Source organism: Zea mays, chromosome 5 (genome assembly GCF_902167145.1).
Source record: "Zea mays cultivar B73 chromosome 5, Zm-B73-REFERENCE-NAM-5.0, whole genome shotgun sequence".
NCBI classification, from domain to species: Eukaryota; Viridiplantae; Streptophyta; class Magnoliopsida; order Poales; family Poaceae; genus Zea; species Zea mays.
The window spans coordinates 75,127,407-75,197,986 of record NC_050100.1 but is presented as its reverse complement, the minus strand read 5'-3'; the positions used below and the strand labels follow the sequence as shown (position 1 = coordinate 75,197,986).

Genomic DNA, 70,580 nt, shown 5'->3' with positions numbered 1-70,580 from the left:
GATGAGTAGGCTCAATCTAGCTATTCAAAATGCTCGACCAAGATCAGCTCTCCCTGCTTTTTTGAAGTACCCTATTGAACTCATGAATAACTGCCCAACAATGAAATTGGGGTCTAATGATTGTGGATTCTTTGTCATGAGATATATGCAGAACTACGACTACATGGTTGGAGCTATGAATGCAGTCATTGATCCGGTACATAATACATAGATAGTTTTTTTGTTGTTATGACATAATGTATGTATAGTTATGTCTAACTCACCTTTTCCTTATATTTGTTTGCAGGATAATTCAGAGGACATTCGCTCTCTTGTACTGCATTACCTAATATTTCATCGACTAGATAGAAACAGCTCCGTGGTCTCCCATCTGGATAGATTCAAGTTCTCTCAGTAGTAGCCTATTATAGTTTACTATCTTAATATTAGTATGAACATCGTGGTCTGATGGCTTTTGGTGGCTTCAAGTTATCTCAGTTCTAGCTTAGTTTAGGGTAGTGTCACTGAATGGTGTTCATGTAAATATTGGTCTGTTGGCTTATGTTAGGATTCAGATAATACTTATGTCCATATGCAGCTCTTAGCAAACTCTTATATATATCGTACCAGATATGTTTTAGATGGTTATATTTATATATGATAGTTCTGCACTTAATCATTTGTCTTATGGTTTTTATATCTTATTCAGTGATGTTCTTCAATGCATCGGATGTTTTATTCCGTTACTACTGTATGCTCCTGATTATCTAGTGTCATTATTCTCTGGATTGATTATGCAAAAACCTGATACTGTTTATGCATATTACTGAACATGTTTATGTTTTTTTGTATACTTATTTACTTTATGCGCCTGTTTATCCAGCTTCATTGTGCTGCTTATCTTTGATCAGTTCTGTTCAATATTTTCAATAATTCCTTGTATTGACTATGCAAAAAATTCGATAATGTTTACGTATATAACAGAACAGGTTTACGTTGTTTTATGTACTTATTTACTGAATGCGCCTATCTTTGTTTATCCAGTGTTAATGTGCTGTCTATCGTTGTTCAGTTATGCATAAATCTGATACTGTTTATGCATATAATTGAACATGTTTATGCTTATTCATTTAGTATTTTCGTTTGGCGCCATCCCCTACATATTGACTTCATTTCGCCGGATATTTGATTCTTTCAACATAAATACTGTACGAGATGTAGTGAATATATGATTATATAGCCAAACAAACCCATCAGTAGCATAGCTCATAACAAATAATTACGTCGCATTAATAGATATAATCCATACAGTGAGCTTTTAACGTAAATATTCATAATCATCAAATAGTATCATGATCATAACATTTCAATATCATCCATTATTTATGTATAAATGTTTTACAATCCTGCCAAATTATCGTCATCCGAACCATGTTCTTCAGAATCAGTATGTTTATGTTTTTTTGATGTGGATGTCTCATTCCACTGTGGGGCCATTGTTGAATTTTTGTTTCTAGACCCAGGCGGTCGTCCTCTTTTTCTATCGGCAAGGCTAGCCAATTTAACCCTATTTTCCTCTACAGACAAGCAGGTTCGACTGTTGTGTCCATCAGCAATGCCACATTTTTGGCACTTTCAAGTCTTCTTCTTTTCTCCTTTCGCACCCAGTTTTAGAACTCTTTGTTCACTAGTTTTTATTGTCCTTCCCTTTGGCCTTGCATTAATTGGACGCAATAAGCTTATGCCATCTACATCATATTCCAGTCTCTACATGCCATACAAAGAAGTATTTATAGGTACATATGTTATGATGCCAAATTATAAATAGTTACTATCATTAAATATACATAATATCTGCAATTTAATAAATTTAGATTTCATACCTTTCTAACATCCCCATATTGTGTTCCTTCACAATCATCATTTCCAACAAGCGTCATTTGCAGTTCAGATTGATGATGTGCATCAATATTTAAGCCTCCATCCTACTCATTAGTGCATTATAGTCAATATTACAAATAATGTATAAATCATCCCATTTGTTTGCACTATACATAAATTACATTGTTTTTTGCCATAATATTACCTGTTGTCATGAATGTACTGCCACATGCTCCTCGTTATCACATTGCGATACATGTTCATCTTCAGCGTTTCCAACATCATCCTCTTCGCCCTGCAACGTTTAATTTTTACAATTAGCAATAATTAAGTTCTGAATAAAATTTTCAACAATTTTATATAAAAGAACACCCACATGGTTGCCCTCTCCAGTAGTTGCACCACCAGCATCTTCACATCCTATATCTAGATCTAAACGCCCAAGCATCTCCAACAGTTCATCCATTGTGTCCAAAGCCTTATCACTCCCTGCCTTTGACATACTAGCTTGGTTTACTACCTTCATTGCCTTTTTAAGCAACATTTTTTGCCTATATGATTTTGTTTCTCCATCTTTTCCACTCATTTTCCTGTCATCTCTTGAAAATACCACATCTTGCTTAGCTGAGTATGTGTAACGCTGTAGAATGTATTCCTTAGGTATCCTCTCTAGTTGAATGTGCATGAATGTTCGGATTAGATGCACACAAAATAGTCCTACATTTAAACAAGGGTGCAACATTTCATATTCAGCTTTAATTATTAGCGTATAAATAATACGACATTATTTCTTAACTCTTGCTTACCTGTGTGTTCCCACTGTTTGCATTCACATTTAAACTTTCCTGCCTCTACATCTGCATTCACTTTGAATTGGTGTTGCCCCACACGATTCTTTTCGATCTTGATGTATGATGCACCAACCAATCATTTGCGCCTCCATCTGGATCAAGTGTTATCCTATATGCAGTCGCGTATTTTATTGACTCCTCGAATCTATTCATCACAGCCCTGGTGTATGCCCTTGTAACCCTAATTTTGAACATATATAGAGTTGTGGTTTCTTTTTGACCCTGCATATAAAATAATTAGTTACATCTTGCGAGCCTACTAAATAGTATAATGCATAAATAATATTACATACCATACATCCTAGTGTTTCCTTTCCTTCTTGCATCTTCCTGCTATGCAGTAGTTTCAACATTTGCTTAGCAAACTCATGAAGTGGGGTGTTTGAATCGACATGAGCGCTCTTCACGAGTTTGTTCATGCTCTCGCTACGTTGCGTAGACACCATAAGCCCACAATAGTCATGTTTGAAAAAAACAGGTATCCACTCCTTACGCATTACATATAATTTTCTAAGTGTTCCATCTTCATGCAGGTTGAATTCATCAATCAACAATTTCCATGCAGCCTCAAACTCTATTTCAGTCAATGGATGATGTACTATAGACTGGAATTTTGTCTTAAAATCCGCTTCAGCATATCGTGCATACAACTCATTTAGAAATGGCATGTACCTATTTTGCACATGCCATAGACACAACCTGTGGACTGTGTTTGGGAAGACCCGACGTAATGCCACTGGCATTGCAGGGTCTTGATCTGTAAATATTCATTGTCTGACATTATTATATGCATATTTTTATGCAAACATTGTATGGTACATAACAAAACAAGACTCACATGCATTGTAAATACGCACAAGATATTGAATTTATATTGCATGTACTTCGAGTTTATAGTTATTATATCTACATAAATCATACCTGTCAACATGACTCTTGGTCCTTCAGTCCCCATGCATGTCTTGAATGCATTAAATACCCACTCGAATGTTTCAACAGTTTCATCTCCCAATAATGAGAACCCAAACACTGTGCATTGTAGGTGTTGGTTTGCACCAACAAACATTCCTAGGGGTTTTCCATACAAATTAGTCTTATGAGTTGTATCAAAGGTAACTGCATCCCCAAAATCAACATACTCTCCTTGCTGACTAGCATGAGACCAAAAAATACTCAATATTTTTCCTTCGCTGTCTAACTGGAAATCAGAGAAAAATTGTGGATTATCCCTTTTGCATAATGAAAAAAAGCCAAAAGCTTAGACACATCATTGGCATTCTTTTCTCGTTGCTTTGCATGTTTCCCGTATATTTCAACAAAAATTTATAATTATTACTCATTAACTTGAAATGGTTTTTAAAATTTATATAATAGATACATAAAGAAAATGATTCTTACAAATTAGCAATGTCCTTTGCTGTAATTGGTACGTTTTCTGGACCACCATGCATCTCAGACACGAAGTCCATGATACAGTGTTGCGGGATTCTGCTTTGCTGCATTGAATTGAGAAACTCCATGTACTCAGGATCATGAGTCTTGTTGCATTGTAGGTGTTTCTTTACAGTATCTTTCTTAATGAATTCATGATTATGTTCTAAGTGCACCAGATCGATTCTTACGGCTACAATATTTTCTTTTGAGTCATCATAGATTTTTTAGTTTCAAACCAGCCTTGCATTGTGTTCTCCTCGATGATGTATTACGGATTCTAGGATTACTAGCTAACCTTTCTGTATTTCTACCCTCCATTGAACAATTTAACCACTTACAGTTCTTTCTCTCCCTATACTTTTTAAGTGGAAAACCAACCTCATATGCGTAATGACTGTAAAAATTGTATGCCTCATCGACATTTCCAAATGTCATACCGATCCTAGGCACCATTCAGACTGTGAATTAACATAATCATAAATACAATTAATTTTATATTAGTTACAGTCTTAATGTTATTTAAATTGTATAATTGACATAACCAAAGATAAATAACTTACATGACTTCGGAGGATATTAGGTGTATCTTGTTCATGATCACTAATGGTCCTCATAGGCACCGTTTGATTTGCTGCTACCATTGTTTCAATTACTGTTGTATTGCCATCATTGACCCCTGGCGCTCGTAATTCTGCAGGTGGTGTTACTATATTTATCCGTGGACTCGCACCACAGTTTGGAGATATAATTCTTGATGTGGGCGCTGCTGGTAGACCACTGCATGTGTCTGCAAGCCGGCCATCATATTTGTCTAATTATTTTATGAACTGAAGTAATAATTCAATTGCAAATGTACCTGGTGCAGCTCTGTGCAATGACGCAGAATTATCATCGCCTGCTTCTTCTTCTCTGCCGTCAGCCATTGTAAACAATGCAATACAATCAGCCGCCACGTTCCTTTTTATATGCCCTGAGCTAACCAATCCCGTGTACAATGTTTACGCTATTTTGTTCGGTCAATTACATTCTATAAAGTTTGTTCCTGCATGCCAGGAGATATTGTCGGACTGGTGATAACAACTCGAGAGAATTTATCGCGGTTTGTTGAAACAGATTTATATTTACTGAAGTATATGTAACCAGTTACGCCATTGTATGTACATATTTATGCCTCGCGTTTCTGCTTACGTGCATGCTGGGCGATATTTTCGGGAGGATTCAGTTATCGTTCGCGATTTTATCGCGTATACCATTTTACGCTAAAATACACACGGGTTTACGATCTGTTGGCTTATGATTTACGCTATGGTTCGACCAGACCATAAACCGCCGAACAAACATGTGGTCTGACCAATTCCGTCTAATTAGCTGGGGCTTCCCGATACTAATGGAAGCCCTGGGCTTCCATTAGTTCGTCCCTATATATATATATATATATAATTTATGTATTAGGAGCCCTAGGCTCCCAACAACTAGAGAAAGCCCTGGTCGGTGTCTCTTGGTCCAACCATATACATCCGAGACTTTCCCACCGAACCGTTGTGGCCCATTTAAAAGCCCATTAACCAAACCCTACGATCGCACACAACCGTCGCCGTTTTTTCGCCATCCACCTCCGTCTGTCTCGCACTGCGCAACCGCATCTGGGCGATCTGCGCCCGCACGATGGTGTTCCACGCCGCCGCAGGCTCCTACTCCGATGAGTTCATATGCCTCCGCCAACCCCTCTTCCCGCCTCCACTATGGCAGCACGTCCCTCAAAGCCGACGATATGACGGCGAGCTCATCTGGGCGCTCACAAACCGCTTCTAGGGCATCGGTTCCTTCTTTGCTCCGGCGGCGCTTGGAGGCAGAGGTGTTCTGTGTCGGCCAGATCTGGGCGAGATCGGGGCGAGATGGCCCTGCACATGATTTAGCGACGGTCGTGGACGACACGCCCGCGTGTGCCTCGCTTGCTTTGTTGTAACAGGGGCAATGGGTTCTCGCCCAATCGGCTTCGCGTGATGCTGCTGGGGGTGGACAAGCGTCGCTTGGGGCAGGACAGTGCCGCCATGGAGGAAGAGGACAGCGGTGGCGGCGACTACGACACTGTGTTGAAGGCCCACGCTAGATCCGGTGGCGGCGACTACGGCACCGTGCTGAAGGCCCACGCTAGATCCGGTGCCAGCGACGGTGGGTGCGTCTGCTTCATCCCGTCCACCCTCGTTTCGATTCTCCACTCCTCGCGATGCTGCCCCTCGTTTTGGATTATTGGGGGTTCGCTGGATAGGGCTGCTGCATGACTGTCTTCTCATGTATGAGATGGTGGAGGCGCCATGTGCGAAGAAATACAAGAATGTTGATGTGGTGAGCACCATCTCAAAGTTCTCATCCTCGCTGGAGACAGTGGGTGGGCAGTTGGGCACTGGCGGGTGGACTGTCTTCTCCGTGCTGAAGGAATGCCATTCTATTTCGCTGTGCTGGACCAGGGTGCTCGAAGTGTTTCTTCAGGTTGAGCTATTACTTTTTGGCCATTGCTATATTATCTAATACTTTATCCTATTGCGCAGCAAGAGTAATCATTTCAAAGGAATGTCATTTCTGCTTACCTCATTTGTTGGAGCCTTTCGTCACATTTTGCTACGAATTGGCAGTTGTCTCATGATGCTTTACATATCATTGCGTGAGTTTGAATTACATTTAGACACTTTCTGTTGCCTGCTTCCACTGTCGACCAAGCGTTGAGCACATAGCTACTCCAACGTCATGATTAGAGTTATTCTCTGATGATTTTGTTTTTTATCCATGTGTGCCATATACCGAACTGGATTAAACTAAATGAAACAATGATTATAAATTGCCTGAAACAACTGGTCATGAAAATGTTTATATCACCTTTATCTACATGATCAGGTTGGCACCTATGCAGTATATATGTGGAGGCATAAAAGAATTTTTGGGAATTCTAGGGAGAGTTTAGAATATATTTCCTAGTATTCAATTGTGCCTAGATGTTCAACTAATCCTGCATATTTTTAGGTATGCGAGGAAAAGTAATGGAGATGCTAACTGCATGTTCTGATGCATTGATGGATTAGTCTTTTATCCTCCCTGTCTGTTATATATGTCTTTATTATTGTATGGAGCTACTAGATCATTATCCCTACTGATATGAATTTTTTTGCATTGATATCAAATAAATCGTCCATTGAATCAGTTTTTCTATGTTTTCAGAATGATGGACAAGGTACACCATGATAGTCGAATTTTTTTACACCCTGGTTATCTTGTTTTAATTCATCCTTTCTGTGCTCCAATTATTTTGGTGAATCTTAACATAGAACTTGACCTTCTATTATTTTGTATGTTTGGTTTGCATGGGATAACTGGCATGGGATATATTTATGAACATTGATATCGTTTTTATGCTTACTCACATGGGATCTGATCTTTTAACTCAAGATATTTTTCTTTTGGTAATATGATCGTCTAACTTAAATTTGCATTCAATTTAGACTTTAGGTTATGTTAGTCATAACAAGCTTGAAAAGACATATTAACAAAGAAAGATCATATTAGCAGTTCATGTTACGTTTGCAGATATGGACCTCGGTGGTTTTCTCTACATTAGAAAAGCTGGAAGAGCCTTTTGAACTCAGTTTTTTGCTACCAGTGGTGTTATGGTGAAACAGAGTTTTGTGTGTATGTACCAACAGCTAAAATGTAAACACGACATTATCATAGTTGAGTACATAAATAATTATCTCTTATATCTTATTGTAAAATCTGAAACAGTTCTCATGTAGATGGTTAGCTTGCATTTTACAATTACCTCAGATCACTTCTTGTTGTATCTTACACCAATTTATGAAATTTCTTAATGTGTTTTATGACAACCTCATGCGCTGAGAGATACATTCGGTCTATATTCGTTATTATGAAACAAATGGACGATTTACGCTAAAATTCGTACTCATTTACGTTGTTTTTGTTCACGATTTACACTTAAATCTGTCCGAGCCAGAACCCGTGCACGACCGGTGGCGCGCGATTTTTGTGTCGTAAATTTGGGCTCCATTCGCCATTACGAAACAAATATACGATTTATGGTAAATTTTGTACTAATTTACAATGTTTCGGTTCACCTTTTACGCTGAAACCCATTCGAGCTAGAACCCGCGCTCAATCGACCACACGCGATTTTCACGCCGTAATTCGGGCCTCATTTGCTGTTACGAAACAGATATACGATTTACGCTAAATTGTGTACTCATTTACGTTGTTTTAGCTCATGTTTTACACTAAAATCTATTCGAGCCAGAACCCACGCACGATCGGACGCACGTGATTATTACGCCGTAATTTCGGGACCCATTTGCTGTTATGAAACAGATATACGATTTACGCTAAATTTCGTACTCATTTCCGCTGTTTTAGTTCATGTTTTACGCTAAAATCTGTCCGAGTCAGAACCCTATCACAATGGGACGCGCGAGATTTTTACGCCGTAATTTTCGGGCCGCATTCGCCGTTTCAAAACAGATCTACGATTTACGCTACAATTCATAATCATTTACGCTGTTTTTGTTCAAGTTTTACGCTAAAATATATCCGAGTAAGAACCCGTGCCGATGGAACGCACGCTGGTACGGGACGTGGCTATACCTGGCTGGGGCTTCCTGGTACTAATGGAAGCCCAGGGCTTCCATTACCACGTATATATATATATATATTACCACGTGTATATATATATATATATATATATTACCACGTGTATATATATATATATATATATATATATATATATATATTACCACGTGTGTATATATATATATATTACCACGTAATATATATATATATATATTACCACGTGTATATATATATATATATTACCACGTATATATATATTACCACGTATATATTACCACGTGTGTATATATATATATATATATATATATATATATATATATATATATATATATATATATATATATATATATATATATATATATATATATATATATATATATATATATATATACACGTGGTAATGGAAGCCCTGGGCTTCCATTAGTACCAGGAAGCCCCAGCCAGGTATAGCCACGTCCCGTACCAGCGTGCGTTCCATCGGGCACGGGTTCTTACTCGAACATATTTTAGCGTAAAACTTGAACAAAAACAGCGTAAATGATTATGAATTGTAGCGTAAATTGTAGATCTGTTTTGAAACGACGAATGCGGCCCAAAAATTACGGCGTAAAAAATCTCGCGCGTCCCATTGTGATCGGGTTCTGACTCGGACAGATTTTAGCGTAAAACATGAACTAAAACATCGTAAATGAGTACGAAATTTAGCGTAAATCGTATATCTGTTTCATAACAGCAAATGGGTCCCGAAATTACGGCGTAATAATCACGTGTGTCCGATCGTGCGTGGGTTCTGGCTCGAATAGATTTTAGCGTAAAACGTGAGCTAAAACAACGTAAATGAGTACACAATTTAGCGTAAATCGTATATCTGTTTCGTAACAGCAAATGAGGCCCGAATTACGGCGTGAAAATCGCGTGTGGTCGATTGAGCGCGGGTTCTAGCTCGAATGGATTTCAGCATAAAAGGTGAACCGAGACATTGTAAATTAGTACAAATTTTACCATAAATCGTATATTTGTTTCGTAATGGCGAATGGAGCCCAAATTTACGGCACAAAAATCGCGCGCCACCGGTCGTGCACGAGTTCTGGCTCGGACGGATTTAAGCGTAAATCGTGAACAAAAACAACGTAAATGAGTATGAATTCTCAGCGCACGAGGTTGTCATAAAACGCATTAAGAAATTTCATAAATTGGTGTAAGATACATTAAGAAGTGATCTGAGGTAATTGTAAAATGCAAGCTAACCATCTACATGAGAACTGTTTCAGATTTTACAATAGGATATAAGAGATAATTATTCATGTACTCAACTATGATAATGTCGTGTTTACATTTTAGTTGTTGGTACATACACACAAAACTCTCTTTCACCATAACACCACTCGTAGCAAAAAAACTGAGTTCAAAAGGCTCTTCCAGCTTTTCTAATGTGGAGAAAACCACCGAGGTCCATATCTGCAAACGTAACATGAACTGCTAATATAATCTTTCTTTGTTAATATGTCTTTTCAAGCTTGTTATGACTAACATAACCTAAAGTCTAAACTGAATGCAAACTTAAGTTAGACGATTAGATTACCAAAAGAAAAATATCTTGAGTTACAAGATCAGATTATCCCATGTGAGTAAGCATAAAAACGATATCAATGTTCATAAATATATCCCATGCCAGTTATCCCATGCAAACCAAACATACAAAATAATAGAAGGTCAAGTTCTATGCTAAGATTCACCAAAATAATTGGAGCACAGAAAGGATGAATTAAAACAAGATAACCAGGGTATAAAAAAATTCTACTATCATGGTGTACCTTGTCCATCATTCTGAAAACATAGAAAAACTGATTCAATGGACGATTTATTTGATATCAATGCAAAAAAAATTCAATGTCAGTAGGGATAATGATTTAGTAGCTCCATACAATAATAAAGGCATATATAACAGACAGGGAGGATAAAAGACTAATCCATCAATGCATCAGAACATGCAGTTAGCATCTCCATTACTTTTCCTCGCATACCTAAAAATATGCAGGATTAGTTGAACATCTAGGCACAATTGAATACTAGGAAATATATTCTAAACTCTCCCTAGAATTCCCAAAAATTCTTTTATGCCTCCACATATATATTGTATAGGTGCCAACCTGATCGTGTAGATAAAGGTGATATAAACATTTTCATGACCAGTTGTTTCAGGCAATTTATAATCATTGTTTCATTTAGTTTAATCCAGTTCGGTATATGGCACACATGGATAAAAAACAAAATCATTAGAGAATAACTCTAATCATGATGTTGGAATAGCTAAGTGCTCAACGCTTGGTCGACAGTGGAAGCAGGCAACAGAAAGTGTCTAAATGTAATTCAAACTCACGCAATGATATGTAAAGCATCATGAGACAACTGCCAATTCGTAGCAAAATGTGCCGAAAGGCTCCAACAAATGAGGTAAGCAGAAATGGCATTCCTTTGAAATGATTACTCTTGCTGCGCAATAGGATAAAGTATTAGATAATATAGCAATGGCCAAAAAGTAATAGCTCAACCTGAAGAAACACTTCGAGCACCCTGGTCCAGCACGGCGAAATAAAATGGCATTCGTTCAGCACGGAGAAGACAGTCCACCCGCCAGTGCCCACTCGCTGTCTCCAGCGAGGATGAGAACTCTGAGATGGTGCTCACCACATCAACATTCTTGTATTTGTTTGCACATGGCGCCTCCACCACCTCATACATGAGAAGACAGTCATGCAGCACCCCTATCCAGCGAACCCCCAATAATCCAAAACGAGGTGAGTGACAAGACGAGATGGCAGCATCGCGAGGAGCGGAGAATTGAAACGAGGGTGGACGGGATGAAGCAGACGCACCCACCGTCGCTGGCACCGGATCTAGCGCGGGCCTTCAGCACGGCGCCGTAGTCGCCGCCACCGGATCTAGCGTGGGCCTTCAGCACAGTGTCGTAGTCGCCGCCACCGCTGTCCTCTTCCTCCATGGCGGCACCGTCCTGCCCCTTGCGACGCTTGTCCACCCCTAGCAGCATCACGCGAAGCCGATTGGGCGAGAACCCATTGCCCCTGTTACAGCAAAGCAAGCGAGGCACACGCGGGCGTGTCGTCCACGACCGTCGCTAAATCATGTGCAGGGCCATCTCGCCCCGATCTCGCCCAGATCTGGCCGACACAGAACACCTCTGCCTCCAAGCGTCGCCGGAGCAAAGAAGGAACCGATGCCCTAGAAGCGGTTCGCGAGCGCCCAGGTGAGCTCGCCATCATATTGTCGGCTTTGAGGGACGTGCTGCCATAGTGGAGGCGGGAGGAGGGGTCGGCGGAGGCAGATGAACTCATCGTAGTAGGAGCCTGCGGCGGCGCGGAACACCGTCGTGCGGGCGCAGATCGCCTAGATGCGGTTGCGCAGTGCGAGAAAGACGAAGGTGGATGGCGAAAAAACGGCGGCGGCTGTGTGCGATCGTAGGGTTTGGTTAATGGGCTTTTAAATGGGCCACAACGGTTTGGTGGGAAAGTCACGGATGTATATGGTTGGACCGAGAGACACCGACCAGAGCTTTCTCTAGTTGTTGGGAGCCCAGGGCTCCTAATACATAAACTATATATATATATATATATATATATATATATATATATATATATATATATATATATATATATATATATATATGAATCAATGACTTTAAGACGAGGTCAGTATAACGCGCTGCGCTGGTGTGAAAAGGAGAAAGTCTGTAACAAGGAGGCCAACACAATTTATAACTGCGTAATCATAACACTAATCAGATTAATGGGAGAGCGTCCATTGCCCTGGCGAGGCGAGCAGATGCATGGGTTCTCCATATTTCTCTCTCGTCAATGGCTTCAACCAGATAAAGACAGCTCAACTATTTAAATTGGTCTCACTCCAACTGAAATATCAAGATGGTACTAAGTTCACACCATATCATACATGTGTGAGTGTGTCTTTATAAATTTACAGGAATTATTATTTGGGGCAAAGGCCAAATTCTCAGTACATGCATATAGATCGACAGGTCAATGCAAGATACCGCGTGTATGTATACACACGTACGTACGTACTCCCTCTCTCTCGTCCGTCGTGGTTACGTCGCAGTAGTTTGAATTCAACGACGACGACGTCGCGCGCGCTCTGGTTTATTTGACCTGCGTGGCATGCAGGCAGATGCAGCAGCGTCGGTACCTGGCTGCGACGAAGCTTCTATTCTCTCGTCGTCACGTCGACGGTCTCGAGCCCCCCTGCCCGTGTGTCGCTGTCGTCAGCCCGGTCGATGATCTAGCAGCTCTCCTCGTTCATCGATTCGCCGTGCCAGCGGAGGACGCCGACTCGAGTCCAACCCCGTAGCACGCACGCGCACGCGCAAGCGCCGCGCCCCGCCGTCCGACGACGACGACGGTGGCGCGGCCCCGACCGGTCGGAGCTAGACTGGGTCACTGGGAGACAGGGAGGGGCGGTGTTTCGATTGGACCCATCCATCTCGCTTAGTACGTGTGTGTGTGAACCTCGTCAGCACACAGCCAGCGGCGGCTAACTTGACCGTGTACTGCAGACAGGAGAGAGATGGGGTTCTTTTTGGGACCCACATGTCATTTAGATCTTGATTGTGTATAAAAAAAATAACGGGATTATCAATAGCGCCCCTGTACGTCCTGACGAATATTCCAACCTCCGCTCGAAACTCCTGCAGCGAAGAACCCCATCTTATGAACTAGTAGTATGAACTCTATATGAACTAGTAGTATGATTGGTGTCCCGTGAATACACCCAACTTATAAATGTTCACAAACACGATAAACTTTTATCTAATATCAATTATTTGTCGTCCGCTAGTTCATTACATTTTTTAACTAAATCGTGACAAATAAAAAATAACGGAGTGAGTACAACTTATTGTCTCTTCTAACCTGAACTTTACGTATCAATTAACAAAATCACACGTGGAGCTTTCCCATGTTAAAAAAATACAGGCTTTGAGCTAGATCATTGGACTGCGACTGCGAGCTGGTCATGGACGAAGCGCACACAGTATATATGTTTTTGTCCCACGTTTCTTCTAACAATCATGTCGGTACTTTTATAAATGTGTTGTAAAAAAATATTTAAGCCTAATATGACACAAAGACACATACAACACATTACTCCCGATTAGTACTAGCTCACTAGGTGGTGGAGGACGAGCGACCGAACATGTCTCATTTTCAACTTATACTTTTCTCGGTTTTTTGTTTAAGATAAAGTGAGGCATTTGGAGTTTAATATTTGGTAAGTGGGTCATATGTCCACTTTAATTTTACATCCACTTTTTTGTGAGTAGAGTTTACTTTAGTTTTAAATTTGTTTTTTGTGAAGGGGGATCCATCACGGGCCCTCTGGCGGTTGCATTATACAGTCATATCAGAGGCGGATCCAGGACCGGGGCTGCCGGGGCTCCAGCCCCGGTCCAGCAGCCGTGTCTTCTGAGAACTCTGTTATTTTCTGTTTCTGTTTGGCCAGCTAATTCGCAATATTACAAAGATGACCTATAAAATGAACATGTTCTCTATATAAGTAGCCGTTAGCCTGCTACATACACACGTCTATTTTGGTCTCTGTTTTATGTCTGCGCAGTCGAACTCGAGGTGGTGTCGCTCCCTATGGTGTGCTGAGAAGCTGAAGAAGCACGTATGACACCGCTTGTCATTTTCAGCCGCCACGTAGGCGGCGTTGCAGAGATGATTTTTTTTTATTTTAGCCTCTTTTTCTATTAGAATTTTAGTTTTATATCTTAACAAAGTTGTTACTCTATACTATTTTATAGTAATTTTAGCATAGTCATTGGAAGAAAGCCCATAATTGCTGATCTATGATGGTTACAGGCTATAGGTCCATGTAATTCGCGCATCCTCTCCACAGTGGTTCCGTTAATTCAAATTGTGGGGGCATGTTTAGTCTCTCCAATACATAATTCAGCCCCCTTTTCATCTATTTCTGGATCCGCCACTGGTCAGATATAATTGGTATATCATTGCAATGTGATAGTCGCCTAGAGGGGGGGTGAATAGGGCGAAACTGAAATTTACAAATATAAACACAACTACAAGCCGGGTTAGCGTTAGTAATAAAGAAATGAGTCCGCGAGAGAGGGCACAAAACAAATCGCAAGCAAATGAAGAGTGTGACACGCGGATTTGTTTTACCGAGGTTCGGTTCTCGCAAACCTACTCCCCGTTGAGGAGGCCACAAAGGCCGGGTCTCTTTCAACCCTTCCCTTTCTCAAACGATCCCACGGACCGAGTGAGCTTTCTCTTCTCAAACACTTGGAACACAAAGTTCCCACAAGGACCACCACAAGATTGGTGTCTCTTGCCTCAATTACAAGTGAGTTTGATTGCAAAGAAAGGATCAAGAAAGAAGAAAGCAATCCAAGCGCAAGAGCTCGAAAGAACACAAGCAAATCACTCTCTCTAGTCACTATGGCGTGGTGTGGAATTTGGAGAGGATTTGATCTCTTTGGTGTGTCTAGAATTGAATGCTAGAGCTCTTGTAGTAGTTGGGAAGTGGAAAACTTGGATGCAATGAATGGTGGGGTGGTTGGGGTATTTATAGCCCCAACCACCAAAAGTGGCCGTTGGGAGGCTGCCTGTTCGATGGCGCACCGGACAGTCCGGTGCCCCCTGCCACGTCATCACTGTCGTTGGATTCTGACCGTTGGAGCTTCTGACTTGTGGGCCCGCCTGGGTGTCCGGTGCACACCGGACACGTACTGTTTACTGTCCGGTGTGCCAGTATGGGCGCGCCTGACCTCTGCGCGCGCAGAGCGCGCATTAAATGCGCGGCAGAGAGCCGTTGGCGCGGAGATAGCCGTTGCTTCGGAGTCGCACCGGACAGTCCGGTGAATTATAGCGCGAGTCCCCCTGGAAATTCCCGAAGGTGGCGAGTTTGAGCTGGAGTCCTCTGGTGCACCGGACACTGTCCGGTGTACACCGGACAGTCCGGTGCTCTCAGACCAGAGGGCCTTCGGTTCCCACTATGCTCCTTTGTTGAATCCAAAACTTGGTCTTTTTATTGGCTGAGTGTGAACCTTTTACACCTGTGTAATCTATAAACTTGGGCAAACTTAGTTAGTCCAATTGTTTGTGTTGGGCAATTCAACCACCAAAATTAATTAGGGACTAGGTGTAAGCCTAATTCCCTTTCAATCTCCCCCTTTTTGGTGATTGATGCCAACACAAACCAAAGCAAATATAGAAGTGCATAATTGAACTAGTTTGCATAATGTAAGTGTAAAGGTTGCTTAGAATTTGAGCCAATATAAATACTTACAAGATATGCATGAATTGTTTCTTTCTTATGTAATATTTTGGACCACGTTTGCACCACATGTTTTGTTTTTGCAAACTCTTTTGTAAATTCTTTTCAAAGTTCTTTTGCAAATAGTCAAAGGTAAATGAATAAGATTTTGCAAAGCACTTTTCAAGATTTGATATTTTCTCCTTGGTTCAAATGCTTCTTCTTTGACTAAACAAAACTCCCCCTAAATGAGATCCTCCTCTTAGTGTTCAAGAGGGTTTTGATATATAATTTTGAAATACTACTTTCTCCCCCTTTTGAATACGATAGGATATCAATTGAAAAAATATTCAACACTGAGTTTTTGAAAATTGAAATAGGTGGTGGTGCGGTCTTTTTGCTTAGGTGGTGGTGCGGTCCTTTTGCTTTGGGCTCATTTCTCCCCCTTTTTGGCATGAATCGCCAAAAACGGAATCATTAGAGCCCTCGAAGTGCTTTCTTCCCCTTTGGTCATAAATAAATGAGTTAAGATTATACCAAAGACGAAGTCCGGTCTTTTTCTTTGGGCTCTTACTTTCTCCCCAAAGACAAAATCCTTTTCCTGGTGCTCATGCTTTCTCCCCCAAGAATGGAGAGTGACTTGGAGCGTCGGCGAGGGATGAGTTACAGAGTGGAAGCCTTTGTCTTTGCCGAAGACTCCAATTCCCTTTCAATATACCTATGACTTGGTTTGAGATAGACTTGAAGACACATTAGTCATAGCATATAAAAGAGATATGATCAAAGGTATATAAATGAGCTATGTGTGCAATCTAGCAAAAGAAATTGCGCGAATCAAGAATATTGAGCTCATGCCTAAGTTTGGTAAAAGTTTGTTCGTCAAGAGGCTTGGTAAAGATATCGGCTAATTGATCTTTAGTGTTAATGTAAGAAATCTCGATATCTCCCTTTTGTTGGTGATCCCTAAGAAAGTGATACCGAATGGCTATGTGCTTAGTGCGGCTATGCTCGACGGGATTATCCGCCATCTTGATTGCACTCTCATTATCACATAGCAAAGGGACTTTGGTTAATTTGTAACCGTAGTCCCGCAGGGTTTGCCTCATCCAAAGCAATTGCGCGCAACAATGGCCTGCGGCAATGTACTCGGCTTCGGCGGTAGAAAGAGCGACCGAATTTTGCTTCTTAGAAGCCCAAGACACCAAGGATCTTCCCAAGAACTGGCAAGTCCCTGATGTGCTCTTTCTATTGATTTTGCACCCCGTCCAATCGGCATCCGAATAACCAATCAAATCAAATGTGGATCCCCGAGGGTACCAAAGCCCAAACTTAGGAGTATAAGCCAAATATCTCAAGATTCGTTTTACGGCCGTAAGGTGGGATTCCTTAGGGTCGGATTGGAATCTTGCACACATGCAAACTGAAAGCATAATATCCGGTCGTGATGCACATAAGTAGAGTAAAGAACCTATCATCGATCGATATACCTTTTGATCCACGGACTTACCTCCCGTGTCGAGGTCGAGATGCCCATTGGTTCCCATGGGTGTCTTGATGGGCTTGGCATCCTTCATCCCAAACTTGTTTAGAATGTCTTGAGTGTACTTCGTTTGGCTAATGAAGGTGCCCTCTTGGAGTTGCTTTACTTGGAATCCTAAGAAATACTTCAACTCCCCCATCATAGACATCTCGAATTTCTGAGTCATGATCCTACTAAATTCTTCACAAGTAGATTCGTTAGTAGACCCGAATATAATATCATCAACATAAATTTGGCATACAAACAAATCATTCTCAAGTGTTTTAGTAAAGAGTGTAGGATCGGCCTTTCCGACTTTGAATCCATTGGCAATAAGAAAATCTCTAAGGCATTCATACCATGCTCTTGGGGCTTGCTTGAGCCCATAAAGCGCCTTAGAGAGCTTATAGACATGGTTAGGATACTCACTGTCTTCAAAGCCAGGAGGTTGCTCAACATAGACCTCTTCTTTGATTGGTCCATTGAGGAAGGCACTTTTCACATCCATTTGATAAAGCTTAAAGCCATGGTAAGTAGCATAGGCTAATAATATGCGAATTGACTCAAGCCTAGCTACGGGTGCATAGGTTTCACCGAAATCCAAACCTTCGACTTGGGAGTATCCCTTGGCCACAATTCGTGCTTTGTTCCTTGTCACCACACCATGCTCATCTTGCTTGTTGCGGAAGACCCATTTGGTTCCAACAACATTTTGATTAGGACGTGGAACTAAATGCCATACCTCATTCCTAGTGAAGTTGTTGAGCTCCTCTTGCATCGCCACCACCCAATCCGAATCTTGGAGTGCTTCCTCTACCCTGTGTGGCTCAATAGAGGAAACAAAAGAGTAATGTTCACAAAAATGTGCAACACGAGATTGAGTAGTTACCCCCTTATGAATGTCGCCGAGGATGGTGTCGACGGGGTGATCTCGTTGAATTGCTTGGTGGACTCTTGGGTGTGGCGGTCTTGGTTCTTCATCCTCCTTGTCTTGATCATTTGCATCTCCCCTTTGATCATTGCCGTCATCTTGAGGTGGCTCATTTGATTGATCTCCTTCTTCATCAATTTGAGCCTCATCGTCATTTTGAGTTGGTGGAGATGCTTGCATGGAGGAGGGTGGTTGATCTTGTGCATTTGGAGGCTCTTCGGATTCCTTAGGACAACCATCCCCAATGGACATGTTCCTTAGCGCGATGCATGGAGCCTCTTCATCACCTATCTCATCAAGATCAACTTGCTCTACTTGAGAGCCGTTAGTCTCATCAAACACAACGTCACATGAGACTTCAACTAGTCCAGTGGACTTGTTAAAGACCCTATATGCCCTTGTGTTTGAGTCATAACCAAGTAAAAAGCCTTCTACAGTCTTAGGAGCAAATTTAGATTTTCTACCTCTTTTAACAAGAATAAAACATTTGCTACCAAAGACTCTAAAATATGAAATGTTGGGCTTTTTACCGGTTAGGAGTTCATATGATGTCTTCTTGAGGATTCGGTGTAGATACAACCGGTTGATGGCGTAACAGGCGGTGTTGACCGCCTCAGCCCAAAACCGATCCGAAGTCTTGTACTCATCAAGCATGGTCCTTGCCATGTCCAGTAGAGTTCGATTCTTCCTTTCCACTACACCATTTTGTTGAGGGGTGTAGGGAGAAGAGAACTCATGCTTGATGCCTTCCTCCTCAAGGAAGCCTTCGATTTGAGAATTTTTGAACTCCGTCCCGTTGTCGCTTCTTATTTTCTTGATCCTTAAGGCGAACTCATTTTGAGCACGTCTCAAGAATCCCTTTAAGGTCTCTTGGGTTTGAGATTTTTCCTGTAAAAAGAATACCCAAGTGAAGCGAGAATAATCATCCACAATAACTAGACAGTACTTACTCCCGCCGATGCTTATGTAAGCGATCGGGCCGAATAGATCCATGTGGAGTAGCTCAAGCGGCCTGTCGGTCGTCATGATGTTCTTGTGTGGATGATGAGAGCCAACTTGCTTCCCTGCTTGGCATGCGCTACAAATCCTGTCTTTATCAAAATGAACATTTGTTAATCCTAAAATGTGTTCTCCCTTTAGAAGCTTGTGAAGATTCTTCATCCCAACATGGGCTAGTCGGCGGTGCCAGAGCCAACCCATGTTAGTCTTAGCAATTAAGCATGTGTCGAGTTCAGCTCTATCAAAATCTACTAAGTATAGCTGACCCTCTAACACACCCTTAAATGCTATTAAATCATCACTTCTTCTAAAGACAGTGACACCTATATCAGTGAAAAGACAGTTGTAGCCCATTTGACATAATTGTGAAACGGAAAGCAAATTGTAGTCTAAAGAATCTACAAGAAAAACATTTGAAATAGAATGGTCATGGGATATAGCAATTTTACCAAGACCTTTGACCAAACCTTGATTTCCATCCCCGAATGTGATCGCTCTTTGGGGATCTTGGTTTTTCTCATATGAGGAGAACATTCTTTTCTCCCCTGTCATGTGGTTTGTGCACCCGCTGTCGAGTATCCAACTTGAGCCCCGGATGCATAAACCTAGAAAACAAGTTTAGTTCTTGACTTTAGGTACCCAAATGGTTTTGGGTCCTTTGGCATTAGACACAAGAACTTTGGGTACCCAAACACAAGTCTTTGACCCCTTGTGCTTGCCCCCAACATATTTGGCAACTACTTTGCCGGATTTGTTAGTCAACACATAAGATGCATCAAAAGTTTTAAATGAAATGTTATGCTCATTTGATGCACTAGGAGTTTTCCTTTTAGGCAACTTAGCACGGGTTGGTTGCCTAGAGCTAAATGTCTCACCCTTATACAAAAATGCATGATTAGGGCCAGAGTGAGACTTCCTAGAGTGAATTCTCCTAATTTTGCTCTCGGGATAACCGGCAGGGTATAAAATGTAACCCTCGTTATCCTGAGGCATGGGAGCCTTGCCCTTAACAAAGTTGGACAATCTTTTAGGAGGGGCATTAATTTTGACATTGTCTCCCCTTTGGAAGCCAATGCCATCCTTGATGCCCGGGCGTCTCCCATTATAAAGCATGCTACGAGCAAATTTAAATTTCTCATTTTCTAAGTTGTGCTCGGCAATTTTAGCATCTAGTTTTGCTATATGATCATTTTGTTGTTTAATTAAAGCCATATGATCATGAATAGCATTAACATCAATATCTCTACATCTAGTGCAAATAGATACATGCTCAACGATAGATGTAGAGGGTTTGCAAGAATTAAGTTCAACAATCTTAGCATGTAGAATATCATTTTTATCTCTAAGATCGGAAATTGTAACTTTGCAAACATCAAAATCTTTAGCCTTAGCAATCAAATTTTCATTTTCTAATCTAAGACTAGTAAGAGAAATGTTCAATTCTTCAATCCTAGCAAGCAAATCATCATTATTATCTCTAGGGTTGGGAATTGAAACATTGCAAACATGAGTATCAACCTTAGCATTTAAACTAGCATTTTCATTCCTGAGGTTGTCAATCATCTCACGGCAAGTGCTTAGCTCACTAGATAATTTTTCACATTTTTCTACTTCTAGAGCATAAGCATTTTTAACCTTAACATGTTTCTTGTTTTCTTTAATTAGACAGTCCTCTTGGGAATCCAAAAGGTCATCCTTTTCATGAATAGCACTAATCAATTCATTCAATTTTTCTTTTTGTTCCATGTTAAGATTGGCAAAAAGAGTACGCAAGTTATCCTCCTCATCACTAGTATTTTCATCACTAGAGGTTTCATATTTAGTGGAGGATCTTGATTTTACCTTTTTCCTTTTGCCGTCCTTTGCCATGAGACACTTGTGGCCGACGTTGGGGAAGAGGAGTCCCTTGGTGACGGCGATGTTGGCGGCGTCCTCGTCGTCGGAGGAGTTGCTTGAGCTTTCGTCGGAATCCCACTCCCGACAAACATGGGCATCGCCGCCCTTCTTCTTGTAGTACTTCTTCTTCTCCTTTCTTCTCCCCTTCTTGTCGTCGCCTCGGTCACTGTCACTAGATATGGGACATTTAGCAATAAAATGACCGGGCTTACCACATTTGTAGCAAACCTTCTTGGAGCGGGACTTGTAGTCTTTCCCCCTCCTTTGCTTGAGGATTTGGCGGAAGCTCTTGATGACGAACGCCATTTCCTCATTGTCGAGCTTGGAGGCGTCTATCGGTTGTCGACTTGGTGTAGCCTCCTCCTTCTTTTCCTCCGTCGCCTTGAATGCGACGGGTTGAGCTTCGGATGTGGTGGGTTCATCAAGCTCGTTGATCTTTCTCGAGCCTTCGATCATGCACTCAAAACTTACAAAATGCCCGATAACTTCCTCGGGGGTCATTTTAGTATATCTAGGATTACCACGAATTAATTGAACTTGAGTGGGGTTAAGAAAAATAAGAGATCTTAGAATAACCTTAACCACCTCGTGGTCGTCCCACTTTATACTCCCGAGGTTGCGCACTTGGTTCACCAAGGTCTTGAGCCGGTTGTACATGTGTTGTGGCTCTTCCCCTTTGCGAAGCCGGAACCGACCGAGCTCCCCCTCGATCGTTTCCCGCTTGGTGATCTTGGTGAGCTCATCTCCCTCGTGCGCGGTTTTGAGCACATCCCAAACCTCCTTGGCGCTCTTCAACCCTTGCACTTTGTTATACTCCTCTCTACTTAAAGAGGCGAGGAGTATCGTTGTCGCTTGAGAGTTGAAGTGCTCGATTTGGGCCACCTCATCCTCATCATAATTTTTATCCCCTATGGATGGTACCTGTGCACCAAACTCAACAACATCCCATATACTTTTGTGGAGTGAGGTTAGATGAAATCGCATTAAATCACTCCACCTAGCATAATCTTCACCATCAAAAGTTGGTGGTTTGCCTAATGGGACGGAAAGTAAAGGTGCATGTTTAGAAATGCGAGGATAGTGTAGGGGGATCTTACTAAACTTCTTACGCTCTTGGCGTTTAGAAGTTACGGAGGGCGCATCGGAGCCGGAGGTTGATGTTGATGAAGTGTCGGTCTCGTAGTAGACCACTTTCCTCATCCTCTTTTGCTTGTCCCCACTCCGATGCGGCTTGTGGGAAGAAGATTTTTCCTTCTTCTCTTTGTGGTGAGAAGAAGATTTCTTCTCCTTCCCTTTGTTGGAGGAGATCTTCTTCTTCTCCCTCCTTTTGGTGCGGGACTCTTCCGATGAAGTGCTCCCGTTGCTTGTAGTGGGCTTTTCGCCGGTCTCCATCTCCTTCTTGGCGTGATCTCCCGACATCACTTCGAGCGGTTAGGCTCTAATGAAGAACCGGGCTCTGATACCAAATGATAGTCGCCTAGAGGGGGGGTGAATAGGGCGAAACTGAAATTTACAAATATAAACACAACTACAAGCCGGGTTAGCGTTAGTAATAAAGAAATGAGCCCGCGAGAGAGGGCACAAAACAAATCGCAAGCAAATGAAGAGTGTGACACGCGGATTTGTTTTACCGAGGTTCGGTTCTCGCAAACCTACTCCCCGTTGAGGAGGCCACAAAGGCCGGGTCTCTTTCAACCCTTCCCTCTCTCAAACGATCCCACGGACCGAGTGAGCTTTCTCTTCTCAAACACTTGGAACACAAAGTTCCCACAAGGACCACCACAAGATTGGTGTCTCTTGCCTCAATTACAAGTGAGTTTGATTGCAAAGAAAGGATCAAGAAAGAAGAAAGCAATCCAAGCGCAAGAGCTCGAAAGAACACAAGCAAATCACTCTCTCTAGTCACTATGGCGTGGTGTGGAATTTGGAGAGGATTTGATCTCTTTGGTGTGTCTAGAATTGAATGCTAGAGCTCTTGTAGTAGTTGGGAAGTGGAAAACTTGGATGCAATGAATGGTGGGGTGGTTGGGGTATTTATAGCCCCAACCACCAAAAGTGGCCATTGGGAGGCTGCCTGTTCGATGGCGCACCGGACAGTCCGGTGCACACCGGACAGTCCGGTGCCCCTGCCACGTCATCACTGCCGTTGGATTCTGACCGTTGGAGCTTCTGACTTGTGGGCCCGCCTGGGTGTCCGGTGCACACCGGACACGTACTGTTTACTGTCCGGTGTGCCAGTATGGGCGCGCCTAACCTCTGCGCGCGCAGAGCGCGCATTAAATGCGCGGCAGAGAGCCGTTGGCGCGGAGATAGCCGTTGCTTCGGAGTCGCACCGGACAGTCCGGTGAATTATAGCGCGAGTTCCCCTGGAAATTCCCGAAGGTGGCGAGTTTGAGCTGGAGTCCTCTGGTGCACCGGACACTGTCCGGTGTACACTGGACAGTCCGGTGCTCTCAGACCAGAGGGCCTTCGGTTCCCACTATGCTCCTTTGTTGAATCCAAAACTTGGTCTTTTTATTGGCTGAGTGTGAACCTTTTACACCTGTGTAATCTATAAACTTGGGCAAACTTAGTTAGTCCAATTGTTTGTGTTGGGCAATTCAACCACCAAAATTAATTAGGGACTAGGTGTAAGCCTAATTCCCTTTCACAATGCACGAACATCGTACTAGTTCAACTGTTCAAGTATAAGATAGAGTGAGTGAGTATTTGTTTTTTTAGCACTAAAAATAAGCAACATTGATAATGCAATTCTCCCTTTTGGTCCCAGTCTCGTCCTGGTCCTATTTTGGGCCAGGATGCTCATGGCCACCCGAACCTCACACACGTCGCTTCTCTCCCTGAATCCATGCATGGATCTTTTATTTAGCGACGACTTTCCCCTCATTTCCGCCCTTTCCGCGCGCGCTCTGTCCAAATCCGCGGGCGGAATCCCCCTCGTGCAAATTCGCAGTCGTCTTGTGCGCCGGCCGGCCATGATCCACCGTCCACGCCGCCAACCTCGTCGGCCGCGGCATTGTTAGTTCTAGTTGTTGTTGTTGTTTAGATAGCATTATTCCGTCGTCGGACAGATCTGCCGCCATTGCCGCGCGCGCGTTACGTTACGTTGTTCTTGAGCTGATCGATCAGATCGGAGTCGGAGGAGAGGAGGGAGCTAGCTGTGCTAGCATGGGGCCAGGAGCGCGCGACGGCGGAGCCCAATGCCCTCCCTGAAGCTGAGGCCCATCCTGTTCCCCTTCCAGATGGAGCCCCGGCGCGAGGAGCTGCTGCATGAGCTGGGGGTCCGTCCGTTGTCTCTGTTCGTTCGACCTCCTCTCCTGTCCTCTCATGGATGCACGCACGCATGCAGGACATGTGGGACGAGATCGGGGAGGCGGAGGAGGACCGGCGGGGGGCGCTGTCGGCGCTGGAGGAGGAGTGCCTCAGTCTGTACCGCGCCAAGGTGGAGCAGGTCCGGCAGCACCGGGCGCAGCTCAAGCGGGAGATCTCCGACTCCGTCGCCGAGGTCGCCGCCATCTGCGCCACCATCGGCGAGCCTCCCTCCACCGTGCACACGGCCTGCTCCTCGCTCCAGGTACGTACGTGAACCACGCACGCATGCGCGCGCACACATTCCGTGCCGGCCGCTGGCGATGGCGGTCGTGAGTCGTGACGACGAATTGGGTTGGGAGTTGGGACCAGGGCACAGGGAGCCTGAAGGAGGAGTTGGGCATGATCGCGCCGGAGCTGGCGGAGATGAGGCGGAGGAGGGACGAGAGGCGGCGCGAGTTCGCAGACGTCACCCAGCGGGTCGCCAGGATCCAGGAGGAGTTGGACCTGCAGCTAGGTGGCGGGCAAGGCCAGTCTGAAGCTCACGCCGCCGCCGTCATCGTCGACGTCGACGGCTCCGACCTGACGACGACCAAGCTCGACGAGCTCCGAGCCTATCTGCAGCACCTGCAGCTGGAAAAGGTCAGGCCACCCTATCGCGAATTAAGCAAACTGATCGGTCCTGATCGACTCCTGGCCGGTGGCGTGCATGCATGCATACATGCTTAGCGTTGTGCTTGTGCCGTTGTTCTTGCTTTGGATCGACATCTTGACACATGTGTACACGCAGGAAAGTCGCACCAAGAAGGTGGCGGAGCTCGTGGCTCAGCTGCACTCGTCATCCTTGGTTCTCGGCATGGATCCCACAGAGGCGAACAGTGTCGTCCATGTTGGCGCCGACGGCGCGCAGGTGCAGCCCGGCGACATCAGCGACGGCGCCATCGCGGGGCTGGCTGCGGGCATCGAGAGGCTGAGGGAGATCAAACGGAGCCGGATGGAGAAGGTTCGTACGGTAGCCTTTAATTTGCCCGCGTCTTCTCCGACAGCTGGATGAAACAAGCTGTTTAATTGCTTTGGCAATGCGATGGCTGGCAGCTGCAAGACCTGCTGGGCAGCATGCTGGAGCTGTGGAACCTGATGGACACGCCGGCGGAGGAGCAGCGGCAGTTCCAGGGCGTGGCCTGCAACATCGCCGCGTCCGAGGACGAGATCACGGAGCCCGGCGCCCTCTCCATGGCCTTCATAAGCAACGTACGTATACGTACGTCGTCGTCGATCAGCGCGCAGTGCTCGCCTGCTCGATTGGGGACCTTCCTTTTGCATGCATGTTCTACGTATAAGCTACCAGACAGCAGGCGCGCCGACCGCTCGCCGCCGCCGTGGATGTCGATCTGACCCACCGTGCGTGCAGGTAGAGGCGGAGGTGGTGAGGCTGGAGAACCTCAAGGAGTGCCGGATGAAAGACCTCGTCGTGAAGAAGCACGAGGAGCTCAAGGAGATCCGCCGCCGCGCGCGCCTGCCCGAGGACGACGACGCTACCGTCGTCATGGTGTTCGACGCCATGGACAGCGGTATGATCAGTGTGACTCGCAAGTCGCAACACGTACGCGTACGCCATGGTGATTGTTGTTGTTGAGAAATGCATGCGTGTTCGACCGACACGATGTGCGTCATTGCAGATGCCGACCGGGCTGCGATCCTGGAGTGGCTGGAGGTGCAGATCTCGGAGGCCAAGGACCTGGAGTTCAACCGGAAGGACGTGCTGGAGAAGATGGACAGGTGGCAGGCGGCGCTGGAGGAGGAGTCCTGGCTCGAGGAGTACAGCAGAGTGCGTCTCGATCGTCTGCAGGCTCTCTGAACAACTCCCCTTCTCGTCGTCTCCAACTCCAATCTCCATCTCCCAGTGGAACCACTGAGCTTTTCCGTTGTTCTTGCAGAACGAGAACAGATACAACGTTGGCAAAGGGACGCATCTCGTGCTAAAGCGCGCCGAGAAAGCCCGCGCCCTGGTCAGCAAAATGCCGGGTAGCTAGCCTTTGTTCTTCAGCCATGGCGTTTCTGAACATACATAGTCATATAATCTTTCTAACAAGGAATTGACGTGTTCGTCTGTGTTCCTCTGTGAGCTGAGGTGCAGTGATGGCGGAAGCTCTGATGGCGAAGGTAGTCGCGTGGGAGAAGGAGAGAGGCGCCAAGTTCGAGTACGACGGTGTACGTGCGCCTTGCAAAAACCCCGACCAATTAACCACCTACGTGCGGGCTATGGCGGCCGCGCCTGCTGCATGCACCTCGATGCAGCAAATAACGCTCATGCGCGCAGGAGGTGCTGCTGGACGTGCTGGATGACTACGGAAACGCGAGGAAGGAGAAGGAGCAGGAGCGGAAGCGGCAGCGGGACCAGCGGCGGCTGCTGCAGCAGGTGCAGGGCGCCGCGGCGGCGGCGGACAGGGACGTGTCGTCGCCGGTGGCGCACCCGCCGCCCAAGAACATCAAGAACGTCACGAGGACGCTGTCCATGGGGGGCAACAACACCTCCGGCGGCGGCAGCGCCAGGAAGGCCGCGCCGGCGGCGGCCAGGCCCGGCACTCCCAGCTTCCTCAAGTCGCCCTTGTCGGCGCGCCGCGGCGGGAGCGACGAGGGGCATATGATGGCGTCGGAGTCCTTCGAGTGACGATCTTTTGCTTGTAGCCAGAGCTGGGATGCCCATGAATGTCGTCGTCGATCTGCAACTGCAATGCCAAATCTGTTTGAAGTCTTTTTTGTCAAAGTCGAATGTGCATCACTGCATGCAGACCTCGTATGCAGTGCTAATGCTTTACTAGAAGAGAAAATTATATGTCTGATTAGACAGCTCCACGCCTCCACCTCTTGGAGTAATTTTGATCTGGCATTGGTTCATTTGGTTGGCACCGTGGCCTGGAGTTGCCTGCCTGCCAGCCAGCTAGATCCAGCACCAGGAATCCAAAATCGGACGCCTGAGATTGCTGCATGGATCAGACTGGTTTTTCAGGGTGTGAACCAAACAAGCTACCCAACGTTAACTAATGGGTTTTTTACATTGGTCCTCTTAGTTTCGGTACGGTACTCGTTGCTACCCTTAGTTTTTCTTCTTACTCAGTTTTACCCAACGCTAATTCCCTTTGCTCAGAAATCCGTCTGGTCGCCGTCTCCGTCCATTCTAACCGACATACAGGGTGGGCCCACTACACACTTCCACTCTTACCTGCGCCACGCTACTCTGCGCAGCCGCCTCTCCTCTTCCTCCCAATGCTCGACTGGCAGCCTGCTTCTCGAATCTTTGGACGCGGCGCGACGCCTGGCGGACGGAACGACGGCGCGGCAGGAGTCTTCTTCACCGGCGCGGCGGCCTGCGTCTTCAACGGCCTGGTGTGAATCATCTAGGCCCCTCTAGTAATGTTTTGGTAATTAATGACAACTACTTGTGGACTAACGATTCTTGGAGAAATAAGAATGCAGGGTTGGACCACATAGAACAGGAAATGTTGAAGAGTCATACGCATTGGTTGTGGATCAGATGAAGGCAAAGGTATAATATAGGTTTTACTTTTGCCGGTCTTGAGGAGTTTAGAGAAGATACCTGACCGGATTAGTAGGCTAGATAGCCGTACTATTAAGAGGGGTCAATGACTTAGATCTGTGTAAAACTTAGTGCCTCATAGAGCATCAAGTAGTTGCATTTGCATGAGGACTAACAGCGCTTCTCATTTCGTGAGTTAAAAGTTCATTCAAGAGCATGTTTGAAATTTGAGAAGTCTTGGTCGCGCGGACTGTCCGGCCCTTGGGGGCGGACCGTCCGCGATCCTCCAGAGGGTCCGAAGTCTGACCATTTGTGTTGGCACTGTGTTCTATTGCACTGCGGACCGTCCGGGCCTTAGGGCCGGACCGTCCGCAGTCCTGACCAGAGAAAGGTAGCTTCGGGTCTGTCCCTGAATTATAGGCGGACGGTCCGCCTGTGAGGCGCGGACGGTCCGCATGTGTCTAACTCGTTTTTGAACAGGGACTGTGTGTTTTTATCGATTTGTACTACGGACTGTCCGGGTGACAAGTCCGGACAGTACTGCCTCAGGTCGCGGACCGTCCGGGAATTATAGCCGGACGGTCCGCACGTGTTAACTCCGTTTGACCCGAGGCTCGGGTGTTTGAATCTGCCAGGTCGCGGACGGTCCGGGCTTGAAGGGCGGACAGTCCGGACACACCTTTTGAGACAGCTCTGACATGTTTCAACGGTCATTATAGCCGTTATGTTGTACGGCGGACCGTCCGGCCCTAGGGCGCGGACGGTCCGCGTGTGCGCAGAATTGCCCCCCTTTGCACATAACGGTTGGATTTAGATGGGGGGCTATAAATAGAAGGGTAGCTCGTGTGTGAGAGCTCTCTTAGCCATTCCTTGAACACATTGAGCTCATTTGTGATCCTCCAACTCACTCTCTCACACTCTTTGCTTGAGATTGCATTCTAGTGAGAGATTGAGGGTTCCTAGTGCATTTGCATCATTTGGTGATCCTTGAGGCACTAGGTGGTACACCGAGCAAGCGTCGTTGGCTTGTTACTCTTGGAGGTTGCCGCCTCCTAGACGGCTCGGGTGATTGTCTCCGTCGAGCTCTCCAAGAAGATTGTGGAGAAGTCGCGGTGTTGATTGTGAGGGGTTCGCGCCTACCTCGCCGGAGCGGCAAAGGTGACATTAGTGGAATCGAGGTATTGAGTGATTTCTTGTCCACTTGGCTCAAAGATCAAGTCGTGTCTTGATAGAGGAGCAAGTGAGAGCTTGAAGTCCACCTCAACGTGGATTAGGGGTGATCGGCAAATCACCGATACCACGGGATAAATTTCGGTGTCTATTCCTTCTAGCATTACTTATTGCCTTGCAATTGATTAGTGTTTTGCTTATTGTTCTTCAAAGTATTCAATCTCCGTAGTTGTCTTTCATACATTGTTTACTTATTGACACTAGTAAATTTATTCCCCTTGTTGTATTGATTAAATTTACTTAGTATTGTTGTTTTTAGTCAAAACCGTCTATTCACCCCCCCTCTAGCCGGTGTCCTAGATCCTACAAGTGGTATCAGAGCCGAGGACTCCATTGTTTGTGGATCTAATCATCCCGGAGTGGGACAATATGGCTAGTAACAACAATGTGCACATTGGGAAGCCACCGCACTTTGATGGAAACAATTATGATTATTGGAAAATAAGAATGTCAATGCATCTTAGAGCAATGGGTGGAAAAATTTGGCAAATTGTTAGAGATGGATTTGTTGTATTGAAGGAAGATGAACCATCAGTTAGTGATAATGAGAATATCCTCACAAATGATCAAGCCATGAATGTCTTTTATGATGCTCTTGATATAAATGAGTTCAATCGTATCAAGAATCTCACAACCGCTCATGAGATTTGGGTAAAACTAATGGAAATTCATGAAGGAACTACAATTGTGAAGAGTGCCAAACTATATGTGTGCAAAGGGAAGTTTGAGCAATTTATTATGAAAGAAGATGAGAGTGTATCCGATATGTTCAATCGATTGAATGAGATTGTAAATGAACTCAAAGGACTTGGTTTTAATGTACCGGATGTGGATTTCACACACAAGTTCCTTAGATCACTTCCGGAGAAATATGAGACTATTGTGACAATGCTAGTAAGGAGTGATCTATCTACAACCTCTCCAACCGAAGTATTGGGAGAAATTCTCACTCAAGATATATTTAAGAAGTCACAAGCCGATGCTTTAAGTTTGGCAAAGAAGGTGAAAAATGAATCTATTGCTCTCAAAGCCAAGGCCTCAAAGGCAATTGAAAAGGAAGATAGCAATGATGAAGAAAATGAAAGTGAGAGTGATTGTGACATGGCTTTATTTGTAAGGAAATTCAATAAATTCATGAAGATGAAAAGAGGTCAACCTAGAAGAGGTCAAACATCTAGAAGAAATGCTTTCAATGATAGAAAATGTTTTGAGTGTGGGGAACCCGGTCACATTGCCATGAATTGTCCAAGCAAGAAGAAGAAGGGCAAAGATGAAAGTGACAAGAAGAAAAAGAAATACTATAACAAGAAGAAAGATGGCAAAGCCTACTTAGTTGAATGGGACTCGGATGATAGCTCGGATGATGATGATGATGACACCTCATCCAAGCTTAATGCCGGAATTGCCATCAAGGAAGCTCCCTCACTCTTCTCATCCCCCCATTGTCTCATGGCAAAGGGAGATGCTAAGGTAAACTACAAGGCGGGAGGGAATCATTGGGTGTTGGATAGTGGATGTACTCAACACATGACCGGGGATATGAAGATGTTTACCCAAATGAGTGAGGAAGATTGCTCAAATTATGATAGTATCACATTTGGAGATAATCGTAAAGGAAAGGTTAAAGGTTTGGGTAAAATTGCTATTTCAAATGATCATTCTATATCAAATGTGCTATTGGTTGAGTCTTTGAACTTTAATTTACTTTCCGTAGCTCAATTATGTGATTTAGGATTTTGTTGCAATTTCACAGTTGAAGATGTTATTATCTCTAGTGTTGACGGTAGCAATCTTAAATTTAAAGGTTTTAGACATGAAAATCTTTATCTTGTTGATTTCTCATCTAATGAGGCAAAGCTCACAACTTGCTTATTTTCAAAAGCTTCACTAGGTTGGTTATGGCATAGAAGACTTGGTCATGTTGGGATGAAGCAACTCAATCGGTTAACCAAGCATGACTTAGTTCGAGGCTTGAAAGATGTGAAGTTTGAAAAGAACAAATTGTGTAGCTCTTGTCAAGCCGGTAAGCAAGTGGCAAATACTCATCCAAATAAAAGTCAAATGTCCACTCATCGACCTTTGGAATTACTTCACATGGATTTATTTGGGCCCACATCTTTTGTAAGTATTGGTGGTAATTCTTATTGTCTTGTGATTGTGGATGACTATTCAAGATTTACTTGGGTTTATTTTCTACGAGACAAATCCAATGTGTTTGAAACATTCAAGTCATTTGCTATATTGGCTCAAAATCAATTTGATTTCGACATCAAAAAGGTTAGAAGTGATAATGGGTCGGAATTCAAAAATGCAAGAATTGATCAATATTGTGATGACAAGGGTATCAAACATGAATTCTCTTCCAAATATACCCCGGAACAAAACGGTATTGTTGAAAGAAAGAATAGAACTCTTATTGATATGGCAAGGTCTATGTTAGCGGAATATAATATATCGGATTCTTATTGGGCCGAGGCAATAAATACCGCTTGTCATTCATCAAATAGACTATATTGTCACAAACTCTTGAAGAAAACTCCATATGAATTGCTCATTGGTAGAAAGCCAAATATCTCATATTTTAGGGTATTTGGTTGCAAATGTTATATTTTGAGAAAGGGAAGCCGGCTTTCTAAATTTGAGAAGAAATGTGATGAGGGTTTTCTTCTTGGATATTCATCAAATAGTAAGGCTTATAGAGTCTTCAACAAAACTCATGGTATTATTGAGGAAGCATATGATGTTGAATTTGATGAAACAAATGGGTCTCAAGATGAGAGTGATAATCTCGATGATGTTGGGGGAACTCAATTGATAAATGCAATGAAAACAATGGCCATTGGTGAAATAAAACCTAAGGAAGATGATGATGAAGATAGTGTGGTTGTTATTCCTTCATCCTCAACTATAAATGAGGAAGATCACCAAAGCAAACCACTCGATGAAACCATGGATACTCATGATCAAGGTACTTCAAGACCTACGGTTTCTCCTAATGCTTCATCAAGCAACTATCAAACGGTATCAAGAATTCATCATTCCATTGTGAAGGATCACCCGGTTGATCAAATTGTGGGTGATATTAGTAAGGGTGTTCAAACTCGCTCTCGCATAGCTTCATTTTGTGAACATTTCTCTTTTGTATCTTGTATGGAACCTAACCGTGTAGATGAAGCTCTACTTGATGTTGATTGGGTGAATGCAATGCATGAAGAATTAAATAACTTCACTCGAAATGAAGTTTGGGAGCTTGTTGAGAGACCAAAGAACCACAATGTTATTGGTACAAAATGGGTGTTCCGCAACAAGCACAATGAAGATGGTGTGGTAGTAAGAAACAAGGCAAGATTAGTTGCACAAGGATATACTCAAATTGAAGGATTGGATTTTGGGGAGACATTTGCTCCCGTAGCAAGATTAGAAGCAATCCGGATTCTACTTGCTTATGCTTGTGCACACAATATCAAGCTCTACCAAATGGATGTAAAGAGTGCCTTTCTAAATGGTAAGATTAGTGAACTAGTGTATGTTGAACAACCTCCCGGTTTTGAGGACCCCAAAAGACCTAACCATGTGTTCAAGCTCTCTAAAGCTCTCTATGGGCTTAAGCAAGCTCCACGCGCTTGGTATGAAAGGCTTAGGGATTTCTTGCTTTCCAAAGACTTCAAAATTGGGAAGGTTGACACTACTCTATTCACTAAAAGAATTGGTAAAGATTTATTTGTTTGTCAAATCTACGTTGATGATATTATTTTTGGATCTACTAATGAATTATTTTGTGAGGAGTTCGGAAAAATGATGTCAAAGGAATTTGAAATGTCTATGATAGGAGAATTGAGCTTCTTTCTTGGCCTTCAAATCAAACAATTGAAAGATGGAATTTTTATAAGTCAATCAAAATATTTGAGGGACATGCTCAAGAAGTTTGGTTTAGAAAATGCTAAGCCTATCAAGACTCCAATGGCAACAAATGGTCATCTAGACTTAGATGAAGGAGGTACAATAGTTGATCAAAAACTTTATCGTTCAATAATTGGTAGTTTGCTTTATATTACCGCATCTAGGCCCGATGTTATGTTTAGTGTATGCATGTGTGCTCGATTTCAAGCTTCTCCTAGAGAGATTCACTTGAAGGCCGCTAAAAGGATTCTAAGATATTTGAAGTATACTCCCAATATTGGTCTATGGTATCCCAAAGGTGCTCAATTTGAATTAATTGGATATTCGGATTCGGACTATGCGGGGTGCAAAGTTGATAGAAAAAGCACCTCCGGTTGTTGTCAATTTCTTGGTAGATCTCTTGTTTCATGGTCTTCTAAGAAACAAAATTCGGTTGCTCTATCTACCGCCGAGGCGGAATATATATCGGCCGGAAATTGTTGTGCTCAACTATTATGGATGAAACAAACCTTATTGGACTATGGAATTATTTTCAAGAATGTGCCTCTCATGTGTGATAATGAGAGTGCGGTGAAATTGGCTACCAATCCGGTCCAACATTCAAGGACCAAGCATATTGATATACGGCATCACTTCTTAAGAGATCATGTTGGCAAGGGAGATATCTCTATTTATTCCATTGGCACCGATGATCAATTAGCAGACATTTTTACAAAACCTTTGGATGAAACAAGATTTTGTTCTCTAAGAAGTGAAATGAATGTGATCGATATCTCTAATGTGACTTGAAGTTGATCACACATGTGTCGCCTTGCATCTTGGGTCTAAGTATGTTTTTTTTGTGCTATTTATTTGGTATTATTTGTGCATTTTTCATTTCTAATTACTCTAGATAGTTTAATTCAAAAATCTTGCATTTCTCAAATACATCATAAGTATATGCATGCATACCAACTTTTGGATTGGTCAAAATGTCCATATATGAGCACCAATTCGGATTCGGAATTCAAAATCAGAAAGTGGACAGAAATTGGAAAAATGAGTATCAGGCCGCGGACCGTCCGCCCATGGACCGCGGACCGTCCGCAGCATCAAGCAATGGACAGTCCGAGCAGCCTCGCAGACTGTCTGAGGTCATCAGGACGCGGACCGTCCGCCGCCCCCGCGCGGACCGTCCGCGACAGGGCAGAAAAAGGACCAGAGCCCGCAGACTTGCCAGTTGTGCCTATTCGGTTGTTCTCTCTTGCTCTCCACTCGCTATATCCTCTCTTGTGTCGAGTGTGCGCGGACCGTGAAGTGAAGTTGCGTGCGGACAGTCCGACAGCTTGCTGCACCATTCCCTCAACATGTCTTCATCACGGTATCTTCAAATCTTGTGGATTTAATCAAATTTCATCAACTTTGAGATTATTTGGGTTTCTTCTCTGATCTGAAATTGAGCAGTGGGTTTCAAAATCTGATTGGTGGGATTGTTAGTTCTTCTCAATATCAATGCTATGCAAAATTTTCAACTTATTTGGCTGGGTATTATCTGCAAAACCATCAAATTGAACACTTGTGGCGGCTAGGGTTCTTGGAGTCGCCCCTGGTCGGTCGCGGACCGTCCGCCTGGTGGACGCGGACCGTCCGGGCCTCTGGCGCGGACCGTCCGGCCCCCTAGCGCGGACAGTCCGGACCCTGGCAGAGCATTACAGTTCCATTCCTTTTATAAATGGTGATTGGTTTCAATTATTCATCTATGGATGTTTGTCACATTGTTGCAGTGGTCTTGGTGGTCTACGCAAGAAACTTGCAGGTCGCTTTAAATCCAAGCGCCCTCGAGGAAATGATGATGATTATGTACCAACCACTGATTCAGAAGCCCAATCCTCAGCTGGGGGCACTGAATCCATGGATGCGGAAGATTTTCCTCATGTTCATCCTGATTATCCCATTGATATCCAAGGATGGACTTTCCCAAAGCGGAGATTTTCTATGACTGAGTACTGCTCTCGACGGACTGTGAATCAGTATGCTCTGCCATCAGATACCAACATCCAGTTTTTCCACACGCAGCTGCAGTTTGATGTTTTCTGGGGCACCCTGGTGGATACTAATTTCCATAAGCATCAGGTGATTGATTGGTCATTCCTGCTCAGTCAATCAGTCATGGAGGGTTTGATCCCTAAGTTTGAGGCATGCGGACTATATCAGTTTATGGGGCAGCGCACAGATTTTAATGAAATGGCTGTTAAGCAATTCTTGGCTACCTCAGAGATTGATATTGCAGAAGAATCCATCACCTGGATGACTGGCTTCAAGCGCTACTCTGCTTCTTTTGCTGACTTTGCAGCTGCCAACAGTCTGAACTATGGCACCATTTCTGCTGGAGTGGATCTTTATACTGAAGACAATTTTGAGGATTTTGTGCAGTTTTATGAGCCAGCCAGACTTGGTATACCCAGGAGATTTGGTGAGACAGCAGGACTCAGACATCATCCTGCTGTCATCAACAAGATTGCCAGAGTCACCATCCTTCCCAAGAGTGGTGATAAGAGTAAAATCAGGGAGAAGTTCTGGAACATAATTCATCACATTATGAATGGAGAAGTCATGAACATTGTTCTTTTCATGATGAGGCAGCTTAATGATTTAAAGATGGACAAGAATCAAAACTTGGCATATGCTCCATACATTATGGCTCTTATCAAATCCAAGACAAGATTTGAGGGCCCATGTGAGATTGTCCACACTCCATTCAGGCCTTTTAAGAATGAGATAGGGTTTCTCACCAGGCCACTCACTCCATTCCCAGATGATGAGGAAGACCCTGGCTATGAGGGTGGAGCAGCGCCTAATGTTGAGGAACAGCAGATGCCTCCTCCTCCACCTCCTCCTCAGCCTCAGCACTATTGGGAGCCTGCTCCAGGATATTTTGATCCTTATTTTCACAACATGCAGCAAGGGCTGGAGGCTCATATTGATACTCGATTTGAGGGGTTGATGTCACATGTGGATCACCGCCTCGATGACATGCGGTCTCGCTTTGACGACAACTGGGATGTGCTCAACTCTGAATTTTCTGACCTTCGTGATCACATTCACACTAATGTCACTGATCCCATCAGGACTTTGACCAGTTCTCCTCCCTGTTTGACACCTTCCGCACTCATTATTACCACATGCATCCTCCGCCGAGTGATCAGTAAGGCCTCTCCTTTGTGGCAATTGATGCCAAAGGGGGAGAGAAGTGATGAGAAGTTGTCAGGCGTCTCCTTCAGGGGGAGTTGGTGGTTCTATGTGGACACTAAGACCATGCATATGCATTTTATCTTTTTTGTGCCGTTTTAGTTTATGTCTTATGCATTTGGAACTTGGTTCGATCTATTAACTCTATGTCGTATGTCTGTGGATTATTATCTGTAATATTCTGTGGGATGAACTATGTTTTAGTTCAAATTACTCTGTGTGTGGTTAATCGAGATGTGATTATAATTGCTGCGCTCACTCTACGAATCATCGCTTGTATGTCTCGATAACCATGTTTGTAGGAAAGTCTCCATCAAGCTCTAATATATTATGTGTGTTATATCTTCAACTTCAAATAATCCTGCACACACTTAGGGGGAGCCCTTCTTGCATACTGAGTTTCTATTGGGATTTATCTATCTTTTGGACAGAACTTCAATTCAAGATAAGTCCTATGAAACTCATCTCCAAAATCTATTTTATACCTTAGGTATGAGAGAGATTTGGAGAAACTAAACTTCTCTTTAATATACTATGTGGTGTTGTCATCAATTACCAAAAAGGGGGAGATTGTGAATCATCTAGGCCCCTCTAGTAATGTTTTGGTAATTAATGACAACTACTTGTGGACTAACGATTCTTGGAGAAATAAGAATGCAGGGTTGGACCACATAGAACAGGAAATGTTGAAGAGTCATACGCATTGGTTGTGGATCAGATGAAGGCAAAGGTATAATATAGGTTTTACTTTTGCCGGTCTTGAGGAGTTTAGAGAAGATACCTGACCGGATTAGTAGGCTAGATAGCCGTACTATTAAGAGGGGTCAATGACTTAGATCTGTGTAAAACTTAGTGCCTCATAGAGCATCAAGTAGTTGCATTTGCATGAGGACTAACAGCGCTTCTCATTTCGTGAGTTAAAAGTTCATTCAAGAGCATGTTTGAAATTTGAGAAGTCTTGGTCGCGCGGACTGTCCGGCCCTTGGGGGCGGACCGTCCGCGATCCTCCAGAGGGTCCGAAGTCTGACCATTTGTGTTGGCACTGTGTTCTATTGCACTGCGGACCGTCCGGGCCTTAGGGCCGGACCGTCCGCAGTCCTGACCAGAGAAAGGTAGCTTCGGGTCTGTCCCTGAATTATAGGCGGACGGTCCGCCTGTGAGGCGCGGACGGTCCGCATGTGTCTAACTCGTTTTTGAACAGGGACTGTGTGTTTTTATCGATTTGTACTACGGACTGTCCGGGTGACAAGTCCGGACAGTACTGCCTCAGGTCGCGGACCGTCCGGGAATTATAGCCGGACGGTCCGCACGTGTTAACTCCGTTTGACCCGAGGCTCGGGTGTTTGAATCTGCCAGGTCGCGGACGGTCCGGGCTTGAAGGGCGGACAGTCCGGACACACCTTTTGAGACAGCTCTGACATGTTTCAACGGTCATTATAGCCGTTATGTTGTACGGCGGACCGTCCGGCCCTAGGGCGCGGACGGTCCGCGTGTGCGCAGAATTGCCCCCCTTTGCACATAACGGTTGGATTTAGATGGGGGGCTATAAATAGAAGGGTAGCTCGTGTGTGAGAGCTCTCTTAGCCATTCCTTGAACACATTGAGCTCATTTGTGATCCTCCAACTCACTCTCTCACACTCTTTGCTTGAGATTGCATTCTAGTGAGAGATTGAGGGTTCCTAGTGCATTTGCATCATTTGGTGATCCTTGAGGCACTAGGTGGTACACCGAGCAAGCGTCGTTGGCTTGTTACTCTTGGAGGTTGCCGCCTCCTAGACGGCTCGGGTGATTGTCTCCGTCGAGCTCTCCAAGAAGATTGTGGAGAAGTCGCGGTGTTGATTGTGAGGGGTTCGCGCCTACCTCGCCGGAGCGGCAAAGGTGACATTAGTGGAATCGAGGTATTGAGTGATTTCTTGTCCACTTGGCTCAAAGATCAAGTCGTGTCTTGATAGAGGAGCAAGTGAGAGCTTGAAGTCCACCTCAACGTGGATTAGGGGTGATCGGCAAATCACCGATACCACGGGATAAATTTCGGTGTCTATTCCTTCTAGCATTACTTATTGCCTTGCAATTGATTAGTGTTTTGCTTATTGTTCTTCAAAGTATTCAATCTCCGTAGTTGTCTTTCATACATTGTTTACTTATTGACACTAGTAAATTTATTCCCCTTGTTGTATTGATTAAATTTACTTAGTATTGTTGTTTTTAGTCAAAACCGTCTATTCACCCCCCCTCTAGCCGGTGTCCTAGATCCTACACCTGGCAGCAGCCACGCCGGGAGGAGCTCCAAGCTGATCCCGACGTGGCTGCTGCCAGGCCGTTGAAGACGCAGGCCGCCGCGCCGGTGAAGAAGACTCCTGCCGCACCGTCGTTCCGTCCACCAGGCGTCGCGTCGCGTCCGAAGATCCGAGAAGCAGGCTGCCAGGCGAAGGAGAGAGGGAGAGTTGGAGTCGGGAGAAGCAGGCTGCCAGTCGGGCGTTGGGAGGAAGAGGAGAGTCGGCTACACAGAGTAGCGTGGCGCAGGTAAGAGTGGAAGTGTGTAGTGGACCCGCCCTGTAAGTCACGTTAGAATGGACAGAGACGGCGACCAGACAGATTTCTGAGCAAAGGGAACTAGCATTAGGTAAAATTGAGCAAGAAGAAAAACTAAAGGTAGCAACGAGTACCATGCCGAAACTAAGGAGACCAATGTAAAAAACCCAACTAATGAATTTTTTACATTGGTCCCCTTAATTAATTGGAGGGCCTGCTACCTTTGGGGGGTCTATGTCATCGTCCAGATGACACTTAGCCTTCAACGGGTTTGATTCTGGACTTCAAGATCAATGATCCCAATTTGCAAGGTAAGATATGCCATTTTGTAAGGTAATACTTATTTTTATGTTCTTCCATCACACAAAAAATAACAATATTTTTTTAAGAACACTTTCTTCGAAACAAGACATCATGAATAGTAGACTTCTAAGCAGTGAATTTAACATTCTTTCTTGCACCTTCAGTCTATAATACTCTATCCGTTTCAATCTATATAATATTGTTTGGCCTTTTTACATCGAGTTTAAACGGTTCGTCTTTATCAAAAAAATTATAAAAAATGAAAAATTCAATTACTATATTATATGCTAAATGATTTCATCGTAAAAAATAAATAATAACTATAAACAATTTTTAATAAGATGAGTCTACCAAAATTTGCTATTTTGTCACTATCAGTTGTGGACTTCTCTATTTTACCACCAGACCCACAAATCATAGACACAAATGATCCCATAAGTCATAGACAGAGGTCACATAAAAACAGAGAGCCCACGTTAAAAGGGCTAAAATAGCAATTTTTCCAAAAAAAACATGACCGCTGTTACAAAATTTTACAAGGAAGCAGAGGCCTAATTTAGGCATAAAACTGTTAAACCCAAGTACATAACATTAGGCCAGGCCCACTTACAGTCGAGGAGAGCAGGACTCATCACAATTCACAAGTCACACCGCCACAGCATCTCGAGCACACTGCACACTCTCCAACCGCGGCATCTACTAAAAAAACTCTCCAACTGCGGCAATTGCCAACCGCCAGCACCAGCGCCGCCGCCCTGGCTCCCCCGCCGGCGCCTCGGAGAATTGGATTGGCTGGGCGCGTGACCCGCCGCCGCCGTCCGCGAGCAGCAGCGACCCCCCTCGCCGGCCATGGCCTCTGCTCATTCCAAGCTTTACTCAGGTGAGCCACGTGCCACTCTCGCATCCCCGTACACCCCGCGACGCGCCGACGCCCCTTGGTTCTAACTAATGCACACCACACACGCTCATCGCATCTGGCGCCACTAGGGATGGCAACGGGTACAACGGGTACATACCCGTCGGGTAGTACCATTCCATACCCGTACCCATCAAAAAAAATTCTACCCGTCGGGTTACCCATATATACACGCGGGTATAAAATCTTACCCATACCCGTACCCGCGCGGGTATTTTTACCCATCGGGTAACCCGTACCCGCTAGGAAAAAATTAAATTCCAATATACCAATCGCTCAAAATATTAAATAAACATATAAAAACAACTTCAATTTCACATATAACAAATCATATGATTACATAACTTGGTATCTAGACAAATGATAACTAGAGAAGGGTTTTATTCTAGCTAAGTTGGACTCTATTAGATGTTTATAGTGCTATTGATGCGGGTATATTTTACCCACGGGTAGACGGGTATGGGTAGTACCAACCCATACCCGTACCCGTCTACCCAACGGGTAGAGGTTTTTACCCATTAACATACCCGCGGGTAGAGAAATCATTCCGTACCCGCCTTCATATCGGGTAAAACCCGTCGGGTATTCGGGTTTCGGGTACCCATTGCCATCTCTAGGCGCCACCGGCGGCGCGTGCAGATGACATCAGCCTCGTCGTGGTCGTCCTCGATACGAACCCTTTCTTCTGGGCCGCCGCTACGCTCCCCTTCGCTGACTTCTTCGCGCACGTATGCAACCCTAACCTGTCACGACCCTTGGCCAGCGGTGGAGATCACCGCGACGTGAGACACCAGAACAAGCAGAGAAGAACAGAGGTAAGTGGTTGGACAGTTGAAACTGATTAGATTCCTTTTCTCATTTGCATGTCTGGCACAAGACGCCGAGTACAATATATATAGGCACACCATCAACTCCCCTGACCTATTATTTACGGCCCAAGATGGCACTAATACGGCCTATGCAGCCCACAACTCCATTACAGACTCGATTACCAACTCCATAATAGCGAAATAGAAATTGCCTGACTGACCTCATTCCACCATCCTCTCGCGCCACTCCCATTTCCCACAGATCCACTTTAGGCTGCATCTTCAGTCATGACATCTCCTCGGGCCTCAGATAACGCTTGTCCCCAAGCGTTTGCCTCCGGAAACCTTGCCTTGGCCACTGAATAATCCTCCCATGTTGCAGCTTCTTTAGGCACCCCAGTCCATTTCACCAACACTTGAACAATAGCTCGATTGCCCTTTCTCACCATCCTTCGATCCAGGATCTGCTCTGGCTCTATACCCCCTTGAGACAAATCCACCACAGTAGGTAGCTCTGAGAAAACTAGAGAATAGCAGGGCAGAAATGGCTTCAGTTGTGACACATGAAAGACCGGATGTACTTGTGCATCCCCAGGTAATTCCAGCTTGTATGCCACCACGCCAATCCTCAATATCACCTTGAAAGGACCAAAGTACTTAAATGCCAATTTAGGGTAGGGTTGGTTCACCATAGTCTTTTGTGTATAAGGTTGTAATTTCAGCAAAACCAGATCACCCACTTGAAACTCCCTGGGAGTTCTGCCCTTGTCAGCATACTGCTTCATGCGAAGCTGAGCTCGTGCTAACTGCTCCTTTAACATGATTGAAAAGGCATTCCTTTCAGCAATCCAGTCAGCTATCTCCCTATCTTCAATTCCCAACAGTTTTGGTGTAACCAGCAATGGTGCTTCATACCCATACAACACCTTGAAGGGTGTACACTCCAGCACCGAATGGTAAGTAGTATTATACCAGTACTCAGCTAAAGCGAGCCAGCTCTTCCACTTGTTAGGTTGGTCATGCACAACACACCTGAGATACATTTCCAAGCACTAATTCACACGCTCACTCTGACCATCAGTTTGAGGGTGATATGCAGTGGACATCAACAACTTCACTCCCATAAGTTGGAATAGATTTTTCCAAAAGGCACTGGTGAAAACCTTGTCTCTGTCAGACACTATAGACCTTGGGACCCCATGCAACTTCACCACATTCTCGAGAAATACTTGGGCAACACTAGAGATGGCAATGGGTAAAAAACCCGCTGGGTATTACTTGCCCAAACTCATACCCGCGAAGAAAAAATACGCCCGCTAAAAAACTCATACCCATGACGAGTATAAAATTTTGCCCAAACCCATACCCATGCGGGTTTCGGGTACCCAACGGGTTTCCCATACCCACTAACATCAACATAAAAAATAATTCATCATGTAAATGACAATCAATACATTAATAAGCTAGCATAAAAGGAACAAGTGATAACTAATTTTAGCTTAAGATTTGTTACATGAAGTTTATTTCAATTAGAACATATTCAATTAATAATATTATGAGACATATTTATAAGGAATGTTGATTTTAAGGCGGGTTTTAAAAACCCATGGGTTTGCGGGTATGGGTAGTGGAAGAACAAACCCATGCCCACGTACCCGTTGGGTTTCCATTTAAACCCATTAACAAACCCATGGGTACAGAAATTGACCCAAACCCATACCCTAATAGAGCAAAAACCCATCGGGTTTCGGATAGCGGGTACCCATTGCCATCTCTAGGCAACACCTTTAGCAGTAAAAGGGTGCTTTAGAGGAAGAAAATGACTGTATTTCGAGAATCTATCCACCACTACCAGAATGGTATCAAACCCTTCAGACTTTGGTACCCTCTTGTCACATAGACTCTTAGATGTGTGGGGCCACTTCATCCATCTTACTTTGATTTTATGACTAACATGTTCATCAATATCCCCGTTTCTCTATAGCATTGACCCTAAACACTGAGATGTATCTTTTCTGAGCACTACTTGACCTTCCAAAATAACATCCCCTTCCTTATATGTAGTACTGCCAAAGTCACGTATCATATATTTGGTTTTAATTCTACTAAGTCTAAAACCTTTGGACTATAGAGTCTCTCGCCACAACTTCAATTTTCTATTTACTTTGCTCGATTTTTATCAACTAGCACTACATCGTCTGCAAAAAGCAACAAGAGATATCCCTTGTGACCTCATAAATCATCAATGAAAAAAAGTAAGTGCTCAAAGCTGACCCTTGATGTAGTTCTATTCTATTCAGGAAGTCATCCTTGTCTCTATCACTCGTTCGAACTTAGTCACAACATTGTTTTCTATGTACTTAATGAGTACAACGTGCTTCGTTAGAACTTTATGTTTATCCAAAGCCCACCACATAACATTACTTGTTATTTTTTATGAGCCTTATATAAGTCAATGCCAACCATGTGCAAGTTCTTTTTCTGCTCCATCATTTGTGTGAGATTTTATTGGTCACTTACGTATCCTTTGTGTTCAGATTTTTTTCGTTTTTTTGTTGTTTCACATTAGGTGATGCGACTGATGATACCTTCCGCACAAAAGTTTGTATTTTACTTGTAATATATCTAAGAGATTAGCAATGCCTGATAGACAGAATTGGGATCTACTTGTGCGGATATCTTCACTTTAGTCTGGCAATACCAGTATACTAGAGAATTTGTTATTTGTGTATTATATTATTTGATAATATCTTCCATTGTTTGTGTAAATAACTTTGTGTGGGCTTATTTCTCTTTTAGTTGCTTCTTGCTTAAGCTCATTGACACGTTTCGACGATAACGCAGTCTGTATTTGCAACTGATCTGCACTCTAGAGCATTTCTGTGCCTTCCAAAAACTCTTGGAGTGGACTTTCGTGCTCCGTATGTGCTTCTAGATGCCCTCTATCAAGGATCAACACTACGCATATCTTCCTTTTGTGAAAATTTTACGATCAAGGCAAAGGCCGGTCCACATTAGCAACTCTGGCTCCACTTTATTTCTTTCAAAAAAAAAAAAGATTGCATTCTTCTAATATTGGTGGCACTTACATGCACTCGGTTTAATTTACTGATTTGCAGGTGTTTCTGTCATAAGAAGACTATCCACATGGGATACGTCTGTTCAGTTTGTTTGTCAATATTCTGCAGGAATCAGAAGACGTGTTCAACATGTGGATATGTTTTATTTGCAAGTGTGTTCCTTTTTTGTGGGGGTACCTTTTGATGATAATAAATCTGTGTTCTGTTCTTGTTTCTAGACTCAGTCCAGAGCTTCTTGAATTGAATCAGATGCTTACCAAGTTTACTCTTAATTTTGATTTCCTAACCCAATAGTTTTGCTTTGACTTGCACTGCCATTCACCCCTCTAATCTCTACCAACCTTATGCAAAATCGTAATCATCTCAATGTTTAGTTAGGTTATGCTGTTGCCACAAAAGCATGTCTTGCCCAGTAGTTTGTACACCTAATTTAGTTTTTTTTTTGTAGCTGTTGTCTTTATACTAGTGATCTTTCCTGTTGCTTGCAAAACGATCGTCCAAAAATACTTGCCAAGTTATTGTTTTTTCTCTGGTACGATGAAATGAAATCTCGTCATTGGATGTAATTTATTCAGTCGTGTCATGCCTGACTTGAATTCCATGCCAGATCAAAGCAAGTAGTAGTACGTGAAAAGTTAACCATCAACAGGCATGCCTTTTCGCTTTGTGTCTCACAGGTTGGTTTCAGACTAATCTTCTTCGACGAGTACCTTGACATGGCATTTATTTGATCGATATGTGAGCGAATTCCATGTCTGACATCAAATTATTTGCGATTTGCTCAAAGTCTTCTTCGACGAGCACCTTGACGCGTGTTGACAGAAAGCATAAACCAGTGAAACTGCAACATGATTATTATCTCTAGCACAGAAAGTACTCCCATACCTTTTGTTTTTGCACAAGATCACGTAGATAGATTATGACGTTCATCAAAAAGTTCCTCCAAGCCTGACTAAACGGTGAAACAAAAAGGGGCCGAAGAAAGAGGCAAAGACACACCACAAGAAGCGAGCATTCTGCGTTTGCACCCCCAACGCCGAACTAATTCTTTGGCCCCTCGGTTGGGTCATCTTGCCAGGTAGCCTGCCACTGCCTGTCGTAGAACGTAGTCTCGTCGATGAGCTTCTTGAGCGACTCCACGTCCTCGTTCTTCCTGACCAGCAGCACGCCGGCGACGGCGACGAACAGCAGCGTCTTGCAGAAGAAGTTGCCCATCTGGTCGACGAGGCCCACGCCCGTCAAGCTGTCCACGAAGTAGGCCATGAAGAAGCCAACCATGGCGGCCCGACCTGCACGCATCAGACGAGAAGAACTAGGGTTTGAAGTGGAACCGAACACATCGTATCCAACCGCTGTTCAAAGCAACCCGTCATATGCAGCAGTTAGCTTAAAATGACAGGACAAAAGGAGAGAGGCGCTTGGTGAGAGAACCGTTTAGCTTCTCGGCTTCAGGAAGGTGGAACCGCTTCATCCATGCCCACCACGGGATAATGGAGGTGTCGAAGACGACGGCATCGTCTGTGCTCGTCGCCTCCGGGTAGTCTTCGAGCCATTTCCTTCTCCTGGCCTCTGGAATCAAACAAAGATGGAGCTATTGGCATCAGTTGCCTGTCTATCTGTCACTCATCGTAGCAAAGCAACAAATGTCTGAGTTTACACATGCGTTGCGTGTCCTGTACATGCAGGACTCTGTTTTTCTAGCCAGTTCACTCATCTTCCCTCTTGTATTCGTCTCCCCAGTCCCAACCAGCCAGCTAACATCTCGGGGGATCGGGTGGGTGGGTTTAAATCTATAGCAAGTCAAATTCCTTCTTAATTTCTCCTAATCCTAAACTGGAAATTCATCTTGAACCACCAGACTTTTCAAAGCTCTACAACCACAGAAAAAATCAGGTTGGTGGCGCACGCCGCAGCCATCCACCAATCTAGGATAGCATATTAGCATGGCGATGGCACTATGACAGACAGGCAGCAATTCCCGCTCCAGCATGTGAATCCAATCCTGGTTCCACATAGGATAGAGATACTAGGAAGGAGGAGCCCTCACCGGCGTCGATGACGGCGTCCCAGTCGACGCCGCCGCCCTTGTCGAACTTGGTGAGGTCCCAGGTGCCGTTGACCCACCTGGCGTCGCGGAAGGCCGGGACCGGCGCGGGCGCGGGCGGGGACTCGGGCTTCGCGGCGGACGCCTCGACCTTAACGGCAGTCCCGTTGGATGCCGCGGCAGAGGCCGGCTCCACCTCGTCCCGCTGCTCAACGGGCGGCGCCTCCCCGGCGGCGGTGGCGCAGGCGACGCGGAGGCGCGGGAAGGGGAGGAGGTGGAGCTGGAGGCCGGCGGGCTTGGCGCGTGCCCGCAGGGGCTTGAGGGTGGCGGGGCGCGGAGAGAAGGTGGAGGTCGCCATGGTGACGGCGAGCTAAGCGAAGCGAAGGGGAGGCTGGCAGTGACAGTGTGTGGGGGGAGTGAAGAAAAGGATAGAGGGGAGAGGATAGCCGATAGCGTGTGGCCAGCAGGGCCAGGCCGGGGTCCAGCTGGAGAAGTAGCCACCAGGGCGGCAGGGCCGGTCCTGTCCAGCGTGTACTTCTCCAGCAGCTACAGAAGCTAACATGAAGATGGTGAATATCAATAGCTTTTTATCAGCACCAGGACCGCATGCCGTCAGGTCTAAGAAACAGTATATCAGCACATGGAGTTTTTACATTTCCTCAGCTACCAGACGCATTGCTAGCCGTGAGCCCCTGACATTCCAAAATGTTAACCAGTTTAGTGGCATCTGATCTGGCAAATGGAGACAGTACATACATACTCGGTATCCTGTCCCTGTCATCCTCCTCTTGGTAGCACATCACACTACTACCGCTTGATTATACATACTTATGTAGTAAGAAGAATGCACTGCATCGAAACGAAACTTTTTACTCTCGTAGTCTCGGTGTGGGCAAACTGGTGCGTGGAAAGGTAATGCATGCGGCCTGTGCTGTGCTGGGGCCTGGGGGTCATGGGCACGAGTTGGAGCGCTTGAGGAAGGGGGCCCTGGAGTGGCTGTCGCCCTCCAGCGCCACGATTCGCAGGTGAGAGGGGTCGTCCAGGAGCATCTTGGCCACCAGGTAGCCGGCCACGGACCACGTCTGGAACTTGCGCGCCTGCTTCCCCACGTACCGCCCGGCCTTGCCGTCGTAGTACTCGGGGAAGTCGTCCTTGGCCAGCCGCTGCTCCATCAGCTCCACGGCTCTCCGCGCCAGGTGCGGCCGCCCCAGCTTCACGCTCACCGCCACCAGCAGCCACAGCAGCACTGCATGCATGACCAACATATATTTGCACCGACCGGGGGGTCAAAACAGATGAGAACTAAAATGGATGCTGATGCAGAGTGGAGGATGCACACATATACCAATTTTCTTTTCGGAATCGAGGCTGAACCCATTTTCCATTAACATTATAACGGAAATAAATAGTAATACAGAGAGGTTCAAGGACAGAAAACAAGACAACTAGCTGGAATATGACCACACTAGCAACAAGTGTTACATAATGCAGTTTTGCAGTGATAGATAACAAGTGACCAATGTGTTCTCAGATGGTCAGGCTCTCTCAGAGCGGTTGTATCTCTGCTGGCGTTATTGCTTCTGGGCACTGGTTTAGGTCCCCCAGCATGCCTGTGTATCTCTGTTGTACTTTCAGGTTGTCGGTTGGGGTCGGACTGTGTTTTTGCTCGGCGAACCCTTGTTTGAAGGTTCTACCTCCTGTTAGGTTATTACAACAGGCTCTCCTGCTGATTCATGTGTGGTGGCAGCATGCTGTTTTAAGTGGAGTGGTAGTTTTTACCTTATGAATAAAAAATGTGCTATTTTTCTTGGAATGTTCGGGGGCTAAATGACCACGCGAAGAGAGAAAGTGTTAGACATACAAATTCTGTCCACCGGTGCTTCCATTGTTTGACTACAAGAGACAAAGATCTCGAATTGGTCCAATGTTTTATTAAAGGAAACTGTAGGCGCCAAGCTTGCTAATCAATCTTTTCACTTGCCTTCTCTGGGCGCCTCGGGCGGCATCCTTATCGCAGCTGATTCAGATTTCTTTGACATGGCTCTCTTACCATGTTCAGCAGCATATTCTCTATCAGTCAGGATCAGCTCTAGATCACATGAGGAGGTTTGGGACCTCACGGGGGTTTACGGGCCCCAGCTGGACAATGAAAAAATGATTTTCCTTTCTGAACTCCATAACATCCAAACCGTGGTCAAACCAGAATGGGTATTACTAGGTGACTTCAACATGATCAGGAGAGCAAGGGAGAAAAACAAAGGGTCAATCAACAGAAGAGTCATGAGACAATTTAATAACACGATTGATGATCTGCACCTCTTAGAGCTAGAGCTCACCGATAGAGCATTCACCTGGTCAAATGAACAACTTAACCCAACCATGACTAAGATTGACAGATTCTTAGCGACAACAGAGTGGCACGACCTATTCCCCTCGGCTGACCTTCGCTCCATGTGCACCATGACGTCGGACCACTGCCCTCTTATAATGCAAAGCCACTCTTTGGGTTCCCCATACCATGGGTTCAGATTCGAATCTTTTTGGCCTCGGATTGAGGGGTTCAATGAGGTAGTCAATCAAGCATGGAACTCTACAGTGAACACTGATGATGCCATCCTTCGACTTCATGTAAGGATGTCTCGCACAACCAAGGCTCTTTTGGTCTGGAGGCGCAACACTGTTGGCAACTTCAAAGTGCAGATGGCCATCATTCAGATCATCCTCACTCTCCTGGAAAAAGCGCAAGAGATTAGACAACTATCCTTTGAAGAATTGGAATTCAGGAGGTCTCTTAAAACCAAGATTCTTGATATGGCCTTCGCACAGAGGGCACGAGCAAGACAACACTCCAGGCTCACTTGGATGCGGTTGGGCGATGCTAACACTAAGTTCTTTCACATGACAGCCAATAACAGAAGACGGAAAAATTTAATCAGATCATTAATGAGTGATGACACACTGCTGACGAGTCAGGAAGACAAAATGAACGAGGTCCAGCATCACTTTAGCCAGGTGCTAGGCACGACAGGTAGGAGAAGCAGTGCTGTCCATTGGGACCATCTGGGGTACACCCCTTTTGAGTTATCTAAGCTGGACAACTTGATTGATGACAGTGAAATCAAGAATGTTGTGATGGGGCTTCAATCTGAAAAGGCCCCCGGGCCGGACGGGTTCATTGGGCTGTTCTACAAGAGTTGCTTCGAGCTGATCAAAAATGACCTCTCCATGGCAATAAATGATTTTTTCCATCATAGATCCAAAAGCCTGCATCGGGTCAATGAAGCAAACATCATCCTCATACCAAAGGGGGAAAACGCGGACAGAATTGATAGATTTAGGCCGATCAGCCTGATCAATAGCTTCATGAAAATTATAACAAAAATCATGGCAAATAGGCTAGCTCCAAGAATGAACGAAATTATCTCCAGTGCTCAGAACGCTTTCATCCAGAACCGATCAATTCACGACAATTTTCTATACGTGCAAAGGGTGATTATGAATTTGCATAAAAAAGGTAATCCAGCTCTCTTCGTCAAGCTAGACATCTCTAAAGCCTTCGACACCCTAAATTGGGCATATCTCCTAGATGTGTTAAGAGCCCGTGGGTTCTCCCTGAAATGGCGCAATTGGGTAGCGGATATTCTGAGATCATCATCCTCAAGAATAGTTATCAACGGACAACGTTCAAACGCGATCAAACACAGACGTGGGGTGCGACAAGGAGACCCGCTATCCCCCTTCCTTTTCATTTTAGCAATGGACCCGTTACATCGGATGATTGAGAAAGCTGCTGACGAGGGACTGCTGGGACAGGTTCTGCCTAGAGGGGCTAAGCTTCGATGCTCCCTCTACGCGGATGATGCGGGAGTGTTCATTAAAGCTGACAAATCAGACTTGGAGGTGCTGAAAGAGATTCTCAATGCGTTCGAGGGATGTTCAGGACTAAAGATCAACTATGACAAAACAGAAATTTTCCCAATTCGGTACCCGACATCATCATGGCTGGCGCTTAAGGAGGTGTTTCCGGGCAAATACTCTAGTCTTCCCGGGAAGTACCTTGGGCTACCCCTTCAGTACAAGAATGTGAAGAGGATCGATCTTCAACCCCTTATTGAAAAAATTAACAACAGGTTGGCTGGCTGGAAAGGAAAGCTGATGTCCAAAGCTGGAAGAGAAACACTTGTAAAAGCGGTGCTATCCGCACAGCCAATCTACCATCTAACGGTTTTTCCACCCAAAAAATGGCTGCTGCAAACAATTGACAAAATAAGAAGAAACTTCCTTTGGAGAGGTAGCAATCCACAAGCTTGCAGCGGGGGTCACTGCCTCATCAATTGGTCCATTACATGCCTTCCAAAGAACAAGGGGGGTCTTGGAATTCTGGATCTTGATCGTTTTGCGAGGGGGCTAAGACTAAGATGGCTGTGGCTACGATGGAAGAGCAAAGACAGGGCGTGGACCGCCATGAGACTTCCGTGTGACAAAATTGATGAAGACCTCTTCAATGCCTCCACAACTGTTACGGTAGGCAATGGAAAGATAGCAGAATTCTGGAATTCTAGTTGGATCCAAGGCCAGGCCCCTAGGAATATTGCACCCTCACAGTTCAAGAAGGCAAAGAGGAAGAACATCACGGTCGCCAAAGCGCTCACTAACAACACTTGGATTCGATTATGCTCCCCATTCACGGGTGAGGGGGAGTTTAGTGAGTTCGCCTCCCTTTGGCAGGCCATTGGTAGCATGCAAGAGCTCAACGGGACAGAGGACAACATTTCTTGGAGATGGACGACAGATGGGCAGTACAGTGCTAGCAGTGCATACAAAATACAATTCGCATCCAATTTCAGCAGAATGAATCTCTGCCCCATTTGGAAGGCTAAAGTGGAACTGAAGTGTCGTTTTTTTGTTTGGACGCTACTTCATAAGAGAATACTGACTGCTGATAACTTTCAAAAAAAGAGGCTGGCCTTGTAACCCAATCTGCTGTCTCTGCAACTCAGCCCCGGAAACAATTCTGCACTTATGCAAGGATTGCCCCTTTAGTAGAGAGGTGTGGAACAAAGTTTTGTCTCGGGCCAACCTTCCTTTCCTGACTGGGCTCCCTAGTGGCACTTCCTTTGTACGATTGGTGGACGGACCTGCGTAGTCTTTGCAGCAGACAGATAAGAAGGGACTTCGACGGTCTGCTAATTCAATTCTGGTGGAATCTATGGCTGGAAAGAAATTTCAGAATCTTTCAAGGTCAGCATAGGGGTGTAGACCAAGTTACTAGGGCTATCATGGGCAATGCTAGTAGATGAGGCCTTGTTAGGTTTTTTCCTAGTGGCTGTTTTGTTTTTGCCCTGTTTTTTCCTTTTTTGATTTCTTTCTTGTTCTCTTGATTTTCCTTGTTTCTTCTTCACTTCAGTTGCTTCGAGTCTGTTGTTCCCCTTTGTTTACTTCCTCATCTAATATAGAACGGAGCGGCAAGCCTTTTTGCCCCTTCCTTTCAAAAAAAAAAAGATAACAAGTGGAACTCTCACCTGGCCACGAGCCTCCGTTGTGATAGCTCCACCTGGTGTTCTTCGGGTCGCATCCAGTGACTATCTGCCATTCCTGATTTTCCATCGCAGGGTAACAGATCTTGAGCGGCATCTCACCGATGAGTTCTTGCCAGCGCTCCTCCACAAGATCCAGTATCGCTTCAGCCTGCTCTCCGGTAGCCAACGACGACAGAATCGCGATGAAGTTGCCTAGGCAGAACCAGCGGAAATCCATCCTCGCGGGACTAACGTTGCCAATGAAGTACCCACCACGGCTAGGCATGAAGTCAAATATCCAGTCAGGTATCGATTCGGGCATCACGTTGAACTTGTTCAGAGCTGTCTGTGAGTACTCTTCGGTCTTGTAGCGGTATATGTCATTAAGTCTCTGGAAGTCCAACCAGTAGTAACTGTGCAAGTGGTAGCTCAGAGCTTGGATTCTTTTTGTGATGTGGTTCACGAAGTCAGCATCGGACTCTTGTTTCAACAGACTCAGGGCGCATCTCATAGCCATGAAAAAGAGAGCCTGGATTTCAATTGGGTAGCCATATATGCCCTGCACAGATTTCAGTCAACAGTTCGATAAACAAGGTGCATGATAAACATGTACAAACGTTCAAGACAAGCATTTAGATAACTTGCTGTTCCCAGGAGGCCAGGACGAAAAGCGTCAAAATGGTTAGTAAATTTTCTAGGTTTTCCACGAGATGAATATGTAGTCTACAGGAAGCACAACCACCGGGAATTAACAATACTTCAATAAGACAAAGAACACGATCAAACTAAAAAAAACTAACACTTGCATAGAGATAGAGAAAATTAAGAAGTTTGACAAAGTGTTCGCTAACAGCAAAGCAATCTATGCTGTTATCCACAAATCACAACGACATACTTCACGTATGTTTCCAAAACCCATACATTGAACCATTATTAATGTTCACAATCCTCTTATGTTCCAAGTCTTTGGTCCTGATTTTTAATAGCTACAAGCCTACAACAGCATCCTATAAATGGTTCCTCCTATAGAACCCAGAAAGAAAAATATCCGAAGTATTTATATATTTCCATATGAGCTAAAGCAGTTTCAGTTATGAACGAGATGGGACTTGCAAGGATGCAATTGAATGATAACTTCCTAGTAAGACATAAGAGGTACAAGAGATACAAAGTCAAACATAATAAGAAAACACAAGTAGCTGGAATGAGGTGGGCAGCCTACCATTCTTCGGTCTATCATGGAGCATCCATCAGCACAAAGCAAGGCTGGAGAAGTATCACACCCCTCTGAGAGACACAACCTGAGAATAAGGTGCATGGCCCTTTGGCAGTTAGTACTTTCAGCCAGAGAATTGTCCCCTGTCCATTTGGTGTAAGCACGAAGGAGAATAATCCACCATAAGCCAGAATCTACAGGAGCAACCCTCCCAATGGCAGTTTCACCAAAATCAGCCAGTAAGCTTTCTGTCTTCTGAGTAGGGTTGCGATGATGCACCTTAAAGCTTGCAGGCATCACACCCTGACCAAGCTTGAAAAGGTCAACCATCTTCTCCCTTGACTGAAGGCGTGCAGTTTCTACCAGAAAGTTCTTCACAATCAAGTGCTCTCCTTTCATAAGAAAAGCCAATGCGCTAGGAATGAAATCCCTCATGAAAACCTGTACCAATGTATAATTATAATGTATTTTTGCATGCACAGGCACAAGTATAATTCATGCATGAGATAACTAAGATGTATTTTTGCAGGAATGCAATAATGTACACATGAATACTCACCATCAGGATTAGAACTGCCATTTACGATAACCATAGACGCAAAACAAATAGTAATAGAAGGGTGTATTGAATAATATAAAAATAGCATGAAATTTTTAAAGTTGGCAGCACTGCCAACACTTCGACTGGAAACGGAAAAGGTCAGTAGGTCACCTGGTCATAGTTCAGTGCTGCCCCCTGAGACTTGTCTATTGCGGCAACAGTTCCAATTGGTTGGCCTCTGAAGTAAACCATTGACCTTTTGAGGGCTTCCCAAGCAGCATCTGCAATTGCATGCCTGTGTGATGCATTAGTATCTGTAGGTGTTTCTTCATGGAGCGAACACTGTGATCCTCCTGGGCTGATCTCAATGGGTTGGTGCAGATGACGAGGTTGCAGACCATTAAGTTCTATGTCAGATAAGGTCACAACACAAGATCTGTGCCTCTCAATGTGGTGCATCCTAGTCCTTTTCTCAGGTTTTGGTGGCAAATCTTGGTTCTCATCATCTGTCGGTTCTGTGATCTTACTCTCTGGGAGCTTTAACTGGGGAGGAGGTTGAGTACATTGTACCATCTTTGCTAGTTTTTGAAAGAGAGCTCTGGCGAATAGAACGACAAATAAAAAGAATAAGCATATGCTTACATGTTTCAAAATTTCAAAATCAGGGCATTATACAAAACTGCATTAAGTTCTCATGCCCCGAAACATATAAAAGAACTGTTTGTTAGTTGCATATTTTGCATTGCTAGCTCTTGCATCGCAATGAACATTTTCCACATCATGAACATTTCTATTGAAATAAATAGAAAGCACAACAGACGCATAAGGTTTAGGCAAAAGAAAATAGGGACAAGTAAAAACTTTAAGATCTATTTTAACTAAGCCTTGACTGATTTCCGTTTTTCCTGAACTACAATTAAATTAAACTACAATGGGGCAGCACCTGGCCACCTATGCCTGAAAGAAAGGAAGTTCATGCAAAAAAGAACTATGTACTGCAACATGTGTATATTCTAGAAGTATGATATGTAAAATACTTTTCTCACATCGAACACTTAAGTCAATACAATTTATTGTTTCCTTAAGGTTGCTGAAGCTGATACAACATGCTACTGCAGTACTCTTAAATCTTAATTCTTGAGCATACTCTCAGATTTCAATGACAAATGGAGACTACTAACTACAAATTATTCCTATTCAGTAAATAATGACCATTCACTGAAGACAATATACAACTTCCGGGCCCAAAACTGTTGCACCAATCTAGTGGACCTAGCACTTTAGAAAGTAACCCTCATCACCATGCAATTGAAACCCTCAGAAATCTCCACTCCAAACCTGGTAAGATCGGATGAAGCAAAATTTCACCAGTGAAAACTCATAAATGCTGTGAGGTCAGGCTGTAGTGTAGGTGACGCACAACCAGGACTAGGTTAATAAGGATGTACACGTACAAGAAAAAAGAATGAGAATGAGAGTGGTAAACTTAGATATATTCAGGTTTCGAAGGCAGAAGCACAGCCATGATTAGGTTTTAGGCATTGCAGTTGCAGCCAAAGAGCCCGCCTCATTTAGCGGAATAGGAAGCAACGGTATACAAACTATCACATGCAATGGCACAAACGCACGACGTAACACTTAACACTAAGTTTCAATAAAGCTGCCGCACATTAATCTCATTTATCTATACTTGGAATTTGCTTAACTAAATAAATATCCTTATGCAACATAACCTGTACGAAATCAAAGTACCACTATTCCCAAAAAAAATGTTGCAGCTGTCTTGAAAACATGGAGGAACAAGCTGACATATTCTTATAGATTTTATTGATGCATCAAAATTCAGTGACATAAAAATAGTAAGAACTCCCAGAGCACTGAACCATGTTTCCTCCGACCCACTAACAATACGTACAGCTCCAAGTCTGGAAAGTAAGGAAATCACAGAGAGTACTACGATGCAGATACTAGACCATAAGAGTAAACGATCCTCCCATCAGAGACACCAGAAATCAGACCACGAGTATAAACAATGTGGATTTTTCTGGAATGTGGAAAACATACAGCACTCTCTCTACACCACACACACTTCTAGTATATGTGTACACGTTAATGGGCCAACACTAGACACATGGCCCAACACTCCCCCTCAAGATGGGCGATAGATATCAATCATCCCCATCTTGCTACATAACACATCACACTCTTTTACTCCTATACCCTTAGTCAAGCAATCTGCTATTTGACCTTTTGAGTTTACATGATTCAACTCTAAAGTACCATTATCTAACTTCTCTTTGATGAAGAATCGATCAATTTCCACATGTTTTGTTCTATCATGTTGAACTGGATTGTTAGCTATATTCATGGCTGACTTATTATCACACCATAACTTCAGGGAGTCTTTTCTTAATACATTCAACTCTGATAAGAGACCCTTTATCCATAGCATCTCACATATCGCAAGGGCCATAGCTCGGTATTCTGCTTCGGCGGTGGAACGGGATACCACAGATTGTTTCTTGCTTCTCCATGATACTAAATTTCCTCCAACAAACACACAATATCCTGAAGTTGACCTTCTATCATCAAGGCAACTACCCCAGTCTGCATCAGAGTAACCTTCCACCTTTAGATGACCATGACCTTTAAAGATTATTCCCTTTCCAGGACAAGTCTTCAAGTATCGCAGTATACGATACACTGCATCAAGATGTCCACTTCTGGGGTCATGCATATATCGACTCACCACACTGACTGCATATGTGATATCAGGTCTTGTATGGCACAAGTAGATGAGCCGTCCAACAAGTCTTTGATACCTTTCTTTATTCACAGGATCACCAGATTCAGCACATAATTTATGATTCAAGTCGATAGGTGTTGCTACAGGCCGACACCCCAACATACCTGTTTCATCAAGTAGATCTAAAACATATTTCCTTTGGGAGAGAACTATTCCTTTTGGAGATCGAGCAATCTCAATACCAAGAAAGTATTTGAGATGACCAAGATCTTTAACCTCAAATTCCTTACTTAGATTCTTCTTTAGACATGCAATCTCAAGATCGGCATCACCTGTAATAATAATATCATCCACATACACAGCTAGAATTGCAATTCGTCGTCCAAAGTGTTGATAAAAAACAGTGTGATCTCCGTTGCATTGTTTATATCCCATGCTACATATTGCACGTCTAAATCTGTCAAACCATGCTCTTGGGGACTGCTTGAGACCATACAATGATTTTTTCAATCGACAAACTTTCCCAATTGTCTCAGGCTTTGACAATCCAGGAGGGATCTCCATATAGACCTCCTCTTGCAAATCACCATGTAAGAAAGCATTCTTAACATCTAGTTGATACAAGGGCCATCCAAAATTTGCAGCACAAGAGATCAATGTCCTTACAGTACTCATTTTTGCCACTGGTGCAAATGTCTCATCATAATCAATTCCATATGTTTGACTATACCCTCTTGCAACCAATCTTGCTTTATATCGTTCTACCCTTCCTTCTGGGTTTTGCTTCACAGTGAATACCCATTTACAACTAACTGCCTTCTTTCCTTTAGGTAGTTTCTCAAATTCCCAAGTTTGATTTTTTTCTAGAGCTTTAAGCTCCTCCAACATTGCCTCACGCCAGTTAGAATTACATTGTGCTTCTTTCCAATCTCTTGGAATTGCTACGGAATGCAATGATGCAACAAATGCTCTATATGATGGTGACAAAGACGCATATGAGACATAATTGCTAATGTCATGTTCATATCCATACCTTGTTGGGGGGACTCCAGCTTTAGCACGCGCTCCTTTTCGTATTGCAATGGGCAAATCATAAGTGTCATAATCTTCAGTTTCTCCATGAGACGTCAAAGGTACATTTATAGCCTCTAATGTGTTTGGAGAGAACTGCTCAGTACTTGATGCTGAATTGGTTTCAGGAGCCTGAGGTTGCACATGGGACTTTCTTCTTGTATATACTTCGCCCTTATATCGTAAGTCGTCTCCACAAGATTTATTATTCTCGTGACTAGGATGTGTCTCCAATTCACTTGGCATTACTTGCATCTTTTGAGAAGCACCAATCACCACTTCCATTTTATTTGGTTGTTGTTCCATTGAATCAACCATTCTGTTCTCCCCCTCTCGACTAGCTTCATCTGTGCTAGTAGAGACAGAATCAAGAAAAAAATTTAGATCTGTCTTCTCACCATAGAAAGGCACAGTCTCTCTAAATGTAACATCCATGCTTACAAACAAACGTCGTTCACTAGGACTCCAACACTTGTATCCCTTTTGCCCTGCAGGATATCCAACAAAAATGCACTTCACAGCACGAGGATCCAACTTCCCCACCTGAGGTCTATGATCTCTGACAAAACATGTACATCCAAAAATTTTAGGTGGAACCACAAACTTATTCTCACCGAGAAGAATCTCACATGGAGTCTTCATTGCAAGTATTTTTGAAGGAGTGCGATTAATAAGATATGTGGCAGTCAATACAGCTTCACTCCATAGGAACTTCGGAACATTCATTGTAAACATCAGCGAACGAGCAACTTCCAAAATGTGACGATTCTTCCTTTCAGCCACACCATTTTGTGGAGGTGTATCAGGACAGGATGTCTGATGTAATATACCATTTCTTGACAGAAATGCATTAAATCCCTTGTTTACATACTCGGTTCCATTGTCTGTTCTTAGGATTTTGACTTGAGTATTGAATTGATTCTCAACTAGTGCACAAAAATTTTGAAAACACTTCAATACTTCATCTTTATGCTTCATCACATAGACCCAAGTCATCCGAGAAAAACAATCGATAAAAGTAACAAAGTACTTCATCCCATTAATAGAAGTCACAGGACATGTCCAAACATCAGAATGAACTAGCACAAAAGGAGATATACTCCTGATACCTCGACTAATATAAGATGTCCTTGTGTGTTTTGCAAACTCACAGGCATCACACAATAGCTTGCTTTTATCCACCCCACTCATTACATCAGGAAAAGCTTTGCATATCTTATCAAAAGAAAGATGCCCTAATCTACAATGCAAGAGCATCACTGCAACCTCCTTCTCTTCCATTCTTGTTGCCAGCATAGTGCATATTGTACCATTAGTCCCCTCATGATCCATATACCACAATCCATTACGCCTGGTAGCTGTCCCAAGTCTCTTCCCTGTTTCCCTCTCCTGAATTAAACAATTATCTCGATCAAGAATAATACGACAATCCAATTGATCAACCAAGGCACTTAGTGATATCAAGTTGACAGGAAAGGTTGGCACATACAAAACTGATGACAACTTAATAGATGGAGTGCATTGCACTGTGCCAACACCCTTGATGGGTTGTGGTGTACCATCAGCAGTTTGTATAATTTCTTTACGTGTGGGTGGATATCTTATATATGATGTAAATTCACTGGACGTGCCTGTGACATGCTTTGATGCTCCTGAGTCTAAAATCCATTTTAACTGTGTGACCTGTGTGGGTACAAAAGCATGAGCATAATTACCTTCATCAGTGTAGGCGAAGTGGACAAAATCCCCTGTGTGAGACTCCTGATCTTTATCTCCAGAGATTTGATTTTTCTTCCTCAACTTTGTTTCATCTTCGTGTTCCATAAATGTTTCAAGTTCTTCTTGTGTAGTTGCTGCATTCGCCCTTGCCCAACTCCTGCCTCCACGACCTCTGCCGCCTCTAGGAGCCCCTCTTCCTCTCCCACGATTAACTTTGGAAGGCTTAGAACAATTACGTGCAATATGTCCAACATTACCACAATTGTAACATTCTCTAGTATCTTTGGTTCTCATAGCTGAAAACACAGGATGAGGCGGCGTTTGAGAACTTTCTCTCATCACTTTGAGTCTTGACTCCTCCTGGGATATGGCAGCTATGGCTTCTTGTAGGCTAGGAAGAGTGGATTGATGAAACATGGAGGCACGTCTTCCCTCGAACTCTGAGTTTAGCCCCCTTAGCAATTGAAGTACACGTCTTTTTTCCACCCATTTCTTCGCCCAAGCAACACACTCTGAGTGTGGTAGCTCAATAGGATCATAATGATCAACATCAGCCCATAAACATTGTAACTCCTGAACGTACTCCGCCACAGATCGCTCCCCCTGTTTGATATTATGGAGGCGATCTTCAGTCTCCACCATCAACATAACATTTCCAGCTCCCGAGTACATTTCTTCAAGTGCTTTCCACATTTCTGCAGCACTTATGATTGTATCAACAGTGCTAGCAATTGCTGGAATCATAGAACTCAACATCCACGCTGCCACTAAAGAGTTTATAGCATCCCAGTCTTTCCATTCATCACTTAACTTATCCTTGGGCTCAACGACATCTCCTTTAACATAGCCCTCGAGTCTCTTTGCCTTCAATAATCGCAATGCTCTTCTAGACCATGCCAAATAATTTTTCACCCCTTCTAACTTAATCTCATTTGGCATTAGGTCTATCTTCTGAACTGGTTCTATATGAGCAACATTGTCTTTAATTGATGATGGAGCCTCATCCCTTTTTGCTGACAGTAATTCGACCAATTTACCAAGAACCTGCTCAATTCCTTGATTTTCCCCCATAATATATATGTAATAATAACTAGGAAACTACTTGGGCAGCTGCGTCAAGATCTGGGTCACAACGTCTAGAAGCCAGGACCAGGAGCGCCTCCTCTTCCTCCTCCTCCGAGCTGGATGGATCTCAGTCACAGGACGCGGGCAGCAGGGGGGAGCAGCAGCACCTGTGTGCCGGCAGCTTCCTCAAGGGTTGGACGAGCTGCGGCAGCTGGAGAGCCTCCCCAAGCACCCCTATCTCCAGATCCTTGTCGCCGACGAGTGCCCGCGTCCACGTCCTTGGCCGCCCTCGCCTTGTCGGCGGTGGCGTCCCTCCTGTGCTGTGGCTCGGGACCTGTCCCTGGCCTCCTGCGCGGCCTCCCTGCTGGCGTCGGTGTACTCGCCCGTCTTCTGCCTGGTCACGTCCCTCGCCTCCCTCGATCGCTCGTGTGCCTCGGCGGCCTCCTTCGGCCGTCGCTGATCTCCTTCTCGGTGGTCTTCTCCGTCGAGGCCGAAGACACTCGTCACCGCGACGCCATCGCCGTTGAGCCTGGCTCCGGTACCATGTGGATTTTTCTGGAATGTGGAAAACATACAGCACTCTCTCTACACCACACACACTTCTAGTATATGTGTACACGTTAATGGGCCAACACTAGACACATGGCCCAACAAACAATCACAGTAAGCAAAGGTCTGGCTGCAAATCCATGAACTAGTAAATAACATGCTATTCAGTGAATGGGATGCAAGGTGGCAGCCACCTTTCGTTGTCCAGTCGGCAGAGCTAACAGATTCGGCAGAACACATAGAGAAGCACACACATGGCACATGCATCAATCGTCAGAAAACAGGACCCTACAAAAACTGCGTTGCCAGTCTAGTCGATCTATAGAACTTGAGAAAGCAACGAGCAAAAGGGCATTTCCGCTTCCACTGGAACCGAACACCAGACCGCGCCGCGCATGGTTTGGGCTGCAAATTAATTTCTGACGCACAGAAGCACCATGCACGCGTGGCCACCACCCAACGGAAAACCCCGCCAAAACCCCGATCAGATCCGGCGAAGCCGAAATCCAGAGGCGAAACACCCTCCGCGCGGCCCCGATCGCTGGATAGAAGAGCGAGGGAACCCACATTCCCCAGCGACCCGCTTCCCTCCCCCGGGGGCGACCGGCGGGACGGCATGGAGACTTTGGGTTTTTCATCGTTAGCGCGCTTGGAAATAGAAGCATCGCAGAGGCCATTTCGCCGACGCGGGCGCGCGCGAGAGAGAGAAGAGGGTGAGGGTGAAGAGGCGGTGGGAAGGGTGGGAGCTTACCTTCGGCGGCGGGTGGTGCAGGCGGAGCGCGCGACGACGAGGAGGGTTTTGCCCAAGCCTCCAAGCCTCCAACCGAACTCGAAGTGGCGGGGGCGGACAGCTGGACTGGTGTGGTGTGGAGTACTCGAAGTGCTTTTGCTTTTTCTGCTGTTTTTCGTTTTCTTTTCATTTCAAATTTGTGTTGTGTGCATCCCTGAACTCGATTCGGGACCGTGGGCCGTGCCGGACCGGACCGGGCCGCGGTGGAGTGAGAGGCTTTTGGATACCTTTTCTTCCTACCTCTAACCTACCAGCAGTACTATGTTTTTTCTACCTTGTTGCCATATGTCATACTGTACTATTTTAATAAAAAAAATATTATGTACTCCTCTATTTCTTATCGTAAAATATTTTTACTTGTGTATATATAGTAAAAATATTATATTTATATGTAGTGTATATCTAAGAGTATGTTTAAGAGTATGTTTGTTTCTTGGCTAATTGTACCACAATTTGCTTAAGTTTAGTTGATTAAATTGAAGAATTAACCTTAGATACAAAAAGTTGGACAGATTGTGACAGCTTAGACAACGAACTAAACAAACCCTAAGTATATAATAAAAACTATATATCTAGAAATACCAAAAAAAATTAAGGAAAGTTATATTCTTCAGTAGCCCTGTAGCATAATTGTTGATCATTGTAAACCGATACGATGTGTATGAGCGAATACTAGACGAGATGCCGTTTGGTTCATAAAATGTAACGTAAATGGTAATAGTAATGATTCACGTTAAATACCAACGGTAAAAAGTTTGAATAGTCCACTATCATTTTTTAGTGTAGTATCCGATTACGGTTAACTTAAACAAATATGATTTAAGATTATCAATTACCCATCATATTATAAATATGTGAACCAAACAACAGCTGAACTTTAAAGACGCGAGACACAAGAGTACGAAAGGTGGGACCAAAAGCGTTTGTTACTGCCTCATGTGTCATTGGTTTGCAAAGAATGGAGCGCACCGTCTCATAAGAATGGTCACCGTCTCAGAAGAATCAATCAAATAGTTTGTCGTGTATTTTTTGTTCCACCATCAGCGAGATTTATAAAAACCCTCTAAAAATCATGGTTAAATCTATAGCTGGATCATGATCTAACGTATTAGAAGAGTCACTTGTATGCTATAGGGACCGATTGTACAACATTTATTGGAGTTATATGTTTTGTTTTAGTATGGCATTACTTCGGTTGTAACACATGCCTTAACACAAATAGTTGTTTGCCCACATACATTAGTAACTCCACGGTAAGAAAATAAAATGATGATGATATACATTTGTTAGCTGAAGTTGAGAGAGGTAAATTTCAGTCGGCTTAATCCTAAGAACAAGGGGTAGCCTAAAGTTTGCCTGAGAAGACGCAAGAACACTAGAACACACAAAAGTTTAGAGCGGTTTGAGTCGCTGGAGCGTAACACCTTGAGAGTTTCATTGCTTGAGTGTGGAGAAGATGAGTCGGAGTGAAGATGAAGATCTCTCCTTGTACCGCATGTGCCATCTCTTTTATAGTCCAAAGGTGGCACGTTGCAAGGGTGTTGAGCGGCCCCGACAAGTGAGCCCCAGTGAACTAGTATTTAATATATACTACACGGAACAATAAGTGCAACGGCGAAATAGCTAGTATTTAATAAATTTATAATTTATTTATAAATTTTGTATCTACATAAGCAATATTAAATATGAATTGTTCCTTTTTATCATGTCCACAATATTAATAACATTTTTGTAGTATCTATGGACGGGGGTGAGCCAGTCGAGACGGATTAAAGTTTGGATCAGGGCAACACAATAGAGTCATCAATTAAAAATAGAGAAAGGTTGAATGGAAAGATACTGCGAGCAAGCTTACAAATCTTAAATGCTACAACAAGAGGGTTGGGACACTTGACAGTTATCAAAGGTGACCACTATGGCCCTGAGGTGTGGGAGAATTGCAATCATCGGTTTGTTGTTAAGGCATATTTGCATGAGTATTCTTGTTGTGAGTGTCAACAAATTGGGAAGCCTTGCCAACATGCTTTGTCGTTAAGAACAGCACAACGGTGCCGAAAGGTGATGATGGAGGACGTTGTCCATGATTACTACTCTAAAGATATGTTCAAAAAGGCATATGCTAGAAGGGTGGAGTTTATTTGTAGCAAGGAGAAGTGGCCTAAAGTGGACGCCATTTCAAGTAAGTGCACCGCTTCAAAAAAGGGGTATTGGAAGGCAAAGGGAAAATAGGATGAAAAGTTGCCTTGAAGGTGGGAGTGGTAGGTCCAAATCTAGTTCAAAGGCTGCTGGAAATGAGAATGAGAAGACCAAAAAATGGTTAGAGGTAAGGTGAGGTGTCCTAACTATGGAGAGTTAGGACACAGGAAAACAAACTATAAATGCCCACCAAATAGAACTAAGAAAAGGTAAGTGTCGGGTACCGTAATTAGGGGTACCCTCAACACTCCTAAACACGGCTGGTAACCACCATCAGCACAAACCACAAAGACTGATGGGCGCAGTTCAGGTCAAGGCTTCGTCTACCCAAGGGGCGCGATCTCGCCTCACCCGAGCCCAGCCTCGGGCGGGAACTGTAGTCCCGGACGAAGTTACGTCTCGCCCGAGGGCCTCCTCAGGCAGTGGGCGCACCCTCGGCACGCCCGAGGCCCAACTCGGGCAGGCTTCGTCGAGAAGCAACCTTGGCCAAATCGCCTCTCCAACCGACCGTATCGCAGGCGCATTCAATGCGAGGATCGCCTGACACCTTATCCTGACACGCGTGCCTCAGTCGGCAAGGTCGAAGTGACCGCAGTCACTTCGCCCTTTCACTGACCGACCTGACAGGAAAACAGCGCCGCTCGCTCCGCTCCGACTGCTGTGCCACCCACCAGGGTGAGGCTAACAACAGCCAAGTTCAGCCTCGGGCGCAATAGGAAACTCCGCCTCGCCCGACCTTAGGCCTCAGCCTTGGAAGGAGGTCTCCGCCTCGCCTGATCCTAGGGCTCGGCCTCAACCTCGGCCTCGGGAGGAATCGCGTCCTCGCTCGACCCCGGCCTCGGCCTCAGGAGGAGTCTCCGCCTCGCCCGACCTTGGGCTCGGACCGACCGCACCACGGGGGATACATCATTACCCTACCCCTAGCTAGCTCAGGCTACGGGGGAACAAGACCGGCGTCCCATCTGGCTCGCCCCGGTAACAAGTAATGATGGCTCCCCGAGTGCGTCCATGACGACAGTGGTTCTCAGCCCCCTACGGAAGCAAGGAGACGTCAGCAAGATCCCAGCATCACCGACAGCTGTGCCTCTACAAGGCTCAAGCACTTCTCCGACGGCCACGTTATCGCCTATGCAGGGCTCAAGCACTCCTCTGACGACCACGTTATCGCCTACGCAGGGCTCAAACACTTCTCTGACAGCCACATTGGCATGTACACAGGGCTCAGGCACTTCCCTGTCGGACACGTTAGCGCCTAGCTACATCCCCCACTGTACATCTGGACCCTCTCCTTGCATCTATAAAAGGGAGGTCCAGGCCCTTCCTGCAGAGGAAAGGAGGGAGAGAGGGTCGCGCGGGAGAACGAGCTAACGAACAGGCTCACTCTCTCTCTCTCTCGCGAACGCTTGTAACCCCTACTACGAGGATTTCCCCGTTGCCATCCCTAGGGGCAACCGTGGCCATGCAGGAGGCGGCGCCTCGTCGGCTGTCGAGCGAGTCGACGACACCGACGCCCCAGTGGGGGACATGTCGGGCGTCGTCCTCGCGCCTGAGACAATGACGGATGTCGTTTCCCCGCAACGTGCCAACCCCAAGCAGACAGATGATGCCAGCACACTCGCGAAGGGCTTGCTGGGCGTTAGCCTCGTACCTGAGATAATGGTGCAGTCCGTCCCCGACGCGACTTCGTCACCGTCCATCGATCAAGAGGTACCGTCCGTTTTCCACCCTGTGCCTTTTAGATTCAGCTTCGATCCACCAAGCGACCCCGCTTCGGTGAGCGCTTTCGTAAAGGCATATCCTAACCTTCCGGGGTACCATGTGTGGTCATCTTGGGACCGACTGACGACCGTCTCAACCTACGGGGCCCCGGGTTCCGAGGAAGAGGACGAGCCCGACTCTGGTTGGTATTTCTCCGGGCTCTGTGATCCTAGTGCCATGCAAGACTTCATGACCGCATGTGACTACTGCCTCTCCGATTGCTCCGATGATGGCCACAACCTTGACGACGAGGGCTGTGGCCCAAGTCGTGAATGTTTCCACGTCGATCTAGAGGGTCACGACGAAGGCAACCACCTTGGTATGCCGGAGGATGATGATCCCCCTGGGCCTGCGCCTCACATTGACATCCTGCGGGAGCTAGTTGTGGTCCCAGTCCCTGCGGGGGGTCAGGACACACAGCTCGAGCAAATCCGCGAGATGCAGGCCAAGCTCGACGAGGAAGCAGGGCAACTTGTGCAGCTCCGGCAAAACATCGAGCAGGAGTGGGCAGGCCGAGCACTCGCCGGAGAAGCGCGTCATCAGGCCCGGGACGTCCAGCGCCGTATCGTTGACGATGCCAGGGCAAGGCTGCCCCCGGCCTCCAGCGGGGTCGACCAGAATCTGGCTGCAGCGACAATACTACTCCGAGCAATGCCGGAGCCATCCACCACCGAGGGGCGGCGTATCCAGGGAGAACTCAAGAATCTCCTGGAGGATGTCGCGGTCCGACGGGCCAAAAGCTCTGCCTCCCGAAGGCAAGGGTGCCCCCGGAGCATCGCGCAACGACTTCCCGACTCATGCGGGAGGCCTCGGTCCACACCGGGCGCACGTGGGACACGACGCCTGCAGCCCTGGGTCGCCTCGGCAACGAGCACCACCGCCGCGACCGTCGAGCCCGCCTCGACGAGAAGGTGCGCCGAGGCTACCACCCTAGGTGTGGGGGACGCTACGACAGTGAGGAGGATCGGAGCCCCTCGCCCGAACCACCAGGTCCGCAAGCCTTCAGCCGGGCCGTACGACGGGCGCCATTCCCGACCCGGTTCCGGGCCCCGACTACCATCACCAAGTACTCGGGGGAAACAAGGCCGGAGTTGTGGCTTGCAGACTACCGGCTGGCCTGCCAGTTGGGAGGAACGGACGACGACAACCTCATCATCCACAACCTCTCCCTGTTCCTCTCTGACGCCGCCCGGGCCTGGCTGGAGCATCTGCCTCCTGCGCAAATCTCCAACTGGGACGACCTGGTCAAGGCCTTCGCTGGAAACTTCCAGGGCAAGTACGTGCGCCCTGGGAACTCTTGGGATCTCCGAAGCTGCCACCAGCAGCCAGGGGAATCCCTGCGAGAGTACATCCGGTGGTTTTTGAAGCAGTGCACCGAGCTGCCCAACATCACCGACTCGGATGTCATCGGAGCGTTCCTCGCCGGCACCACTTGCCGTGACCTGGTGAGCAAACTGTGCCGCAAGACTCCCACCAAGGCGAGCGAGTTGATGGACATCACCACCAAGTTCGCCTATGGTCAGGAGGCGGTCGAAGCCATCTTCCGGAAGGACAAGCAGCCTCAGGGACGGCAGCAAGAAGACGTCCCCGAGGCGTCCGCCCAGCGGGGCACGAAGAAGAAGGCGCAAGCAAAGCGCGACGCCACTGACGCGGACCTCGTCGCTGCTGTCGAGCACAGGAACCCACGAAAGCCTCCCGGAGGGGCCAACCTGTTCGACAAAATGCTCAAGGAGTCGTGCCCCTACCACCAGGGTCCCGTCAAGCACACCCATGAGGAATGCGTCATGCTTCGGCGCTACTTCCATAAGGCCGGGCCACCGGCGGGAGATGGCAAAGTCCAAGACAACGACAAGAAGGAGGGCGACAAGGCAGAGGAGTTCCCCGAGGTCCACGGCTGTTTCATGATCTACGGTGGGCAAGTGGCGAACGCCTCGGCTCGGCACCGCAAGCAGGAGCGCCGGGAGGTCTGCTCGGTGAAGGTGGCGGCGCCAGTCTACCTAGACTGGTCCGACAAGCCCATCACCTTCGACCAAGGCGACTACCCCGACTGCGTGGCGAGCCCTGGAAAGTACCCGCTCGTCGTCGACCCCGTCATCGGCAACGCCAGGCTCACCAAGGTCCTCATGGACGGAGGCAGCGGCCTCAACATCATCTACGCCGAGACCCTCGGGCTCTTGGAGATCGACCTGTCCACGATCTGGGCCGGTGCGGCGCCCTTTCACGGGATCATCTTTGGGAAGCGCGTCCTGCCCCTTGGACAACTCGATCTGCCCGTCTGTTTTGGGACTCCCTCCAACTTCCGCAGAGAAACCCTCACGTTTGAGGTGGTCGGGTTCCGAGGGACCTACCACGCGGTGGTGGGGAGACCGTGCTACGCCAAGTTCATGGCCGTCCCCAACTACGCGTACCTCAAGCTCAAAATGCCAGGCCCCAACGGGGTCATCACCGTTGGATCCACGTACCGACACGCGTACGAATGCGACGTGGAGTGCGTGGAGTACGCTGAGGCCCTCGCCGAGTCCGAGGCCCTCATCACCGACCTGGAGTGCCTCTCCAAGGAGGTGCCTGATGCGAAGCGCCACGCCGGCAACTTCGAACCGGCTGAGGCGGTTAAGTCCGTCCCTCTCGACCCCAGCAACGACGCCTGCAAGCAAGTCCGGATCAGCTCCGAGCTCGACCCCAAATAGGAAGCAGTGCTCGTCGACTTTCTCCGCGCAAACGCCGAAGTTTTTGCGTGGAGTCCCTCGGACATGCCCGGCATATCGAGGGATGTCGCCGAGCACTCACTGGATATCCGAGCCGGTACCCGGTCCGTGAAGCAGCCTCTGCGCCGTTTCGACGAAGAAAAGCGCAGAGCCATAGGCGAGGAGGCCCACAAGCTGATGGCTGCAGGGTTCATCAAAGAGGTATTCCATCCCGAATGGCTAGCTAACCCTGTGCTTGTGAAAAAGAAAGGTGGGAAATGGAGGATGTGCGTAGACTACACTGGTCTAAACAAAGCATGTCCGAAGGTTCCCTACCCTCTGCCTCGCATCGATCAAATTGTGGACTCCACTGCTGGGTGCGAAACCCTGTCATTCCTCGACGCCTACTCAGGGTATCACCAAATCAAGATGAAAGAGTCCGACTAGCTCGCGACTTCTTTCATCACACCTTTTGGCATGTACTGTTATACTACTATGCCATTTGGCTTGAGGAATGCAGGTGCAACATACCAAAGGTGCATGAACCACGTGTTCGAAGATCACATCGGCCGAACGGTCGAGGCTTACGTCGATGACATCGTTGTCAATACAAGGAAAACCTCTGACCTCCTCTCCGACCTCGAAACAACATTCAAGTGTCTGAGAGCGAAGGGCGTGAAGCTCAATCCCGAGAAGTGTGTCTTCGGAGTCCCCCGAGGCATGCTCCTGGGGTTCATCGTCTCCGAGCGGGGCATCGAGGCCAACCCGGAGAAAATCGCGGCCATCACCAACATGGGGCCTATCAAAGATTTGAAAGGAGTACAAAGGGTCATGGGATGCCTTGCGGCTCTGAGCCGTTTCATCTCGCGCCTCGGCGAAAAAGGTGAAAGGGAATTAGGCTTACACCTATTTCCTAATTGATTTTGGTGGTTGAATTGCCCAACACAAATATTTGGACTAACTAGTTTGCTCTAGTCTATAAGTTATACAGGTGCCAAAGGTTCACACTAAGCCAATAAAAAGACCAAGAAAAGGGTTCAAACAAAGAGAGCAAGGGATAACCGAAGGCACCCTGGTTTGGCGCACCGGACTGTCCGGTGCACCAGGGGACTCCAAGATGAACTCTTCACCTTTGGGAATTCTCAGAGCCGCTCCGTTATAATTCACCGGACTGTCCGGTGCCCCAGGGGAGAGCGACTCTAAACTCGCCAGCTTCGGGAATCCGCTCCGCTATAATTCACCGGACATGTCCGGTGCACACCGGACTGTCCGGTGAGCAAGCGGAGCAACGGCTACTTCGCGCGCAACGGTCGACTGCGACGCATTAAATGCGCGTCTGCGCGCGCAGAGGACAGAGCACGCGCGGGTGGCACACCAGACAGTCTACAGGACTTGTCCGGTGCACCACCGGACAGCCAGGCGGGCCCACAAGTCAGAGCTCCAATGGTCGGAACCTAACGGCCTGGTGACGTGGCTGGCGCACCAGACAGTGTCCGGTGGCGCACCGGACTGTCCGGTGCGCCATGCGACAGCAACCTCCACCAAACGGCTAGTTTGGTGGTTGGGGCTATAAATACCCCAACCACCCCACATTCAAGTCATCCAAGTTTTCCACCTTCCAACTACTTACAAGAGCTCTAGCATTCAATTCTAGACACACCCAAGTGATCAAATCCTCTCCCAATTCCACACAAAGATTTAGTGATTAGTGAGAGAGATTTGCTTGTGTTCTTTCGAGCTCTTGCGCTTGGATTGCTTCTTTTTCTCATTCGTTCTTGTGATCATCTCAATTGTAAACAAGGCAAGAGACACCAATTGTGTGGTGGTCCTTGCGGGAAGTTTGGTTCCCAATTGATTTGAGAAGAGAAGCTCACTCGGTCCGAGGGACCGTTTGAGAGAGGGAAAGGGTTGAAAGAGACCTGGTCTTTGTGACCACCTCAACGGGGAGTAGGTTTGTGAAAACCGAACCTCGGTAAAACAAATCCGCGTGTCACACTCTTTATTCGCTTGCGATTTGTTTTGCGCCCTCTCTCGGACTCATTTCATATTTCTAACGTTAACCCGACTTGTAGTTGTGATTAAATTTGTAAATTTCAGATTCGCCCTATTCACCCCCCTCTAGGCGACTTTCAATTGGTATTAGAGCCCGGTGCTTCATTAGAGCCTAACCGGTTGAAGTGATGTCGAGAGATCTCGCCAAGAAGGAGATGGAGACAGGCGACAAGCCCACTACAAGCCACGGGAAAGCTTCATCGGAAGAGTCCCGCAACAAGGGGAAGGGGAAGGAGAAGAAATCCTCTTCCCACAAGTCGCATCGGAGTGGCGACAAGAAAAAGAAGATGAGGAAGGTGGTCTACTACGAGACCGACACTTCATCACCTTCCACCTCCGGCTCCAACGCGCCATCCATTA

General features: G+C 45.6%; 5 protein-coding genes, 1 long non-coding RNA gene, 1 other non-coding gene and 1 pseudogene across 8 annotated transcripts in view; 4 read left to right on the top strand and 4 right to left on the bottom strand.

Moving 5' to 3' along the window:
* The window catches only part of LOC103628281 (uncharacterized), a 3,392-nt gene extending 2,995 nt beyond the window's left edge, over nt 1–397 (top strand). The window contains exons 7-8 of the mRNA XM_020538025.1: nt 1–196; nt 287–397. The exon at nt 1–196 is cut by the window's left edge and continues 182 nt beyond it. Of these exons, the coding sequence (XP_020393614.1) occupies nt 1–196; nt 287–397 (307 nt within the window). The remainder of the gene's footprint in view (nt 197–286) is intronic.
* A 5,709-nt stretch (nt 398–6,106) lies between these two features.
* LOC118472025 (uncharacterized) lies at nt 6,107–8,020 on the top strand (annotated as a pseudogene).
* Nucleotides 8,021–9,935: 1,915 nt separating this feature from the next.
* LOC100279812 (uncharacterized) lies at nt 9,936–12,343 on the bottom strand. Its single transcript, XR_004849444.1, has 3 exons — nt 11,655–12,343; nt 11,327–11,539; nt 9,936–10,232 (listed from the first exon to the last, which is right to left on the bottom strand). It is a non-coding gene; the product is annotated as an uncharacterized protein (transcript).
* An 11,972-nt stretch (nt 12,344–24,315) lies between these two features.
* Nucleotides 24,316–27,564, top strand: LOC103626557 (65-kDa microtubule-associated protein 3). Its single transcript, XM_008646972.2, has 10 exons — nt 24,316–24,705; nt 24,774–24,998; nt 25,106–25,375; nt 25,524–25,736; nt 25,829–25,984; nt 26,145–26,304; nt 26,413–26,561; nt 26,671–26,758; nt 26,871–26,944; nt 27,054–27,564. Exons 1-10 carry the CDS (start codon nt 24,625–24,627, stop codon nt 27,402–27,404), a joined length of 1,767 nt encoding a protein of 588 aa, XP_008645194.1. The 5' UTR covers nt 24,316–24,624; the 3' UTR covers nt 27,405–27,564.
* Nucleotides 27,565–40,055: 12,491 nt separating this feature from the next.
* On the top strand, nt 40,056–44,556 carry LOC103626556 (uncharacterized). Its single transcript, XR_553001.3, has 2 exons — nt 40,056–40,345; nt 44,310–44,556. It is a non-coding gene; the product is annotated as an uncharacterized lncRNA (long non-coding RNA).
* A 544-nt stretch (nt 44,557–45,100) lies between these two features.
* Nucleotides 45,101–46,696, bottom strand: LOC100285503 (lil3 protein). The gene is made up of 3 exons (NM_001174176.1): nt 46,318–46,696; nt 45,702–45,839; nt 45,101–45,559 (listed from the first exon to the last, which is right to left on the bottom strand). Exons 1-3 carry the CDS (start codon nt 46,670–46,672, stop codon nt 45,312–45,314), a joined length of 741 nt encoding a protein of 246 aa, NP_001167647.1. The 5' UTR covers nt 46,673–46,696; the 3' UTR covers nt 45,101–45,311.
* Nucleotides 46,697–46,932: 236 nt separating this feature from the next.
* LOC103626555 (alkaline/neutral invertase CINV2-like) lies at nt 46,933–61,651 on the bottom strand. 2 transcript variants are annotated; one of them, NM_001346929.1, is made up of 5 exons: nt 61,492–61,648; nt 53,762–54,188; nt 53,056–53,490; nt 51,837–52,392; nt 46,933–47,560 (listed from the first exon to the last, which is right to left on the bottom strand). In NM_001346929.1, the coding sequence occupies exons 2-5, from the start codon at nt 54,161–54,163 to the stop codon at nt 47,265–47,267; spliced, it is 1,689 nt and encodes a 562-aa protein (NP_001333858.1). In that variant the 5' UTR covers nt 54,164–54,188; nt 61,492–61,648; the 3' UTR covers nt 46,933–47,264. The 2 variants fall into 2 exon arrangements, with proteins under 2 accessions (NP_001333858.1, XP_020393139.1); XM_020537550.3 differs by having other exon boundaries at nt 46,946–49,578; nt 61,492–61,651.
* LOC103626554 (uncharacterized) lies at nt 58,403–60,861 on the bottom strand. Its single transcript, XM_008646970.3, has 2 exons — nt 59,123–60,861; nt 58,403–58,796 (listed from the first exon to the last, which is right to left on the bottom strand). Exons 1-2 carry the CDS (start codon nt 60,195–60,197, stop codon nt 58,753–58,755), a joined length of 1,119 nt encoding a protein of 372 aa, XP_008645192.1. The 5' UTR covers nt 60,198–60,861; the 3' UTR covers nt 58,403–58,752.
* Nucleotides 61,652–70,580: the final 8,929 nt, after the last annotated feature.

Excerpts from the sequence above, each read along its gene's own strand:
- LOC103626555 (NM_001346929.1), bottom strand. The coding sequence starts at position 54,163 with ATGGTACAATGTACTCAACCTCCTCCCCAGTTAAAGCTCCCAGAGAGT. Across the intron at positions 52,393-53,055 it reads CCATGATAGACCGAAGAATG|GGCATATATGGCTACCCAAT; the intron begins GTAGGCTGCCCA and ends AAATCTGTGCAG. Across the intron at positions 47,561-51,836 it reads CAACGGAGGCTCGTGGCCAG|TGCTGCTGTGGCTGCTGGTG; the intron begins GTGAGAGTTCCA and ends TCATGCATGCAG.
- LOC103626557 (XM_008646972.2), top strand. The coding sequence starts at position 24,625 with ATGCCCTCCCTGAAGCTGAGGCCCATCCTGTTCCCCTTCCAGATGGAG. Across the intron at positions 24,999-25,105 it reads CGGCCTGCTCCTCGCTCCAG|GGCACAGGGAGCCTGAAGGA; the intron begins GTACGTACGTGA and ends AGTTGGGACCAG. Across the intron at positions 26,305-26,412 it reads GTTCGACGCCATGGACAGCG|ATGCCGACCGGGCTGCGATC; the intron begins GTATGATCAGTG and ends GCGTCATTGCAG.
- LOC103626554 (XM_008646970.3), bottom strand. The coding sequence starts at position 60,197 with ATGGGGGAAAATCAAGGAATTGAGCAGGTTCTTGGTAAATTGGTCGAA. Across the intron at positions 58,797-59,122 it reads CTTCGCCTACACTGATGAAG|GAGAGGGAAACAGGGAAGAG; the intron begins GTAATTATGCTC and ends TGTTTAATTCAG.
- LOC100285503 (NM_001174176.1), bottom strand. The coding sequence starts at position 46,672 with ATGGCGACCTCCACCTTCTCTCCGCGCCCCGCCACCCTCAAGCCCCTG. Across the intron at positions 45,840-46,317 it reads GGACGCCGTCATCGACGCCG|AGGCCAGGAGAAGGAAATGG; the intron begins GTGAGGGCTCCT and ends GTTTGATTCCAG. Across the intron at positions 45,560-45,701 it reads TGAAGCCGAGAAGCTAAACG|GTCGGGCCGCCATGGTTGGC; the intron begins GTTCTCTCACCA and ends TGATGCGTGCAG.